Source organism: Giraffa tippelskirchi, chromosome 5 (assembly GCF_054371585.1).
Source record: "Giraffa tippelskirchi isolate mGirTip1 chromosome 5, T2T-mGirTip1v1.2.pri, whole genome shotgun sequence".
NCBI lineage: Eukaryota > Metazoa > Chordata > Mammalia > Artiodactyla > Giraffidae > Giraffa > Giraffa tippelskirchi.
In genome coordinates, this window is record NC_137279.1 from 73,632,728 (window position 1) to 73,703,192 (window position 70,465).

Genomic DNA, 70,465 nt, shown 5'->3' on the forward strand with positions numbered 1-70,465 from the left:
CCCTGTCCATCACCAACTCCCAGAGTCCACCCAAACCCATGCCCATTGAGTCGGTGATGCCATCCAACCATCTCATCCTCTATCGTCCCCTTCTCCTCCTGCCTTCAATCTTTCCCAGCATCAGGGGCTTTTCAAATGAGTCAGCTCTTCGCATCAGGTGGCCAAAATATTGGAGTTCCAGCTTCAGCATCAGTCTTACCAACGGATATTCAGGACTGATTTCCTTTAGGATGGAACGGGATCTCTAATAAGTTACAAAAAATCACTAAATTGTGTGTGTGGTGGGGGGGATATTTATTTCCTAGGGCTACTCTAGGAAGCACCATGAACTGGGTGGCTTAAAACAACTGTAATTTATTTTTTCACCATTCAGAAGTCTAGAAGTCTGAAATCTAGGTGTCAGCAGGGTCAATTCCTTCTGGAGGCTCTGAAGGAGAAGGCTCTGTTCATGTCTCTTTCCTGGTTTGTGGTGGTTGCCAGCAATCCTTGGCTTGTAGCGGCATCTCTTCACCACTCTCTGCCTCCATCATCACCTGGCCTTCTCCCTGTGTGTTGCTCTGCATCTTCACATACCTTCTTACAAGGACATCAGTTATTGGATTGAGAGCCCACTGTAATCTGGTTTGACCTCATTCTAGTGAATTACATCTGTAAAATTCCTGTTTTAAAATATTTAAGGTCATATTCTGAGATTCCAGATGGACATGAATTTTGGAGGCACACTATATAGCCCAATACAGGGGAATAACAATTAACTGTAGGATTGATGATGATAAACCGTAAAACCACAGTCAGTGTGCCAGCAACCACTCAGAGAACTAGTTCAGTATTTCTGATGGCAAGAGAATCTTCCTCAGGTTCTCTAATCATCTCAAATTTTTTCTTTTAAAAATCTATTATGCATTACAAAGTCCTAATAGTGGTTGAGAATCTGTTTATAGCAGTTGATTTCTGTTTGTAAAACTATACACATGCTGTGCTTAGTCACTCAGTCGTGTCTGACTCTTTGTGACCCCGTGGATCACAAAGGAGCCAGGCTCCTCTGTTCATGGGGATTCTCCAGGCAAGAATACTGGAGTGTGTTGTCATGCCCTCCTCCAGGGAATCTTCCCAACCCAGGGATCGAACCCAGGTTTCCTTCATTGCAGGCAGATTCTTTACCAACTAAGCCACCAGGGAAGCCAAAGAAGACTGGAGTGGGTAGCCTATCCCTTCTCCAGGGGATCTTCCTAACCCAGGAATAGAACCAGGGTCTTCTGCATTGCCGTTGGGTTCTTTACCAGCTGAGCTACCAGGGAAGTCCAAAACTATATATGTATGTACATATGTATGTATGTATGTGTGTGTATATAGCTAATATTTATTAATATTAGCACTGTATATATATACATATATATATAGCTTTACAACTTAGCTATAGATAGTGGCTATATAATTTTATATAGATAGATAGATAAAATTTGTCTAAGTCTTTCCCAAAACTCAGGACAGGACATCTCTCCTAAGAGCAGAGAGGACATGCATGATGTGGTCTGTGAAGCTGGTCCTCAAGGCAGAGAAACAAGTAGAGTTCCCCTGTCCCCACACTTCTGTGAAACAATTCTGCTATGGAGCCTGTACAGTAAAATAATGAATCATCTCAGAAAGACTACATATCTAAGTAGACGGGCATACTAAGAGAGAAGACGTAAGACTGAGACCAATGGCCCCCATCTAGCCAGGAAGCTGAAGCCAGAGGGAAGGAAGATAGGCTGTAAAATTTGAGGAGTTCTAGAATCTTATAAACCTCTCCTAAGGTGGATAAGGAAACAGGCAGCCAATCCACCCTTACTAGAGCCAGAAGTCTTTGTTTAAATGTGTGAAGCTAAATACTCCAAAATCTCCTTTTTTGCTGATCAATCACATTAAAATTCATCCAAAATTTCCACATATATGGGTTCTAACCTGAGAGCACCAATAGGAAAATGACCATATTCAGGACAGAAATTTTACGAAAACTCTACCATTTCTTGTAGCAGAAAGTCATGGGTCCATTTACTGTAAAGTTAAGCTTCCCAAAAGCCCATTGCTGTGGAGCAGCGCCCTCTGGAGCAGGCAAGCCTGGGGTCTAAGTTAGAAAGAGGGAACTGCAGGATGCCCAAGGCAGGTGCCTCTGCCTGGACGGGCTCTCTAGTGAGTCCAGAGAGCAGAGGATTCTCATGGTCAGTCTTGGGGGAGAGCAGTACTGGGTTATGACACAGGACACCTGAGGATTTTGGCTCTAGGTCTGGAAAGGTCAGGAGATGGCTCTTAGGAGTACGGCCATGTGGAAGGTCAAAGTTCAGTTCAGTTCAGTTCAGTTCAGTCGCTCAGTCGTGTCCGACTCTTCGTGACCCCATGGACTGCAGCACACCAGGCCTCCCTGTCCATCACCAACTCCCAGGGTTTACTCAAACTCATGTCCATTGAGTCTGTGATGCCATCCAACCATCTGATCCTCTGTCGTCCCCTTCTCCTCCCACCTTCAGTCTTTCCCAGCAACAGGGTCTTTGCAAATGAGTCAGTTCTTTGCATCAGGTGGCCAAAGTATTGGAGTTTCAAAGCTGGGTGATACCATAAGCAGGGAGCCCCATCAAGACAGCCTCCCCTTGGATGACAAGGACTAGTCCCCTCGATGCTTCTACTATATTCCAGCCCCAGGAGGTGCCTGCCTCCTGCAGCCCTCACAGAGAGCTTATGAGAAATGCTCTTCCCACCCCATCTGTAACATAAAACCTCAGCTATCATGGAGAGCAAATGAATTTACCTAAGGACCCAGCACAGTTCCTGATCTAGCTCATATGATTTATTCTCTCCACCTGCCAGTCATCAGACTCTGAATTTTTTCCATCCGCTTCATCCCTTCTGGCCAAGCCTTGGCCCCAGAGGACGTGAAGCCACAGAGCTCCCTGCCTGCCGGGGCACTGCAGCTCCCCAGGGATTCTCCAGGGAGTGGCAGCACCAGTCCTGTTCAGCAGCCCTGTCAATCAGAAAGGAGAGGTAATGTGTAGGCGGGCAGAGAAAGAGAGGGAGAACAGGGGGAGGAGAGGTGCCTTCTCCCACTTGGCAGTTCAGCCAGGGATCAGCCTTCCCCAGGGGCCCAGCCCCCAAGACCCTGGGGCAGCATCTCAGGAGGGAGCCTGGACAGCCAGGTTCTGCAAATTTTGATCTCTCAGATTCCAAACACTCACCTCCTCCCTAGCCGGCCTCAGATCCCTAAGACTTGCTCTTAACAACCCAGTGTGACGTTGATTGGGCCACACATGAGGTGACACTCTCATCTCACACATCCGCACGCTGCCCGGCAGGCCCAGCCACAGCCCAGCCGACCCATCGTCTTCACGGACACACACACTCACATGCAGGGCACACTCGCACTCACAACCAGGCACCCACACATTCACACGCTGACAACCACACACCACTCACTTTCATACTCACAACCACACATACCACACACAACCACATACTACACACTCACACTCACAACCATACATTCACAACCACACACAATCACATACCACACACGACCACACACTCACACATTCACAACCACAAACAACCACACACTACTCACTTTCACACTCACAGCCACACATACACACACACATACCACACGCAGCCATATACTACACACTCACACTCACAACCATACACTCACAACCACACACCACACACAATCACATACCACACACAACCACACACTCACACACTCACAACCACACAATACTACTTTCACACTCACAACCACACACACGCACACATACACACACAACCACATACTACACAGTCACACTCACAACCACACACTCACAACCACACACCATACACAATCACATACCACACATAACCACATACTCACACACTCACAACCACACACCACACACAATCACAAACCATACACACAAACACTCAGAGCTGCTGGTTCACAACCACACATCACACACAATCACATACCACATACAATCGCATACCACACACAACTACATATCACACACTCACACAACCACACACCACACACAATTACATACCACATATCACATACAACATAACACACACTCACAACTACACACCACCCATTCACAAGCATGCATACATTCACACACACTAACATCACACATAAAACACTCCCGTATCACTCTTTGCACTGTCACACAGGCACATATCCCAGTCACACACCACTCATGCTCATACATCATACCCCTTACAGTGTCACACCCAGTGTTTCACACACGCATTTCATTCTTTCACTTATTCTCTCTCCCTCCAAGGCATCCCAGGCCTCGAGCCCAGCACATGTGGGAGCCCAGCTGTCCGTGGTTGGGAGGAGGCCTCCAAGAAGGGAGGCTGATGGGACAGCCTGGACAGTCTCCGGCTCTAACCCGTGCCTCGCGGCTGCCCTCAACAATTTGGTCAAGGGTGGTTGGAGGAAATCACAAGAGCAGCTGCTCGGGGCTGTGGGGGCACAGAACCCTGCCACCCACACTTCCTTTGCACCTGTTGCAAGTCTCACACTCCACTTCCACTGCGGATGCTGTCGTTTGTGTTCTGCTGAGCCTGTGACAGACCTGAGGTGTGGGGGCCGGTGGGGGTCTGGAGGAACCTCCCAGAAAGGCGTGGGGACAATCTGAGTCCCCTGGGGGCCCAGGAGGTCGCCGCGCCTGGAGGTGAGGACCCTGGGAACTGAGCTATGGACAGCCTCTGGGGATGAAGCCAGGGAACCCTCTGACAAGCAGCGCCCTCCCAGGCCTCACATGAGGGGCTCTAAAGACACCCACATGGCCATGGCTTCTGCAGGGCCTCAGGGACTCTGTGGAAGGGGAGAAGGCAGGCACCACCCCACTTCACCCACAAGACGACCAAGGCCCAGGCTAGGAAGCACCGAGCCAGGGCCAGAAAAAGCCCGCGCTTCTGACTGGAGCCCGAAGTTCCTCCCCTGATGCCTCGCGGCGGAGGCCTGAGAGCCGGGACCCCTGGGCCACGACCTCAGACCGTCTGGGTCCTGAGGGACTGCTCTGTCAGGCGGCTCTGACACTAGGCAGGCTTGCTGCATGACCTGTTTGCAGGAGAGCAAGCCAGGGATCATCCAGTCCCAACTTCATTTTCTAGATAAAGAAATGGAGGCTCAAAGGAAGGCAGTGAGTTGCTCAAAATCCACGTTTAATATTCCTACATAGTAGGTCTCCCAAAAGAAAGAAAGAAAAGTGAAAGAAAGTGAAGTCGCTCGGTCGTGTCCAACTCTTTGCGACTCCGTGGGCTGTAGCCTACGAGGCTCCTCCATTGATGGGATTTTTCAGGCAAGAATACTGGAGTGGGCTGATACTTCCTACTCCAGGGGATCCTCCCAACCTGGGGCTCCCACATTGCAGACAGACGCTTTACCCTCTGAGCTACCAGGTCTCCCAAAGCATTTGTCAAATGAGTTCAAGGGCTACAACCAGCACCTTCTGACTTCAGGCCCAAGCTTCTGTCCCTACAGCCGTTTTCCGAGGGAGAAAATTGACAAGAAGCCTCATTCATTTTGAAGACAGGCATGAAGCAAATAACTCTGACTTACATAAACCCCATAAAGCATGGGAGGACCCTCCAAGGCATAGAAATATGAGGCCTGGTAGTTTCTAATAGTCTTTATTAATAGAAGTTGCCTCGAGGCACTTTGAACCCTGGAGACCCATTCTCACCCAACACAGCATGTTTTCTCAGTTCCTGACTTCCTCTGCGGTTTGCCGATAATTTTTTTTTCAGTCTAAAACTAGTAAGCAAACAAGATAGGTTGTCATTTCCTCATTTCCAAGTCCCACTCTTTGTGGGGGCCCAGAAATCTCTTTCGAGCGTCAGACGGCGCAGGGCTCCTGGGTGAGCAGCGGACCTCTGTCCCCCTCTCTGGGGGCCCTTGGCCGGGACCTTGCTCTGGAAGGAGCCATGGACCTCTGGCTTTGGTTGCTTTACTTCCTTCCAGGTAAGTGCTCTGGAGAAACACCTTGGACGCCGTACGAGGACTGAATTGGTCACAGGTAGGGGAGTGGCTGGGTATCTCTGGCTCTGAAGCTTCTGGATGAATTTATTTGTAAACCAGTACCTGGGGCAGGACAAGGGTGGAAACCCTCCCAGCTCCCAGTTAGCACCCCTTCCTCCTCTCCAGACATGCCCCCTGCCCACTCAGGTGTTGACTCACAAGGCTGAAGGTGTCAGCTCTCCCAGGTGTTAGCCTGTTAATCTGGGATCTTAAAGCAAGTGCCTCCAACGTTCTCTCTTCTTACCTCTACATTCTTTCTTTGGTTCTCTTATCCCCTGAATTTTCAAAGTTCCAATCTAAATGAAGACTCCCTGATCCATTTGGTAGGCCTACTTCCCTGGGTGGCTCATAAGGTAAAGAATCTGCCTGCAATGAGGGAGATCTGGGTTTGATCCCTGAGTCGGGAAGATCCCCTGGAGAAGGAAATGACAACCCACTCCAGATTTCTTGCCTGAAGAGTCCCAGGGACAGAGGAGCCTGATGGGCTACAGTCCATGGGGTCACAAAAAGTCAGACATGACTGAGAGGCTAACACTTTCAATTCATTTCCGGAGCTTCATATCTTGATTTACAACCATCTCTTGGGCACTCCCACTTCCATATCTCATCAAGATCAAAAATACAACAGGCCTGACACCTAACCTCAGATATCTCACTGGTCACCAACTAAATCAGCTACTCTGTCTTCACTACCTATGATATCACCTGCAAAATGCCAAAATAGCTTTTTACCCACCTCTTCCCATTAACCTGCAACCAGACTTTGACCCAGCTGATGGCCAATTCATGTAGTTTCTCGATTCACACTTACCAGGATGAGAAGAAATGGCAGCCTCTATTAGAACAGAGGAGTGAAAAGAAAAGGAACAAAGGAGCAGCTCTTAACTACCTCCCTACTTTCTGCAACCCGACAGCCTTTGGCTCCAAACCCACTTTACTTCTTCTTGCCTCTGATCATAACAACATCCTTCCCAACAACCTTCCACGCCTCCTACTGCCAACTGAACCAAACTCCTGAAATACCAACTCCTTCCTTGGCCTCCACTTTTACACTCTGAACTTATCATTCTCCCCAGGACCTTCCTAACCTCCAGCCAGCATAGCTCCCTGAACCTGTGCTGGACCTCCCTGCCACCATGCCCTTGCTCATGCCATTCCTTCTGCCAGGAACACCCTTCCCCTCACCTCCACCATTGATGCGGCCCTTCAAGCCCATCTCAACCTCCACCTCCTTCTCTACACTTTCCAGAGCCCCTTCTTTTGAACCTCAATATTTTATTGATTCAGTGGTAAGTTTCTTGGGGGTCAGAGTATTGTTTATTCATACTTGCTTTCTTTGTGATGGCTGGAGTTTTGAAGAAAGGCAAATGTTTGAGTCAAATGTTGGAAGTCCCTAAAAGCCCAAAGGAATGAAGTTTTAATGAAATAGACTCTGTGACAGGTAGTAGGACATGGGTGACCACAGTGGATGGTTAACCAAGCTTAGGCCTGAGAGGGAAGAGGGATTGGGTGAACATGGAAGATGTCTAGAAGCGAAGGGTACCTGAGTTGTAGTCCAGCAGTCTGTCCAGAGCAATACAACTATTCTAGCCAGAAGAGTCCTTGCTCTGGGCTTCGTCCTTCTCCACTGGTGCCAGTCCCCACAGAGTGAGGAGTTCAAGACCCAAAAGGATATGCTTACCCCAAGCGCACATCCATACCCCCTCTGCTAGACCTCAAATTACCTGTCCAAATGACTCTGAATCCATCTTCAGTGACTCTGCAATACTACCCTGGGTCTTCTATCCTAGGGTTATCTCTTGGCCTGTAAAAGTGGATACAGGTGGATGTTTGGGAAGGAGATGGGGTTTATACATGCAAGCTGGGTCATCCACCATGTATATGCCAGGACTGTTGTGGAGTGGGCAGGAGCTAGGGATAAAACTGAAGGGAGAGGGGCCAGAGCTGGAGGCAGAAAACTTGGGGCCATTTTCCCCTGCACAGCCATGTGTGAGAATGGACATCCAAGGAGTGTGTAAATTTGTCAAGATAGGGGGATAGAATATACTTTATCTAACAGTTTATTAACCTGGTGATTAACTTTAAACTATTTAGACTATGATATTTGGGTCTTATTTGTATTCCTGCCCAGGTCCTGCAAATATGGGGGTGGCCCTGGTCCCAGAACCCAGTGCATGAGGCATGAACTACAGGCTGTATCACCTGGGGCCCCAGGTGGAGGTCCACAGTAAAGCAAGGCATAAGGATAGGATGCAGGCTTTCAAACCTTTTTTACCTTGACCTATAATAGTAAGAATGCACACACTTGATGCTGTGACATAGTACACAAACACACACCTAAAACTTACCCTTAATTCTTTAATATGAGGATGACTCTAGGGCTTCAGCACTTGGATGAATGTTGACGCTTTTTTCGGAGATAGGAAGAGCTTGTAAAGGAACAGGTTTTGGAGGAGAAATCAAGAGGCTTTTTTTTTTCCCTTTCACCATTGTAAGTGTGAAATATATCTTAGATGTTTGAGTGAAGTCCAAGTGAAGGGATCCAAAAGGCAAGTCTGGAGCTCAGAGGTAAAGACAAGACTGGAGATCCACGCAGTGCTGAGATCTAGACAGAGTTGGCACTAAAAGCCATGGGAGTCAATGAGCTCTTGCGGGGAGACCCAGGGAGGACAGAGAAGAGGACAGGCCCAGGGCCAGGCCCTGGGGTGGTGCAAAACTGAGAGGGAAGGAGTAAAAGAAGTAAGCGAGGAGAAGTAAGTGAACAGATAAGAAGAAGTAAAGAGATGGCAAAGAAAAGCCATTGAGAGGGTGATGTCAGGGAAGCCAGGAAAGCATTTCCAGGCAGGAAGGCTCTATCCCACCAAATGCTGCCAAGAGGATGAGAATAAAAAGACAAAGAAGTGACCATCCAACATGGCAACAAGGAAAGTTTTGGTGACCTTGACTGGGGCAGTATCAGTGAAATATTGGAGACAAAATTCTGACAGATGTAGGTGGAAAAGGAACTAGGAGATATGGGATTGGATTCAGTGGTTTTGAGAAAGAGAACAGGAGAGGGGTAGTTGCAGCTGAAGGGGAGGGGGAATGTCGGCTGAGGGGTTTTCCAATGTGGGCATTATCAGGGCATATGTGTGAGCCATGTTTACACTAGAAGAGAGGAACCAGCGAGGCAGGCATAGAAAGGGGGTGATTGCAGGAGAGAGGCTCTGTAGAAGGTGGGATGGACTCAGGATCCAAGGCAAAAGACTGGCTTTTGAGAGACAGCAGATACTCCATTCACAGCAACAGGACCAAGGCAGACAGCAGGCCTGGACACACACAAGTCTGTGTGTGCAGAAGTGGAAAGCCGCTTGGGATGTTTCTCATCTTTTTTTTTTTTTAAGAGCCCTTCTCCATCTGATAAACGTAAAGCTCTCAGGTCAGCTTCCTTCTTCCAGAGATCCTGCTGTGACTGGAGTCAATAGGGTCCTCATCACCTCTCCTGCCTAGAAAATCAACACTGCCCAGAATCCAAAGTCTATTCCCAGAGCACAGCCACCAGACAAGGCCTTGGGGGCCTAACCCTTATTTTGTATTATGAAAACAAGATTTTTTTCCATGTTTCAAACATATGCTGTGCTGTACTTAGTGACTCAGTCATGTCTGACTCTTCATGACCCCATGGACTGTAGCCCGCCAGGCTCCTCTGTCCATGGGGATTCTCCAGGCAAGAATACTGGAGTGGGTTGAATGGGTTGCCATGCCCTCCTCCAGGGGATCTTCTCAACCCAGGGATCAAACCCGGGTCTCCCCCATTGCAGGTGGATTCATTACCAACTGAGCTACCAGGGAAGCCCAAGAATACTGGAGTGGATAACCTAGCCCTTCTCCAGGGAATCTTCCCAAACCAGGAATTGAACCAGGGTCCCCTGCATTGCAGTTGGTTTCTTTACCAGCTGAGCTACCAGGGAAGCCCATTTCAAACGTATATTTATATCCAATTACATGTTGAGAGTGACTTTTTATACCACGTATATCCCTCTCCCCTGTCATCACCACTGAAAATCAAATCACTGATTCAGAGATTAATGACACATCACAGCTTCTCTAAAACATCAATATTAAACAGGCTGATTCCTTTATACATACTGCTACTCCTCCCTTTCTTCCCTGGAATCATTTGGAAAAGTAATCATAGGGCTCAAAACTGTAAAAATTCAAGGGCACCTGGGTTGCTTACCTAAAAATGCAGATTCATAAGCAGATATACTCACCCATTCTAAGCAGATATAATCACCTTGCTGAAGGGCAGGACCAGGTCATCTGCATCCTAGCAAGTTCTCCCAGAGGAGTCTTATGTATACTGTGCCTAAGTTATAAACCTGGAGGTTTATCTATCTTTTTTTCTGTTTGGGAAGTCTGCTTTTGGTTGAAAGCTACTATGAACTCCAAGGAGAGTAGAATCTGGTCATTTTCACCTTGCCCATTAATGCTTCCCTGGGACCAGAGCTCAGTGTACCCAGCAGCTTTCCTTGTGCTTCATCCATCCAAAGTTTGCACAATAAGGATGTCCCAGTCAGCTCTGGTTGCTGTAACAAAGTATCATACATCACGTGGCTTCCATAATAGTTCAGGAAGCTAGAAGTCCTAGATCAGGGTGCTGGCAGATATGGTTTTCTGCGAGGGCCCTCTTCCTGGTTTGCAAATGGCTACTATCTCCCTCTGTGCTCACATGGTCTCTCGTGTGAATAGAATAAGGACACTGATCTCATTTTGAGGGCTGCACCCTCGTAACCTCAGCTAACCCTCCCTACCTCCAAAGGCCCCACTCTGTAATACGGGAGCTTCAACACATGAGTTTTGGGCAATACAAACATACAGTCCGTAACATAGGATCTGGGCAAGCCAGAGGGTGACCATCAGTACCCCACTGGGTAGAGAGAGGCCACTGGAGGGGTCTGCACACGTCATGACCCCTCTCTGCTCTGTCTTGCCTCTGCCCATTTTACAGCGCCTCACCCTTGAGAAAGAAGCTGGCATGCCCTTTTCTGGCTGAGTTGGTCTGAAAACATTTGCGTGCTCACTCTCAGGTGCCAGGCTTTGCACACAGGTGTGTGTGGTACCTCTGGACATACGGGGGATTCCCCCAGCCCCTTGGTTGGGTCTTTGTCCTTTGAACGGGTCACCCTTCTACTGGCATGTTCCAGTCACAGGGCTGCCTCCCCCATTTTAGTTTCCAGGGTGTTTAAAGCAGAGGTGGGTGATTCGCATGAGGGCTTTCACGTCAGGTCACACATGTCTGGCAGCCCCCTCTGCTTCTCCCTGCTGTGCTAACCAGCTGCACATCCAGAGACTGATGAACTCCTGCGAATGCTCCCCTGCTAGCCCTTCTCTGGCCTCCTCCACCCTGTCTCACGCTCTCACGGTTGTTTCCTCCTCTTTCCGGGTATCCCCATCCTTCCCTCCCCCTAGAATGTCCTCCTCAGCTCATCTAGAAGCCTGCAACCCCACTTCTTCCCCTGACTCCTTGGAGCGATTCTAAATGTGTGCTCTGCAGATGAATTTCAGGAAGCCTGTGAACACCCCTCCCCTCCTCATGAACACGACATGTCCACTCTCCTCTCTTAGGCTTTATGGGGCCAATTCTCACTGTCTAGAAGGGTTTCTCCTCCACCTCAGTCCCCCTAGCCTCACCCCAACACACACACTCCATCCTCTGAATCATCTTCCCAGAAATATATGGACCCTTGTTGGACCCACTTCGTTGACAATCATACTCAGCCTTACCCTTTTCTCCAGCTTAGACCTGCCTTCTCTCCACCAAGCATAAGCTTATTGATGTCAGGGACTCAGGAACCACACCTTTCACTCCTCCCTGCTCCACGCCAGCCCCAAGGCACACACAAAGTGTGCACACGCTCAAACACACTCGTGTTTCCCTCTGTATTCCCTCCTTCGGTGAGGATGACCATCATTCTCTTAGTCCTCCACACCCAGTCCTTCAGGCCACAGCTTACACATCCCTTTTCCCAGAAAGCCTTCCTCAAATTCCCCTCCGTGGCAGCCTGGATCAGGTACTCCACTTGCTGCTTCCAAGGAGCCCTGTATATCCACGCCACAGGATTTATTACACTTTGCTGTAGTGGCCATCAATTTGTATCACTCAATAAGTGACTCGCCCTGTGAGGGAGAGATGTCAGTTAACTTGTCACATGAACATGATTCAATAGATGCCTGTTAATGATTGAATTTTAAAAAGCTGGAGGAGAAAGAGTTGTTTTGGTTGGATGGATCCAAGCAAAGCAAAACTAGACAGAAAAAACCTGTTTCAGTAAATTTCACCATGCCTCTCGGCACCACACTGAATCACTCGGGGATCACATGCTGATTAGGCGGGGGCAGTTCACCATAGCACACCCCCTGGAGTGGGGTGGACATTTTTACTAGATTCTCAGGGGGTTGGTGTCTGGGTCCATAGAGGTTCAGGTTTGATAATAAGGCGGAGGACTACATGAAGTCTTGGGCTGGGGAGAGACTGAGCCTCGGGCATAGCGCTAGGAATGGACATAGAGCTGGACCAAGGAGGTTAACAGGGTTGAGGATGGAAAGAGGCTGTGGGTGCATCAGGGAGGCTCAGGGCTGCTCATGGGGATGGAGTTGGATGCAAGGATGAGTATGAGGCTGCGCTGGGGCCAGTAAATAGTAAAATTTACTATTTAAGTGACTTCTAGAGACAAAGCCAAGAAGAGTCTCTGTTGGCAGACAGTTTAGGGAGATTTCGGTGGATCTCCTAACTAGAAAATAGTAAAATTTACTACAACAGGGCTGTGTTGGGGATGTGGCTGGGGATGGGGCTTCCTCTCACTAACTCCCCTTCCCTGCAGTAGTTGGAGCCCTGAAGGTCCTTCCAGAAGTAAAGATGGAGGGAATGCTGGGAGGATCCGTTATCATCAAGTGCCCACTTCCTGAAACGCATGTGAGGATATATCTGTGCCGGACCATTGACCAGTCTGGAAGGTGCACCACCGTGGTGTCCAGCAGCAAATTCGTCAGGGAGGAATTCAAGCACCGAGTCACCCTGAAGCTGTCTCCGGACAAGAATCTGTTCCTGGTGGAGATGACAGAGCTGACCAAGAGTGACAGTGGAGTCTACGCCTGTGGGGTGGGCCTGAACACAGACCGAGGCAAGACCCAGCAGATCATCCTGACTGTTCACAGTGGTAGGTGCCCCACTCGATGGAGGCTCAGGACACCCAGGAAACGTTGCCACTTGGGAAGGCTGGGACAAGCATGGGGCCACAGCAGTCCCCACACCCTAACACTGCTGCCGTACCAGCTAGTCCAGTAGAAATGGGATCCATGGGGCTGTAACCTCATAGAGTCATTGAACTTCATGATCCACCAGATTTTCTATCCAAGCCGTATGAAAGGAACAGGATCAGTGCGCTCCCAGGTGGTACCGTGCCCACCTTTCCCGGGTCACGAGGCAAGTTGAGGGTGGGGGTGAAATTGAGGACAAGCTCTGAGACTGGAGGAAACTGGAAGCAAAAGGACATAAGCAGCCCTGTAATTGTCCCACGATAAATATCAGGGATAAATATAAAGGAAAGACAATCATTTTTCAAGCCACAGTTGATGGCCAAATTTGTTACTTTATATGATCCTTTCCTTATTGCTCCAGAATCCCTCCTTTCTCCTTTCTTTCTCCACTGACTTTCTCAGACATACACAGTACCCACTCAATAATCTAGATTTCCAATGGTCTCTGATTTTGCAGAAAATGCCCACTGCGTTAGGGTGAAAGAGGATTTTTTTCCCAGGGAACACCCCAGCCCAGTTACTTTTCTGCTCCTCTCGTGGGCACCATGTCCTCATCCCCTTATTTCCATCTACCCTGGCTGAGTCAGCCTCAACTCATGCCAGCAGTCCCTCCCCTGGGCCTCAGGCTGATGCTGGAGACCACCAATGGACTTCTCTTGCCTTTGGTAGTTTACAAGCCATCCTGGGAAGAAGAGTCGATGCCTGAGCCTCCCGCATGGTTTAATAGATTTCTACAAATGCACATGCCTCCTTGGTTCCAGATGTCTGCACATGCCAGTTCTTTAGAATTCATATCCAAAGGTCAGTTCCCCAAAGCTAGGGCAGGGGAAGTTGGGGAAATTCTATGTTACTGTGAAAGCGAACGAGGGGATATGTGTTCAGTTCATACAGTGGTTGGCAGAGCAGAGCTGAGTCTCACATGTGTATTTGCCTGTCTTGGAAGAGGGAACCTCCTTGAGATCTGCATTCCAAGGCTTTTAAGCCCATCCCTCAGCTACTTGGCACTAGTTGCAGTACTTACATATCACCACCAGGTGGTGCCACGCATAATGAAGTTTATGCTCCATTCACAAAATCTAGCCCTTCTATGAATGACTAGGAAACCAAGACTGGGCAGACATTTCCCAGCCAGAAGTCCTCCTGCCTTCTGCTCCCCATATGGCTATCTTCCATTTGATGGCTTACAGTAATTTAACAGCTCTATTTTGCGACAATAAGATTAATAATTATTATACTAATGATATTTTACACTTCTATCACTTTTCTGTCTTGAATGTATTTTGACATACAATGTTTCCATCATATACTCACATGTTCCCTGAGAGGTAGACACATTAATTCAATATTGTTACACTAGAGGACTCTGCTGGCCCTTGCTGCTGCTGCTAAGTCGCTTCAGTCGTGTCCGACTCTGTGCGACCCCATAGACGGCAGGCAACCAGGCTCCCCCGTCCCTGGGATTCTCCAGGCAGGAACACTGGAGTGGGGGGCTAATGTCACTGAGCTCATTATATACCCAAGGTTGTGACTGACAGGTGTGGAATGGGAGAGAATAGACAAACACATAGATATAACACAAGTCCGGGTGGGAACTGAACTACAATCAAGGTTTTCTCCATGGTTAAGAGGAGGGAAAGCTCTTCTGCCTGGGAAGTCAGGGAAGACTTCCTGTAGGAAATGGAATTTGAAGCAGATATAGATAGAAGGGATTGGGTGTAGATGGCATGTTCAGAAGGCGTTTCAGGCAATGTGGATCGCAAGAACAAAAGTAGTCTACATAAAAGCGAAGAATGTGTTCAGGAAAGAAATGGTTGACCCAGGGCTACTGGAAACTAGAGTGTGAATATGGAAGGTCACTTTTTCCTGCTCTGTCCTGCAGTAACCACACCAGCTCAAAGGACCGAGTCTCCTCAAGCACACCACGCCTCCCCAACCCCCTCAGTCACCCACCGCCCCCGAGTTTCCAGGGCATCTTCTGTAGCAACTGCTGAGCCCACCATCTTCCTGCCATCCATCACAACCTCAAAAACCTCAGCTCAGAAAGAGCTGCTCAGGCTCCAGATGGCCAGCTACACCCACCAAACCAAGCTTCACAGACAGAGGTAAGATGCCTCCACCGTCCAGGATGGGCTAAAACTAGTCAAAGGAGACTAGAGTTAGGAGATCCACCGAAATCTCCCTAAAGTGTCTACCAACAGAGACCCTTCTTGGCTTTGTCTCTAGAAGTCACTGTGAAATATAGTATAGCTATATTTATTATAGCTATACTAGTGTTATAGCTATAACATTAACTCATTAGTCCTATTAACAAGAATACACACATCAGTGCTCCAGCAGGAGATCCTGTAGAGATGAGATAAAGATCTTTCAGTCATTCAACATTTATGCAAATCTGTTTTGACAGGGAAGAACTAAATGAATATAAAACTAGCTACTAAACCATCAGTAATTTAAAAATTATTTTTGCATGTTTCCTTTTACTTTTTCAACGTGGCTACTAGGAAATTTTAAGTTATGGGTGTGACTCGGACTACATTTTGTTGGCCAGCTCTCATCTGAAGGATGGGGTGCAGCCCAGGAAAGTGCTGCTATCGACCACTAGAGGGCAGCATTAGAACAGACTCCAAAGAAAACCAGTAATACTAGCGAATTATTTTTTGCCAAAGCAAATATAAAGGGCTTCCTAGGTGGCTCAGTGGTAAAGAATCGGCCAGCCAATGCAGGAGACAGGAGATGCACGTTCTATCCCTGAGTCAGGAAGATCCCCTGGAGGAGAAAATGGGAACCTGCTCCAGTATTCTTGCCTGGAAAATCCCATGGACAGAGGCGCCTGGTAGGCTACAGTCCATAGGGTTGCAAAGAGTCCATAGGGTTGCAAAGAGTCAGACTCGACTGAGCAATTAAGCACACACACAAGCAAACGCAAACGTTTGCGAAGAAAGGCATTTCTGACATCATTTGGGTCTTACAACTAGGAAACTGAACCCATGAGAGCAAAGTGGTTACAAACAGAACCAGGACTTCTGATTCCTAGTCTATTAAACCATAACAGCCAACTAGTGGAGAAGAATTCAAATTAACTCAACCAACATGTTCTTAAATCTCCACTACATGCCAGGCATTGTGCTATGTCCTGAAGATGCAGAAAAGTTTAAAAACACACGATATCTAGGTGTTATTTTACTAATACTAGTCTTGACTGTGATAAGTGTTGTAACTGGTATGAACAGAGGAAGTGGTGACACAGAGAAAAAGTTGATTCTAGTTTACCACAACCGGAGAAGAAAACGAGGACTTATGTAATGGATAAGGAAAGTAAGATTTCAACATGTAGAGAAAATGGAGGGAAGACCTTCTAGGCAAAGGAAGCATCATGAGAGAAACATCCTCTCTTCCATAGTTATCAGAAACTAACTCATTTAAAATCTGCAGTCATCTTGTGAAGAAACTGAGGTGCAGAGAGCTGGAACTGACCTTTGTTGACCGCTACTTAGGTCAGATACATTAAGATCTTTATAGCCGCAGTTTTATTTCATCCTTAAACTGTTCTGTGAAACAGGTTTTACTGTAACCATTTACTGGGAAATGAGGCTCAGAGAAGTTAGGAAACTGATTGAAGATCACACAGCCAGCAAAAAGCTAAACTTGAACTTTAATCCGGGTTTCCTGACTCCTTAGGCAGGCCCTTTTATGACGGGGGTGGGAGGTGAGAATTCTCTTATCAAAAGGACAAACCTGTGAACCGCCTTCAAAAGTTGGCCCTTGGGGTGCTGCCTTAAGTGCTCCTCCCTTCCTGACCTCTCCTTCCACTCCCCGCTCCTCCCCTGCTCAGAGCCTCCAACCAGGGCCCGGGCCCTGCGTCTGGGATGGGAGAACAAGGTGTCTTCGTCCTGATCGCCACCATCCTGGGTCTCATACTCCTGGCGCTTCTGGGGCTGCTGGCGAAAAGGATCGTTCAAAGGCGGAAAGGTGAGTGGGTCAGGCCCAGTGACGGAGAGCCCAGAGCATCCAGCTCCCTCTGATCCCCCAGGGACACTCAGGAGTTTGGATGAGCAGACTGAGTTTGAGGGGACTTGGGATGGGGCTCGGTGGTCTGGACATGGGGACGGTGAGGAGCGCGGCCCGGACCCTGCAGGGAGGGCCAGCCTGTTCCACTTCTGAGCGGAGCACCCTCAGGTCAGACACTGCCAAACAGCGGGGAGGGGGTCGTCTTTAGTTTTCTATAAGACTGGGAGAGTGCGGGCCTCTGACACCCTCCTTCCTCTTTCTGTCCCTGCGGCTTGGTTGAGAAGCTCTCTCCAGGCGGGTCCGCCGACTGGCCGTGAGGATGCGCACGCTGGACGCCTCCCAGCGGGCCCTGTCCCAGCAGCCGCGCGTGTCCCGGCGGCCGCGCACCCCGAGCAATATCTACAGCGCCTGCCCTCGGCGGCCCCGCGGGGTGGACGCGGCTGGTGAGCCAGCGGGCAGGCGGGAGGAGGGCAGGGCTGGGCGTGCGGGCAGGCAAGGGGGAGAAGGTCGTGCGGGCGCGAGGTGGGTCTGGGGGAGTGGGGGGAGCCGAGGGAGGTTGGGGGCGGGGCGAGTCTGGGGGGGTGGGGGTGGGAGCGAGGTGTAGTGGGGGTGGGAGCGGGGTGGGGTGGGGGCCGGGGCGAGGCGGGCACGCGAGCTGGAGCCCCAGAAACCGCGCGGCGCAGAGCGCGAGCCGGGAGACCCGCGCCTCCAGGACAGCCGCGGACCGGCGGGCAGGGCCCAACGCCCGGGAGCTTCCCGCAGAGCTGGGGGGCGGGGCTGGGCCCTGGGCCCCGCCCTCATGCCGGCCCTCCCCGTCCCCATCAGGTGGAGGGGCGGCACCGCCCCCAAGCCCCGGAGCGCCCGCAGCCTCCGCCCCGACGCAGGTAAGCCCCGCCCACCGCTAGTTAGCCCCGCCCCACCGTAGGTAAGCCCCGCCTCGCCTCAGGCAAGCCTCGCCCCGCCCCTGATTGGCAGCTGCGGCTCGAAAGGGAGGCCCCAGACCTGGGCGTGGCCCCGCACGCAGTCTGCGGAGCTTCGGCTTTGCCGAAGGCCGCAGCGTTTCCCATCCGCTGCCGGTCCCTGTGTCCGGGAGTGAGTATCCGTTTCCTCCTTGGACGGTGCCGGTAGACGACTACCGAACAACTGTGGTAGACTTAGTTACCTGGCTTCTGGCCAAGCATTTCTCATGGGATAAATGGGAGCTTAAGTAGAGGATGCTAGATGACGACTGTACAAATACGGAAAGGGTTTTCCTGTGTAAGAGATTGTTTCTAGTAGGTCTTAAGTGGGTGAAAGTTACTCCGTTTCATCTGAGGAAGTACTTTCTAGTAAGCCCTCTAAGATGAGAGGAGGTTGTTTATTGAAGGCAGTTAAGCCTGGCCTAGAGACATGGATGGGCTTCCCTGGTGGCTCAGCTGGTAAAGAATCTGCCTTCAACTCCGGAGACCTGGGTTTGATTCCTGAGTTGGGAAGATCCCCTGGAGAAGGGAAAGGCTACCCACTCCAATATTCTGACCTGGAGAATTCCATGGACTGTACAGATAAGATTCAACACTTTGAGTGAGAAAGATTCCTCTTGAAATCTAGGTGTGGAGTAGGGAACTCATCTTTTTTTTCTCTCTCTCTCTCTCTCTCTGATCTTTCTATTGATGGCCATTGGCAGGTGTGTGAAAAAATGTTAAACTAGTCTTCTTTGTCTTCCCCAATTAAGAAGAGAACATTTTATTCTCTAAAGCATCCACAGTAGCTGAAACATTATTGCTTCTGGAACCAGGAAAACTAAGTGTGGCAAATGTCCCTGATTTAATTAGAGTGTAGGCTAAGCTGATGCAGCAAATGCTAAACCCCAGCGCTCGCAAGGTGGAAGCCTGTTTTCCTCGCAAGTGAAGACAGGGAGCCAGGAGGAGGTGGCCTGAGCCATGGGGTTATCCAGGGCCTCAGATGCCTTCTACCTGTTGCTCCACCATCCCCTTGTCTTATGAGTCTTGCCTCATCCGTGGTTGATGTTCAATCACCAGCACCACGTGTGCATCCTAGCACATGCTAGGGAGAAAGAGAAAGTTGCTTTTTTAAGACCAGGAGCCTGAAGTTTCACATGTCAGAGAACCACTGGGCACAGTTTAATCACATGGTCACACCTGCCTTAAAGGGAGGCTGAGAACTGTATCCCTGTGGGTCTTGCTTAAAAGGGGAGAGTGATGCCTGGAAACAGGCAACAGCTCTGTCACCATCAGGCCCAGCTTCTGGAGCTTGCCCTTGCTCAGCCCTGCTGGAGGAGTTCTCAGTAGCGTAGGTAGGCCCAGCAGTGCCCATCAACTCTACCCTTTGTGGTTCAGTCACTAAATCACGTCTGATTCTTTGTGACCCCATAGACTGCAGCATGCCAGTCTTCCCTGTCCTTCACTACCTCCCGGAGTTTACTCAAACTCATGGCCATTGAGCCCTTTTCTCTGAAACTGTTCTGTGACCACATATGGCCTCAAGTGGGCCTGTACCTTGCTCAAATTTTACCCTTCCTCCCTGTTTGAAATTCACACTCCTGCTATCAGGGATAAAAAAATCTTGATGAAACAAGTTCACAACAAGGTGCCTATGATAAATGACTGAGTATTTTAAGCCTTCACAGGGAGCGACTTTTTAAAAATGGTTAAGCCAGATCAGTCTCAAATGATGAACCGTAACAAGCAGTGGGAGATACATTTTTGAAGCAAGCTGCTGCCCATTTCCTCTTTGGTAAAGTACAGAAAGGAACAGCTCCTTTCAGTGAACGCTTGCTCAGTGCCTGCTCTGTTCAGGGGGCTGAACTTCTAGTTCTCAGTGGTTCTGTTGAAAATATGTGACTCTCCCTGCTGCGGCCTTGCTGGATGGATGTCACAATAGTTAAGCCACGCTGGGGTTGTGGCATAGCTCTGCCCTCCGAGAACTGATCCATCCTGAAGGTAGATGATCCTGAAGTTTCTTTCCGGGAAAGTGGAGCTCCACGTGGCCTGCCACCTTCCTCCCCTTCCGCCGCCCACTTCTTCCTGAAATGCACTGTCCCCTCACGTCACAGCCTCTCCAGGGATGAAAGCCCTATGGAGGTGCAGAGGATGACTCATCCTACTTCTGAATAATTCCCTGAGAAGATGCATATTTATTCCACAAGTCACATCATTTAATCCAGAGGGGAAACTCCTCCGGCAGCTGGTTCTCCTTCAGACCCGTGCTTAGTCACATGATTTTTGTCTGAGCCCCATTTAAAACAGTTCCTGCCATATTAGAGCTAAATGTTTTCTAGTTATGTAGAGCGTGAGGCACCACCCCGAAAATCCCCAGGGCTGAGCCACCTGATGGAGCTCAACCACCTCTGTGTTTTGCCTTCTGGAGGATAGCATCCACGCACACCTGGCAACTCCCACCCCACCATTGCCCACTGTGGATGCTACAGTCACCCTACCCAAACCCCGTGATGCTTCTTTGGTCATTCCCAGGTATCTGAAACTCCCTGGCTCCATTCCCCATCTCTGAAGATCAACTGTGAATATGTAAGCTTCCGCCACAAACCTGCTGCCAAGGTGGAGGACACGGATGCCGAAGACTACGTCAATGTTCCCTGCCTGACTCACCTCTCCAGCTGTGCCCCTGGGCCCAGACCTTGGTGTCAATGAGTCTTGTCTGTCTGCTGGTTCCCAACACCCACTCTATCTGTTTTCAGAATGCTCATTACTTCCCGCACCCCACCTCAAGTCTCGTCCCTGCCTGTTTGCCCCTAGCACTGATCAGTCTCCCCTCCTCCAGCTCTCCTTACACAATTTTGAGCCCTCGGTGGTTTTCAGGTGGCCTGTGGGAATGCAGAGCATTTGCCCTGTTGCCACCTGCCTCCTCTCCAAGCCATATGACAGGCTATGGACTTGCAGAGTCTTTTTGATCATAGGATCCTTGCTCCCTGGCTCTAGACCACATGGCCTTGGACTGGAGTGGAGGCATAGCTGTTGTTTTGAAAGCCCTTCTCAAGCTTGAGTTCCCCACTAGCAGAAGGTACCTGGACTGCCCTGTGAAGACACGCTTCAGCCCTGAGCTAGGAAGGGACCTTGGTATGAAACACCCCTGAGAACCTCTTTGCCCCAGTCTTAGGGCTAGCACTTACTAGTGATCTTCTGTTTGTCTGGAATCCTATGGTAAGGGCAGTTTATTTTGATGTGATGAAGGGTTGTAAATTTTCAGAAACATCCTTGTTAGTGTTAGTGACATATGTGGATACCCTCTCTAAGTCTTCATCCCTTGATCCACGAAAGTACCCTGACTCCAGTGTTTTCTCTCTTTTATAAATAGAGTAGCTTTTGTTATCTATTTATCCTTCTATAGCCTAGCACTGAAATGTGTGCATCTATCTTAGCCTTGGCCTATTTGAGCTATCCAAAGCCATTACAACTCTCTGCGTTCAGAAATGCACCTCCTGTCTGTTCCAGTCCAAGTGGCTTATGGCCAGGTGGGGAAGGACAGTGATCTGGGATTCCTGGAGGGCCCACTGTTCTGCTAGAGCACTAACATCATGGAAGAAGAGACATCCCACATCCTACCTGTATTGATCCTCTTAAGTGTTCTGAATGAGGGCAGAGTTAGGCAGACATTATATCTTTGGATTGAAATCAATTACAAAGTTCAACCAGAGCTGGAGACTAGAGAATGCCCAGTCTTGCTTTTAAGAAGAAGGCCTTTCCCAGACACACAACTCAGCCTCACGGGGCACTGGTCCAGTGCCAGAAAGCAAAGGCTCCCGAGGTCCCTGCCTTATGAGCAGGGAGTGTCCTCACAGATGGGACAGTACGTCCAGGTATGAGGACACCAGCCACAGTGTCAGCTTGACACTGGCACCCCCCAGGTGGGAGACAAAGGAAGAGTGAGTAGGATGAGAAAGAGCACCCAAGGGGCAGGGCTGGTGGGAGTGGGGTGGGAAAGGTGGACAGGAAAGGTGGTGTTGAGGGAGAGTCTGCTTTGTGCTGGGCACCCCTCTACATTCTATCTTTCATCATTTACATTTCAAACCAGTGCTCTCACCCTCACCCCAGCTTTCTGTTCCTGCAGATGTCATGACCATGTGATTTCCATGCCCTTAAGTTCAACTTCATATCCCAACATCCCTCATTATTTCTCAACAATTCAAAGACAGGTTTTAAAAAAATCCAATTTATTAAGCATTTCCTGAGCACCCATTCACTACCCCACACAGTGGCGAGGATTCTGGGGGATAAAAGAGAAACGTGGGCAGTGTCCTTGCTGCTCTCATAGAACTTTCAGTCTGACAAATAAATATGGCATCAGTTAAAACACTGATGGGAATTAAATAGAGTTGTAATAGATATAGGAATCTGCTTTGTAGATTATTCACAGCATCCAAGGGAACCTTCCATGATCGTTGTTGGGGTCACTTAAAGAATGAAGTCGTAAGCTTGGGCCAAGAACAGGACCCATGGTCAAGAGTGTGAAGTGCCCAGAGAACATCACAGGACGGGACACTCGTCTGAAATGATGCGGAGAAGAAGGAGGGTATCCTGGTCTAGGCCTTCAGAGCTGGTAGAATTTCTCCATCCAGCTCAAGAGAATGTCCATTTCTCCAAAGGCTTTGGTCACAGCTGCTTCTCTGTCCAACTAAAGGGGAAGGAAAGTTGAAGACCTGCCATGTTAGCCACAGGAATAGGTTTCCTTCTGACCCCTGAACCTGGTACGACTGTAGATCATGGGCTGTGACCCTTTTAGGATGGCCTCAGACAAAGTCACCACCCATCAGCTGTTCTCTGTGTGTGTTATCTGCTTTGGAGGCAAGGACAGATGGGTTGGTGAGTAGCCGCAAATAAGGAGCAAGGGAAAAACATCGTGAATCCCTGACAATAAGCATCAGAATCCCTGTGCAGGGTGGATTCTATCCACCTGAGACCACTGTGCAGATGAGGAAATTGAGACCTGGGTGATCCCTTTCTCTTGTATGTTATTGCTCTTCACCATTTGTTTATAAACTAGTATATCTGTTCCTCAAAAAATGACCAAAATTGGATTGTCTTGGGGAGGGAGCTGGGGATGAAATTGGAATTTTCTTTGTTGTCTTAATTTAGGAAAAGACAACATAATTCCCATAATTCTTTTTCACAAACTCGACCCTTTGAGCATCCTGGAAAATACTGCAGATGTGTTTTGGGGTTGGGGATTCTCCCTTCTTTCTCCCTCACTTTGATTCACCAATTGCCCACCTCAGGTACCCATAAAGTTCTCACTTTGGAATGTCCTTGGTAGTGAAATCATCTTGTAGGGAAATAGAATAGCATTTTAACTTGAAAACTGGCAGAAAAATTGGCCATGTCATTTGCAGTGTTTATGCAAAGTATATGGTAACTAATGCAGCTATAGTATAGCTATGCTCCTCCTAAGTCAGGTGGCTTGGGGGAAAGCTAGTTGGAGTCCCCTACATTGAATTCTACATCAGGTCCCTGAGGCACCCTCGTGTGACAGTTCAGGGTAGTCTGCTTCCAGATGGGCAGCTCTCAGTTCCCGGCCTTGATTACCTGTTTAAATGCTCGGTGGAACAGCAAAAATCGCCTGCGTGCATTCTCGCGGGTGGAAAACATCTTTTCCTGCTGGATAACAGAAAAAGAAAATTGTGCTAAGTGTCAGGTAGGAGCAGAGGTGCCTTCTCCCACTCTTTCCTAGTAATGCCAGAGGGACTAGCCTAAGAGGACAGCTCCAAATCTCACATTCCCAAGGCAGCCAACGCTGACTTCCCACCTTGCAGCAGAGACTGCCTCCTTTCATACTCACAGTAGTCTTGCCAGATAGAGGTGATTATCAGCATTTTATAGATAAGAAAACCAAAGCCCAAAGCGATTGACCACTTTTGGCATTTTGGGTTTTTTTGGGGGGGTTTTTTTGTTGTTTTTTTTTTTTGGTCTCCCAATTTCTCTCTCAAAGGCACTTAAAATAAATAAAAGATTAATTGTTTGCAAAAAAGAAAAAAAAGATTGATCACCTTGCAAATGGACACCCAGTCTGCTAGAAACAGACCTGGACTTAACCCAGCACTGCTAGTGTCCAGAGCCTGTGCCCCATTCCATGACACCTGCAGCTCCCTGTCATGGAATAAAAGCCAGGGCTAGATAAGGGAAGAGGAGTCTTCCCTTATCCACAGCGTCTCCTGTGGACCTCCGTCCCAGCGTAGTTCTACTCACACTGGCTTGCAGTTTTGACATGATGACAAGGAAGTTGTTGGCCAGAGTAGAGAATGACTTCAGGATCCTGAGTTCAACCGCCTTGTCACGGTAGTTTTTGAACACGGTGTTCACGTAGAACCTCAGCAGGGCGTGGATGAGGTGGCAGCTCTCAGTCTCCTGCGGGGTGGCGGGGTCACTGCCAAGCCCAGGCCTCTGCCCACTCTGACCCTGATGAACCACCCACATGACACACAAGGCAAGATAAGCACAGTGGAGGCTGGGATCGTCTAGGAGATGCTGCTCTGAAGCGTTGGGTCTTAAAGAGCCTTCAGACATCTTTGACAAGAGGAACCACAGGCCTAGAAAGGAAGGGCTCATCCAGGTTCCCACAGCCAGTCAGTGGCAGACACAGGCCTGGCCCCCAGGACTCCCGACCCTCATGTGGTTAGATTTCTTTATTCTCCAACCCATGGCCTCTCTAATAGCCCTGGGCAGTGATGGGCCTTGAAAAGCACCACATCTTGGTTAGCTGAGCTTTGGCAGGGAAAAGGTTTAGAAGGAAAAGAAATGAAGAGAGAGAAAACTAGTGTCCATGAACACAGGAATTGCACCCTGGGCCCCTGAGGCACCACAAAGGGGAGCTCGGCATCTCTCAGGGGTCAGAGCTTGGTGGTTTGTGCTCACTGCCTAGATGGGTGAGAAGAAAGTAAGGGCATGGAACAGGCCTAAGCAGATGGCTCTGGGCCAAGAAGAGCAGAAGAGAAATCCAGATTGATGGAGACTCTGGCTAAACAGAGACAAATGTTTACAAGCCTCAGTCCCCGCCCTCTCCTCAGGTCCGGTATTCACATACCCTGGATACTGAGGAGACCCAGCCCAGGTATTCCTCCTCTGGCTCACCACCCAGCCCTGTCCTGTGCAGGCCCAGCCAGGGACAGAAGTGAAGTCTTCTATCAGCTTCCCCTGGAGCACCCCTCACCTCACCCACAGGAGACCAGCCACCCAGAGGAGGCGGCACCCTTCCCCCACATCTGATTACCGAGACGTTCTGCAGAACCGCTTTCCGCAGCAGCCGGACACTCGTGATGTTATCTTGAGCTTGCTTGGGGAACAGAAAGGACAAATGTCTCCAGGTTGGGGGTCAGCATAGAAGCCAACCTTGCAAGTACATGCTGTTTGCCCAGACCCTTCAATCTATCCAGTCTCTTCAACCTCATAGGCCACAGGGGGGACCCAGGGAGAGCCATGATGAGCTGGCCCCTGGGGTGGAGGTACAAGTTCCAGCTCCAGAAAATCACAAATCCTGGCCTCCCAGGAGCAGATGGAACCCTAGGCATTCTTAGAGCTTTGATGAGGGACTTGTTTGATTCCTTTGGTCACTTGAGGCATGAAGAAATAAGCCCATTTTGTTTAAGAACCACTAGGAGCAGAATGTTACCTCCATCTTCCATGGAGGGCAGGGGAGGCTGCACCTCGAGGCTTCCCCTGTAGCCCGTCATTCATCCCAGTTCTTGGGTTTCCAGCCAAAGAATCCTTGAGAGGAGGAGCATTAAAGCTCCTTTGTCCTACCTCCTCATTGTGCACAAAAGTAAACTGATAGGGTGGTGTGGGGGATGGGCTTGGTTTCAAGGTCAAGATCACACAGAGGTGTCCTGTCCCAGTCCAGCACTCTCCTCTCTCCCCAGACTGCCTTGTCAAGCTCCTTCATTCTGCCTTGCACCTGGATTGTCCTTTAAGGAGTACATGTCATAAGCTGCATTAACCATTCTTTCCCAACTCAGAATTAAACATTCTTTCAATATTGAATCAAGGCCTAAGCAGGTGGGAACAAACTAGGAGGAGCTGGCAAAGCAGTCGGTGAAAACTCTGGTGGGTCTCAAAGGATCTCCCATGACTTCTCATTGGTGACGTCTTACGAAACCCTGGGACAGAGATGAAGCTCAAATAAATCAGGCTTCCTTCTTTATTCCTCGTGGGCTGTATTTCTTTTCCTATAGACTGGCCACATCTTTCTGAGCCTCAGTTTCCTCAAGTGCAAAAGGAAATGTGGACCCACGATACCTCTGACTTCACTAAGTTCCTAGGTAGGAACATGATTAGCAAGCTGCAAAGGGCTCCATAATCATCAAATATTTTCCTCTACCCAGAATCACCCCCTGCCACGGCTGGGTCCAGAACAATACTTCACTCACCACGATGTCCTTCATGGCCCAGAAGGCCTGCCACAGTTTCTGGAGAACTACGCCTTCTACTCGGCAGGGCCCAAACTGGAATTCTTGGCCCCGGACCCATAGTCCCGGGCTCCAGAGAAGCAGGATCAGACTCAGGCAGGGAAGGGCAGCCACGCGCATGGAAGAGCCCATCTGCAGCAAAGAAGGTCCAGGAGGATCCTGCTGGGGGAAGTGGGGCGCCCCTGTTAGGCAGGTCTTCGGCCCCAGGAGGGGTCCCCCTGGAGTAAGTCTCCTTGGCTCTGCCGCAGCCAGCCTCGGGGGACACACAGATGAGAAACCTGAAACTACGGTGAGTTCCTGGTGTCAGAATAGTTCAAATGTGTAGCCTTGCTGGGATGCCCTGGGGTGGGACAACGGTTTTTCAGCCCCAAGGGCCTTTCTGCCCTGCAGTCTCACACCCACTGGTCTGGTTATCCCTGCCACCCCCTCCATCACCACGCCCCTCCACTTCACACACACACACACACACACACACACACACACACACACACACACACACGCTCTGCCCCGCCTTCCTTGCTCCATTACAGTCCTCTCTAGCCAACAGCCCACCAGTCAGAATTTGACCAAGAAAAATGAAGAAACGTGGAGTTATAATGTGCCAAAGAACACGTATAAGGATCCCAAACTCAGCAGAACACATTCTCCTGTCTGAGTTCTGCCCTCAAGTCACCGGACACACTTGGGAAGGTCTTTCTTCCCTCCCCCAGAAGAAGGCCACCTCTGACTCTCGTCACCATCCAGAGGAGCTGCGGGTTTAATCCTGGCCCACAGGGACGGGAGAGCTGGAAGGTTATGGTCACACAGTCACTCTGCCGCCTCAGCCGACCGACTCACTCTTGATGCTAAGAAGTAAATTTTCAGGTGACTGAACAAGAGGAGGAATCAGGTTTCCACATGAATCACCTCTAAAGCCTTCCACTGACTGTGTGAAGAGCCGCAAGCTAGAGGCAGGGAACCCCCTGGTCTGTCTGTCATAACTGTATGCAGAGATTTCTTCTCCCTGACTCCTTGGCCCTTTGCTTCTCTTCCTTTCTTCTTTCCTCAGAGCTCGGTCCCTCCCTTTCTTACTCCAGGCCCTGGTCTCACACCCAAGGACACTCAGTCTTCCACCCCTCAGCTAGGCGGGAAGCCAGGAGAAGGTCTGTCTCCCCAGTGCCTGCCAACACAAGAGCCAGAGGAGTGGGCCCGGGGCCAGCACTCATTGTCCTGTCACTGAGTGCCAAGCGCAGCCTCTCCCTCAGAGTCTTTCTGGTCCCTTCTTTCAAACGCCACAGGCTCTTCAGCCTCTCTTGCAAATTCACCTCTTGGCCTCATAATCCTCCTGGCCTTTCTCTCCTCCAGCCTAAGCTCTTCCTGATGTTAAACCCAAGAGAGCAGCTCCTCCTCATGGCATATCTCACCCTTTACATAAACACTGACAAAGTTGGCTTCTGTGTCCACCCCCCACCAGCCCCTATGCTCAGTCAGGCAGCAGTCGGTCTAAGGCTTCAAAGCCAAGTACTCGGGAATCTCCCATCACTCACCTCAGGCCCTGGAAATGATGCTTGAGGGCTTGCAGGTTGGTGGTGGCTGGTTCCTGTCGTAGAGGAAGAAGGTTGGGCAGGCACCCCCCACACACACCGTGCGCCGACCAGGGGTGTAACAGCGGATGGAAGCCTCTTGTTCCAGCTTGGAAGTTGTTTCCAAAGTAAAGGTGTGCAGGCAAGCCAGGCTTTGTGGAGCTTCATATATATGGGGGCTGTGGGGGAGGGGCGGGGGAAGCAGAGGGAGGTGGAGAAAGGGAAACTGGTCATGCTTTCCCAGAGAATGACGTCACTGCTAGTCAACCTTCACTTTAGACAGTGGGGGCGTGGAGGAAGCAGCCCCTAGGTAAGGTGAGCACTGGGTCTGAGTGCCAGCTCTGCCATTGGCAGTGTGACGGGGGCAGATCATCTAGCTACCTCGAACCTCAGTTTCTACATCCATAAAATTAAAGCAAGCAAGCAAGCAAACAAAAGCTCTATCCCCTCACCACAGGAGCATCAGTGCCATCAAGAGACCCACCCTAGCAGGACGCTCAGCCTTCAGGTCTTCAGGTGTAGGTGGGGGGCAGACTGGAGCAGTGTTTCCAAAGCATGTTCCCCAGAATCTGGTCCTGAGGAATGCTTATCTGCAAGACTCTCTGTGCACTAAGATTTCACTCTCAGTAAATTAGAGAAGGCTGGCATGTGCTCGCCCCTCTTAGAAACCTATAGTGCCCTGTAGGAGTTGGAAGCCTGGTGTGGGCTTAATACTCCTTAACCCAGTCTTTCCTACAAGTATTAGACCATGACTCTGGGAAACACAGTCTGAGAAACACTGGACTCTGAATGAGGAGCTGGCCAACTACTGGACAAGAATAAGCTGAGAATGGCTTAGCCTGGTGACTGAAGGTAGTTTTTGTATTTTTTAATGATTGAAAAAAAAACGAAAAGAACATGTGTTTTGGGACACGTGAATGTGGGTGAATTAAAATTTCAATGTCCATAAATTTTTTACTGGGACGCAGTCACGCCCATTTGTTCACATGTGGTTTGCTGCTCTGGGTTACAGGGATGAGTAGCTGTGACTGAGGCCATGTGGCCCACAAAGTCACAAATATTTACTACTAATATCTGACCCTTCGTAGAGAGGGCTTTGGAGAAGGAAATGGCAACCCACTCCAGGATTCTTGCCTGGAGAATCCCAGAGACAGAGGAGCCTGGTGGGCTACCATCTGTGCGGTCGCACAGAGTCAGACGCAACTGAAGTGACTTAACAGCAGCAGCAGAGAGGGCTTGCTGAGCCCTGTTCTGAATTACCTTCTTGCGTGAACATTCTAAGAGTTTCTTTAAACCTGGATCCAGGCAAAGCCATGGAAATAGAAATGTGATGTGAGGGGCAGGATAACTTTCTCTAGTTCTCCTTGGAGAAAAAAGAACAGGGGACACTAGGAGGAGCTGCTGCTGCTGCTGCTGTTTAGTCACTAAATTGTGTCCAACTCTTCGCAGCCCCATGGACTGCAGCCCGCCAGTCTCCTCTGTCCGTGGGATTCTCCAGGCAAGAATACTGGAGTGGGTAGCCATTTCCTTCTCCAGGGGATCTTCCCCACCCAGGGATCGAACCCACGTCTTCTGCTTGGCAGGTGGACTCTTTACCACTGAGCAGCCCTTTCCAGTCTCTCCAGCTGGCGGACCCTTAATCTCTCTTCTCTCCATCACAGACACAGTGCTGTTTGTTTTCTTTAGTAAATCAAATACGTGCTGCAATCCCCAGCCAGAAGGATTGCCAGCTGCCACTGCTGTATTAAGGACCATGCTTGAGACCTTTGCTCCCAGAAGGCTGGAGTCTTGTCCTCAAGTCCTAGGCAGGGGCCCACATCACAACTCCGTTTCCCTTCAGGATCTAGGTCACTACTAATAATCTGTAACTACCATGAGAAGAAGATGCCAAGAGGCTTTGATGAGACAGAAAAGACAAACTAAGAATATTGGGACAGTAGATGAGGGGAAGGGCAAACAGGACTGGAGAGTCTAGACAGCTAAAGCTGGAAGCTGAGAGGAAAAGTGAGCCCAGGGGCATCTTCAGTCCTAGACAACTGTCTACCGATATGCAGGAGAGCAGGAGGGATGAGGTGGTAGCAGGGCAGGCCAGGACAGAAGCGTGAGGTCATGGAGACAGCTAGGCAGGCTCCAGGATAGCCACCTGGGGTCATGAGCAACTCTTTCTGTCTAAGGAAGGAGTAATGTAACACAGAGACTCCAGGCAAACACGTGCCTGAGCTTATCCCCAGGAGGGCATGATTCCCCGGGAAGGGAGGGCATGGAGAGAACTCAAGGACCTTGGCCCCAGGTCAACTGAGATCGCTGGTTATGAGTTCACACATTGTCTGCAGGCAGACCTGGGTCCAAAACATGATGAGCCCAGGAGCCCTCTGAGTTTCAGCTTCCTCACCTGTAAAACCGAATCCCCACAGGCCCCAAGGACAGTAACATGAAGGCTTGCTGCTGAAAGTGTGGTCCGTGCTCCTGCAGAACAGCAATATCTAAGAGTTCGTTAGAAATGCAAGATCTCAGACCCTTCCCCCCAAACTACTGAACCAGAAAGTGCATTTTAAAAACTCCCAAGATGATCCTTAAGTATGTGAAAATTTGAGAAGCGTTTACATAGAACACAGGAAGTATCTGGTATCTTCCACATGGTAAATGCTTAACAAACGGGAGCTACAAGTGAAGCAGAAGGAATTAGAGCAGTGGTTCTCCAGGGGGCAATTTTGACCCTGGGGAATAGTTAACAATATCTCAAAACATTTTAGGTTGTCATAACGGGGAATAGCGGGGTGGGAAGTGGAGGTGCTACTGACGGGTAGCGACATGGGCCAAGGGATGCTACCAGACATCATGCAGTGTATAGGACGGCCCCTCCCCACAAAGGACCAAGTGACAGCCCCCCAAATGCCCACAGTGCTGAGGCCCAGAAATCCTGGACTAGCAGAGAGCAGTGTCTGCAGGGGAAAGAGCTGACATAGACACAGAGAAGGGTCAGAAGCGTACCCTTCGGGGGAGAAGGGTTGTGGTGAGAGAAGCAGTGGACTGTTGAGATGGTCAGGAGAGGGGAAGGAAAATAAGGTGGCAACTCGGCAGATGAGGCCTGAAGGCTCTGGGTGGAAGCAGCGGGCAAGGCCTGGCGCACTGGCTCACTGCCATCACTCCGCCACACCACCCCCCCACCCCCCACTTCCAGGGAAGCTCCAAGTCTCAGACTTGGAGAAATTGGAGAAAGTGGGACTGGTCTGCTAGTCCAGATCTGTGTATTTTCATCCCAACTCCATGCTAGGCGAGACGAAGACCAGAAGCTCTCCTAATATCTCTCATCTCCTTGCTCTCTGGAAACTTGGAAAATTTCCTTCACGATAATACTGGGTGGGAGAAAAGGTCCTCTGTGGATAAACTTTGATTTACAAAGCCACTTTCCCCCTGAAATACCCTTTATTAGATTGAGGGTGTTTATCCTCTGACTCTCAGGCCACTCCTGTCACATATGCATGTATGCTTGTCGTGTATGTCATATCACGTCTACAGTCTCAGTTTTCCATTTGAGAATAACTCTGCTCCCACCCCACAGCCCCTACACACTCTCCTAAACCTACAGAGAGAGGAAAGGGCTGAACCAGGTGGAGAAGGGTCCCTTCGCCACTCCCGGGTGAGGCAGTAAAGATCTCACTCTAAACCTGAATATCCCCCCCCTTGTGATTGATAGAAATGCCCTGCAGGAAAGAAGTGATGAGAATGTGAATTAGGGTTTCCTGAGCACCAGAGATAAAGGAAAGTTACATCATCATTTTTCTTCCAGTGAACTGATTTAATCTTCACTCTAAAATAGATTATTATCTCGCCATTTGTCTGGGAATACATGCACTGACACATGTGAGATTTCTGGGCTTTTGTCAGTTCTTTTCCCTGTTTCAGCTGCTGTCATTCTAGGAGCGGAGATGAGAGGTGGATGTCCATTGCTTGGCCCCCTAGACTGGCACTTTGCCATTCTATCCTGTCCTCTATCACTGGTATAATAAGTAATTTATTATTACAGGCATTTCAAAGGATAGGAGTGAAAACAAACACAGATCAGTCTTACAGCTCTACAGCATGCTCAGATGTACAAAATACCTCTAAGTGAAATCTCTCATTTGCCATTCACTATAACAAAAATGTTAGAAAGAGGACAGATATTGTTAACTGTCCTTTGCAGATTAGAAAACTGAGATTCAGAAAGGTCAAATAATTTTCCCTATGTCACATAAACAAATGACCAAATCATAACTAGAGTACAGGTCTTCTGGCTCTCAGTCAGTATTTGTTCTTCTGTTCCACCCTTCATCAATTTCTCAGTCATGCATGTATTCACACATTTACTGAATAAGCACTTCCTAAGCACCTACTGGGTGTCAGAAAAGGCTATACAAAAGTGAATGACTATGATAACATTTACATAAATGTCCAGAAAAGACACGTTACAGAGACAGAAAAGAGTATTGGCTGCCTAGGGCTTGGAGTTGGGAATTTGGTGGATGGAAGGAATTGTGAGTGACTGACAATGAATACAAAGTTTCTTTGGGGAGTAAAGAAAATATTCTAAAGTTAGATTATAGTGATGCACTCTGTGAGTATACTAAAACCCATTGAACTGTACACTTTAAGCAGTGAACTCTGTGGTGTGTGAATTATATCTCAATAAAGCTGTTTAAAAAAAGAATTAAGACTCAGTTATTGTTCTCAGTTCTAATGAGTCAATAGAGTGAATACACTTGCAAACAGATAAATTGCAACACCAAGTCATGGGAATGTGTTGACACCAGTAACAGAAGGATGGAGCCAATGAAAATATCAAGGTGAGGTCTTGGTAAGATGTATCTTGGTTGTTGCTGGAAGGGTTGAGAAGCTTCCTAGTGGAGGTGACATTTGATCTGAGGGTTGAAGCCTGAGTAGGAATTTGCCAGCAAAAATAAAGGAGGACGTCTTCTGGAGACCTCTGTGACCTCCACTAATTCTATGGCCATACAACTGCTATAGGGAACCAAGGAGAAGAAGGTTCTAGAAGTTGCTGGAAGAATAAGGATCCTTGATTGTTGTTTTGCTTGATGATTAATGGAAATCCATGGACAAGAGCAATTTAGATATAGTTGCAGGATATGTAAGGGAACCTAAGGTGCTACTGAGCCCCAAGAGCTACAGACAGGAAGGGAGAACTTGGGTCTCAGTTTTCTAAGCAAAGGCTTTAGCCAATCACAAGAAAGAGAACCATAAGAGACATCCAACTCTGAAAACTGCAATTGCGTCCCAGAAGTCGGGTACCTTCTCACAGCCTGCAGAGCAGCAACTTTGAGTCTCAAGGGCATGAATATTTTAAATAAACATATGGCAGTAAACAGGGTTGGAGAAAATGATAGTTACAGAGTCTCCTGAGTAGATTCAGGTTAAGAATTGTGGTCCATTTCCTCTGTGTCACCGTGTCTCTCATATATCCAAAGTTGCTTTCACTAACAGATATATATTTTGGAGGGTAAGGAAGGAAGGCAAGGAGGGAGGGACGGAGGAGAGGCGGAAGGAAAGGAGGAAGGAGAAAGAAAAAAAGAGAAAGGAGGAGAAGAAGGAAGACAGGGAAAAACCTTCGGTTGAAATGAGATATATTTCATACTCAGCAGTTTATCAGCATCAATATTCCTGAAATAGCTCCCCTGCCTTCCTCCTATTCACATTCATTCTCTAGACATACAAGGAACTTTTTAGAGTCCTAGACAGCAGCGATCACTCCACTCCTGTGCTCATCTTTGATGGCACCGATGTGATCCCTCCTTGTGCCCTAGTGGTCTTGTCCACCAGGCTGTGAACTCCCTAGGCACCAGCACTGACTTTTGTTCATCTCAGAAGGACCCTCAGAACCTGGCACATGGCAGGTGCTCAGTAAGCGTTTGTTGAATAAGTGCATTTCATATGACTGATCCCCAAATCTAACAGCTTATAGGACCCAGTAGCCTCCCAGACTGTGTAGACATAAAGTGAAAGTCAAAATCAAAGTCACTCAGTTATGTCCGACTCTGCAACCCCATGGACTATACAGTCCAAGGAATTCTCCAGGCCAGAATACTGGAGTGGGTAGCTGTTCCCTTCTCCAAGGGACCTTCCCAACCCAGGGACTGAACCCAGGTCTCCCACATTGCAGGTGGATTCTTTACCAGCTGAGCCACAAGGGAAGCCCAGTACATAAAGTCTTTGCCAAATGTTCACTAATTTGTTCAGGCAACAATCACTGGGTTGTGAGACCCTGCCTTGCGTCCCATGGCTTGATTAAATATCTGCGCCAGCTTTGCATGTGCCCCAAGTATGAGAGTAAAAACTCGTGAAACGATACTATAACCACTCATCTGGTTGTAGAATCCCAGGGAAACAGAATCTGTGCTTAGGCCAGCACAGGAGAGAGTCCTGGGACTGCAAATAAGAAACTCAGTCCTATCCTAGAGCTTCCAAATTGCTGCCTTAAATATGCTTTCTCTGTGCCTCCTGTCCCTTTCTGCCAAAGGGGGAAATGGTTCCTATTTCATCTATCTTACAGACTGTCTCCCAGTCTCTTCCCTCTTTAAACAGAATGCCCACTGCTTCATAAGATCCTTCTAAATGCACAACTCTGATCATACTGCTCCTTAACCTTTAAAATTATCTTTGACTTCTCCCAGCCCATTGCTCTTTTTTTCCATATCTGTATTCATCAGTGCCTAGCACAGAGCCTTCAACATTTTAGTTTGTTCTTGACTCAGTTCTTAATTTCAAAACCAGGTAATGGAATACATTTAAGGGGGAGGATAAATTAAATTGATTCTTGTGCTCCTCAACTGATGCTATTCTATGCGTGAGTCCATGTAATAGAATGCCATTCAACCACCAAATGTAATTTGTCTTTACATCCTTAAAAAAAAACTCTTTGTAACAGTTTAGACTTAAAAACCAAGTTACAGATGACATATGCAGTATGGTCCCATTTTTGTAAAAAAAAATAAAATGCGCATATGTACACATTGAAAATGATCTAGAAATATAAATACCAAAATGTTAACAGGATTACATTTGAGTAGTGAGATGATGAGCATTTTCCTTTTCTAGAGCTTATTATGTTTTCCAAGGTTATACAAGTCTAATTCAAGTGTAAGTTTTTAAAAGTTATTTAAAATTTAAATAAATCACTAGGTTCACCATTGCCCACAGAAAGTTACTGAAATTCCTGGCATGGAAAGTCACTGAAATTCCTGGCATTCTCTGATATCTGGCTACTCACTTTTCCAATTTTATCTCTTCCCACACCTCCGCTCACCATGCTCCAGCCAAATTGGGCTGCTCACCTCCATTTTCTGCCTCTGCCCCACTGTTCATGGAATCTGAGATGTCCTTATTATGTGCCAAACACTAACCAACAATCTATTGCTTTGACATAAAAAGATGCACTGATACATCGTTGACTGTCAAAGACAAATTGCATGTATATGTATACATGTGTTTACATACATGCATATACATGCTATAAAATGTGTGTGCATGCGCACACACACACATATCCTGCTAAAGATATTTATTTTGAAGCAGTACAATTGCAGGCTGGATAGACTTTTATTTTCATCTTTAAAGGGTTTTGTATAATTGATGTAAAAAGAACTCAACAAACACCTACCATTTTAGAGAGAGAGATTTGCATTAAAATTTTACCTTTTTTTCAAGGTCTCCTTCTTGAAGCTATTCTAAAAGCTGCAAGGAATTTTTGCCGCCCTTGAACACCACAGGGATTTTAAATTCTTTTGTGGCACTGAATCTCATCTTCCCCTTCCCTTGTCCCTATCCCTCTCCCCCCTTCCCTCCTGTTTCCTCTCCCTCTCTCCCTTTGTATACTCACCCCCAACTTTCTCAATCCAAGACCTTGAGAGGACAAAGGAACAGATATGTTCTCTTTCTCATTCTGCCCAGCACAGCAGAGTAGGTTATTGAAAAAAAAAAAGCAAGTAGTGAGTAAGATGCTTGATAGGAAAAGTATTCAGAATGATATGGAGTCTGCATTTAGGTGGGTTAATCTCATCACAAGAATAGAGAATTGGAAAAAGGTAAAAGGAGAAGGCAATGGCACCCCACTCCAGTGTTCTTGCCTGGAGAATCCCAGGGACGGGGGAGCCTGGTGGGCTGCCGTCTATGGGGTCGCACAGAGTCGGACATGACTGACGCGATTTAGCAGCAGCAGCAAAAGGGGTAAAAGACGCTTGCTCCTTGGAAGAAAAGTTATAAGCAACCTAGATAGCATATTAAAAAACAGAGACATTACTTTGCCAACAAAGGTCTGTCTAGTCAAAGCTATGGTTTTTCAAGTAATCATGTATGGATGTGAGAGTTGGACTATAAAGAAAGCTGAACATGAAAGAATTGATGCTTTTGAACTGTGGTGCTGGAGAAGACTCTTGAGAGTCCCTTGGACTGCAAGGAGATCCGACCAGTCCATCCTAAAGGAAATCAGTCCTGAATATTCATTGGAAGGACTGATGCTGAAGCTGAAACTCCAATACTTTGGCCACCTGATGCAAAGAACTGACTCATTGGAAAAGACCCTGATGCTGGGAAAGATTGAGGGCGGGAGGAGAAGGGGATGACAGAGGATGAGATGGTTGGATGGCATCACCGACTCAATGGAGATGACTTTGAGTAAACTCCAGGAGTTGGTGATGGACAGGGAAGCCTGGCTTGCTGCAGTCCATAGGGTTGCAAAGAATCAGACACGAAGGAGCGACTAAACTGAACTGAACTGATTCTAGGTGGGATGTCCACTGGGAAGTATGGGTGACATTGCAGTTACAGTTCCCCTCTTCTTAGAAGACAGGAAAATTACACTTCCCTGCCCCGTGGAAGCTTGGCATGGCCACTGGACTATTTTGACCAGTGAAATATAAGTGAAAGAATCAAATGTCTTTTCAGGTGGAAGCATTTAAAGCACAGCGCACAATTCTCCATGCGCACTCCTACCTCGCTTGTGTCGGGATGGCAACAATATGGGATGGAAGTGTTTCCTCCACCTGGGTCCCTGAGTAGCCATGATGAGCAGATGGCCACGCTAATATGTATCAGACATGTATTATTATTATAAGTGAGAAATAATTTTTGTCATAACAAGCCACTGAGAAAGACTAAGATATTGTCTGCTGCTGCAGCATAATGTAGCCTAACCTAATATAGAAAGAATGTTTGAGGGGAGAGGGATTTAAACAAGTTTCAAGTCCCTTTCCGCCCTCAGAAAATGAATGTAGGCTCTGCTATAGACAAAACTGCTATTCTACATGCTATTTAGACAACTCATTATAAGTCACAGAGAGTCTCAAAATTCTTCTTTGTTGGAAAGTACTGCTTTCTCCTTGAACACAATGTAAACTATGCATTCAGCAGGATGAGGTCATGTTATGGCATGAGGCTGGCCACTTTGGGATCCAGGAATTGGCGGCCCAGTCATTCAGGAGTCACATAAGGGGCCACAGCTCTGGAATGGAGCAGGGACGGAAGTCTGAGAGCCTGTCTGAGAGAGAGAGCCCTGTGCCCTGGGCAGGGGTGATAGGGGAACTCTGCTATTCAAAGGTGCCAGTAAAAAGCTTTGAAGAAGCTAACAGACACACACACACACACACCACACATACTCACTTACTACATAGATTTTAAAACTGGCAAAGAAAGGCAGGTTAAGGCCCAGCAGGCCTAAACTTGTCCCAGAATGTGAGAAAGTAGAGATTGTGTCCCTGAAAAGGCTTACATATGGTACTGGAAATGCAAAATGACTTGGGCTCTTAAACCTAGATAAATTTGTTTTCAGTTCCTTATCTCCTCTGCCCAAAGGTAAAGGGTCAAATCCAGGGAATCATCCAAAGTGGTGAAGAGTAGAAGCTGCTTCCAGCAACAGTGAATGGGACTCTCTCCATTCAGACTCTGACTTTAACTTCCAAACCGTGTCCTCTCGGAAAATATACTACTCATGAAATGAAGGACAAATTCACTAGCTCCCTCTGTAGGCTAATCCCTGCCTTGAAAAGTCACCACCTGTCTTCCCAGACCAGAGAGAGAGCTCCATAAGAAAGCAGAACTAATGGATCTAATCACTTAATTCTGATTGAGTGAATTCTGCCTTCCTGCAATAAAATAAGAATAAAAATAACCTGGAATATCAGAATCTGAATGTCCACATTTTATTAACCTGGGATGAAAAATTAGAAATTAAAAATCTCAAAGTGTGTGATCCCCAGTGCTGATACAAAGCTAGCTGGCTCTTGCAGAGTTCCACACTCTAGTGTATTTTGAGAAGTCCTAAACAGATGTATCTCATAGCTTTGTCCATGAACCATCCCTGCCATCAGGACTGGCTGAGCCAATGACAGCAAGCTCCAAGTGCTGCCCCAGGGACAGTGAGAAAGGGACTTTCCTCACCAGGTTTTCAGTGCCAATTCACTCCAGTCAAAAAACGTTGCAAGGTCACATTCACCTCTAATGAGGTGTTTGAGTTCAGAGTATTACAGAGTTCAGTGGAGCAAATTTTCCAATTCACACCCAGAGACTTTCTTGGCTCCAGGATGCCCACATCCCTCAAGAGTGGTTGATTTGGGCAGCTTCGGTATCATGGGCCTGGAATTCATCATTTCTTAGGGGTGGGAGAGGGGCTGATAATGGTTAGGTCTCAGCACTAGTCCAATAAGCCAGCCTATGGCATAGCACTTTACTAAATACTTCCACAATTTGATATTCATTCATAAAAGCCCTGTGAAATAAAGCAGCCATCATTATCTCCATTTTAACAATTAGGAAACCAAGGCAAAGAGGAAAACTACACTAAACAGTGATTTACCTAAGCTCATAGAGCTAGAAAATGGAACTGCCTAGACGTGACCCCCAGGACTCTAACTCCAAGCCTGGTGTACCAGAGGCAGTGCTGTGCGCTGGAAAGCTGCAACTGTGAAGTCACACTTCCTGTGGGCCCCAGCTCTGAGACTTAGCAGCTGTGTGATCATGGGTGAGTTACTTGATTCTTACATGCTTCAGTTCCCTCATCAGTAGAGTAAGAATAACAGTACAAATCATCTCACAGGTCTTTGTGAGAATTAAATGAGAAAAATACATGCAAAGCACATAGAAGTCAGCCTGACACATCAGGAAGCAAGAGAAAGAGTTAACTATTATTAAAACATTACTAATATTATTTTTATATATTACCATGACGCACAATGCTTTTTTTTATTATTGAAAAGAGCCTGATATGGCTACAAACAATTTTTACTCTGTAACTATAATAACTTCTGTTTAGGAAAAATCTTTCAAGTGCTCATAAGAGTACCTGATATGGAAACAGTAGAATATACCACAATATACTACGGCCAATCCCCAGTTTTTATCAGTCTGTTTAGGGAATCTGTGAAGTTGTTTTGAAATGATAGTAGAAGGATAGAAGGAATAGATGAAGAGGATTATGAGATACAAACTTCCAGTTATAAAATATTACTAAGTCATGGGGATGTAATGTACAGAAGAGGGACTATAATCACCAAAATTGTAATAACTTCATACGGTGATAGAATATAACCAGGCTTATCGTGGGGATCATTTTGTGATGTGTATGAAATCTGAATTACTGTGTCATATACCTGAATCTACTTTAATAATGTATCTCAATTATACTTCAATAAAAAGGAAAAATATTAGAAAACTTAAAAAAGCAATAGTCCAGCCCCAAGAGAAGTCATGTGAGAATATGATACGAAAGCTTCAGGACCAGGATTCATTGAGTGGGCTCTTTTTTGATTAATGATGTAATGAAAGTAATGACAACCAAATCATTTCCTAACCAGCCCGATCCTCTTGTACTAAAATCATTATACTATAGCTATTTCTTTTCTTTTTTTTTTAAATAAATTTATTTATCTTAGTTGGGGGCTAATTACTTTACAATATTGTAATAGTTTTTTCTACTTTTGGCCAAAGTTTGTTGATCTGAAATGTTTTTATTTCATCTTCATTTTCAAACTTTATTGAAATATAATTCACCTTTTCAAAATGTACAATTCAGTGGGTTTTGGTATATTCACAGAATTGTGCAACCAGCACCATCATCTAATTTCTAAACTTTTTCATTACCCCAAAAAGAAACCTCATACCCACTGGCATCACACCCTACTCCACTCTCCCTTAGTCCCTAGAAACAGCTGTTTTTTCTGTCCCTGTGGTTTTACCTATTCTGAGTGTTTCCAGACATTATATTTGAAATGTTATAATTTCAAGTTTAGGATATTAGCGTCCTCTGTGGAGTATTTATATTTGCTTCTGGAAGGGGCTTGTCAATTCCACATTAACTTAATCCAATCATAGAATGAGGTGATTCAAAGTTGATTTTCTGTCCCTATTAAGGGATTACCATGGGTTACCATGACCCCTAGAGGGTAGCACTTGGGGGTCTCAGCTGGAAGCTTGGCCAGGAGGTTCCAGGAGCCCTCCTTCATCAGCAGACTAGGAGCATGTACTGCTGTTCCCCTCATCCTGTAAATTTGTGGCAAATTGAGCACATCTGTCTACGAATCTTCCATCAACTTTTTTTATAATTGGAGTTTAGTTGCTTTACAATGTTTTGTTAGTTTCTGCTGTACAGCAAAGTGAATCAGCTATACATATACATATATTCCCTCTTTGTCACCATGGAGCATTGAGTTGAGCTCCGTGCTATACAATAGGTTCTCTTTAGTTACCTGTTTTATACATAGCAGTGCATATATGTCGATCCCAGTCTCCCAGTTTATCCCACGCATTTCCCCACTTGGCGTCCACACGTTTGTTCTCTATGTCTCTATCTCTATTTCTGCTTTGCAAATAGGTTCATCTGTACCTCATCAACTTTTCTAAATTTAGATGACCTTCATCAAGGAAAGGGCTTCCCTCATAACTCAGTCGGTAAAGAATCTGCCTGCAGTGCCGGAGACCTGGGTTCTATTCCTGGGTTGGGAAGATCCCTTGGAGAAGGAAATGGCAACCCATTCCAGTATCTTGCTTGGAGAATCCCATGTACAGAGGAGCCTGGCGGGCTACAGTCCATGGGGCACAAGAGTTGGACACAATTGAACGACTGAACCACCACCACCACCATCAAGGAAAAGCAGTCCCCAGTGCTGAGCTCACTTCAATGGATTTCCCTCTCCCAAATCTTGGCCCTGGAATTTTGCCTATCTTGTTATCTCTTCAAAACCTTCAGTTTGGGGGTGGTGGGGTGTGTTTTTAATTTCCTGATTTTTGCAGCTTTTCTTGAATTCTTCTCATTGTGTTAGCCATTCAGTCGTGCCCAACTCTTTTCGACCCCATGGACTGCAGCCCACCAGGGTCCTCTGTCCCTGAGATTTTCCAGGCAAGGATACTGCAGTGGGTTGCCATTTCCTTCTCCAGGAGATCTTCCCAACCCAGGGATCGAACCCAGGTCTCCTGCACTGCAGGCAGATTCTTTACCGACTGAGCTACAAGGGAAGCCCACACATCTAAAAGCCAGTAGCAATTTTCTCCTTCAGGCAGAACAGACAAAGAGGAAGATTCTTCCATATATTCACCACCTCCCCAATAGCTTCAGAAAAACCACCATCTTCTGCCACTGGCAGGAGAGACACACCTACGAGTCATGTCCGTGAAGATCGAAAAAGGTAACCCAGGCAAAGTGCTTAGTGAATTTTGTAGTAATCATGTTTTACGCTTTGTTCCAGCCTCGGTAAAGCTCAGAGCTGAATTTTCATCCTTCTAGCAAGTTATGACTCAGAACCTTATGACGTGTCCTTTGTGGAATAATCTTAGCTCAACATCATTGTATTATCTGTGTTCTGTATCATCTAGTTTCCTTAAATCTTGTTGTATTACATGTATTCTCATAAGTCACTCTCGATCACTTTGATAGAAAGAGGGACATAAATAACTAAATAACGTACATTAAATAAGAGTGTTTTGAACTGCTATATCTATACGCGTGACAGAATATTGATGTAATATCAATATTCCACACAGGCGGAACCACTTCCCTGGGGTAGCAGGACTTCAAGGTCCTTTGTCTTTTTAGGCTACTTGTTGACATCCCCGCTTATCCTTCACAGTCTAACTCAAGGATCCCTCCTTCAGAAAACCTTCCCTCCTCTTTCTACATGGAGGTCTTCCCTTGTCATTAAGTCTTATATTGCTGGCAATGACTTGTCCTCACAATCTCACTCTCTTTAAATGCCTCTAACCTTCACAAAAGCTTCCCTGGTACTTCAGTGGTAATGAAAACTCCTGCCAACGTTCAATGCCTGATCTGGGAGGAAATGGCAACCCACTCCAGTATTCTTGCCTGGGAAATTCCATGGACAGAGGAGCCTGGTGGGCTACATACAGTCCATGGGGACTTAGCGACTTAGTGACTAAACAGCAACAACAACAATCTCCACAAGGCCTAGAAAGAGAAACTACCTCGAATTGAACTGTTGTTGAAGAATTTGCTGATACACAATTGGCATGCAATAAACTGCACATATTCAAAATGTACAGTTTGATAAGTTTTGGCATACGTATACAACTGGAGATCATCACCAAGATAATGAACATATTCATCATAGTTTAACCATTCACTTGTTGGTAGACATTTAGTTGTTTCAAATTTGGGGCTATTAAAAATAAACCTTTCATAAAACGTTTATGTGCAAGTCTTTTCATGAACATATGTTTTCTTTTCTCTTGGATAAATACCTAGGAATGGAATAACTGGGTCATATGGCAGCTGTTTCTTCAGTTTTTTGAGAAACTGCCAAACTATTTTCAAAGTGGTTGTATCATTTTACATTCCCAAAGCCCGTATGAGTTTCAGTTTCTCCACACCTTCCCCTAGCACCTGATATGGTCAATTTTTTTTTTAACTGTTCTAATAAGTATGATGTGGTATCTCACTGTGGTTTTAATTTGTATTTACTTAATGAAAGACAATGTTAAGCATATTTCATGTGCTTCTTTTTTACATATACTTATCTTCTTTGGTGTCTGTTCAAATTTTGTGCTCAGTTTTTAATTGGGTTGCTTCCCATTGAGTTTTGAGTATTCTCTATATTTTTTGGTCACATATTCTTTATTATGTATAGGGATTTGCAAATATTTACTCCCAGACTATGGGCTGTCTTTTCATTTTCTCAGGCATCTTTTAAAGGGCAGAAGTGTTTACCTTTAATGAAGTCTAACATGCCAGTTTGGCTTTTTATGGATTCTGCTTTTAATGTTGTATCTAGGAAATCTTTGGCTAACTGAAAGTTATGAAGGTTTTTCCCTCAGGTTTTCTTTGAGAAGTTTTATAATTGTAGATTGTACATTTAGATTGATGATCCATTTTGAGTTAACTTGTATATACAAAATATAGGTCCAAGTTGATTTTTTTCTATACAATATCCAATTATTTTACCACCATTTCTTGAAAGATTATTCTATCTCCACTAAATTGCCTCTGCACTGTTGTTGAAAATCAGATGTGTAGGTCTTTTTCTGGACTTTCCATTCTACTCTATTCATTTTATACCAGAACCACACTCTCTTGATTGCCATGGCTTTATGTGTCTTCAAAGCTAATAATATTAATCCTCCAATTTTGTTCTTTTTCAGTTATTTTGATTATTTTAAGTTTGTTGCATTTTAATATGAATTTTAAAGTGAACTTGTCAGTTTCTACTTAAAAAAAGGCCACTGAAATTTTTATACTGATTGCATTGAATATATAGATCAATTTGGGGAGAATTAGCATCTTAATAATTATCAAGACCTACAAATATGGTGTATCTCTCCATTATTTATTATTTTAAATATTTAAATATTTCTTTATTTATTTGCTTGTGCCAGGACTCTTAGTTGGGGCACAGGGAATCTTCGATCTTCCTTGCAGTATATGGGATCCAGAGAGCCATCCCAGGCGCCCTGCACTGGGTGTGTGGACCATCAGGGAAATTCCTCCATTATTTAGATAATCTGTCATTTCACCAGCAATGATTTACAGTTTTCAGCATAGAGCTCTTTTACTTCTTTTTTTTTTTAGAAGTCAAAGGTTTTTATTGTTCTACAAACGCTTCTGAAAAGAGATCTGATTGAGAAACAAAACATTGAGAAACAAAACAAAACAAAACATTTAACAGTTTCATCTCCAGAGAGCACTGAAGTCTGACAGGAGAAATGGGAGCCCTCCTCTTCAGGGCTCAGGACCGAGAATGGTTAACATGTGAAATGACCAGTAAAAATATGCAAAAGTGAGAGGGAAAAGGAAAATAATGCTGCATTCCCCCAAAGCAGAGGGGGACGGAATTTTAGAACAAAGAGGAGGCTGGGTGCACAAGTACCAGATGGGCCTTCCTCTCCTTCCCCCAGGTATCTCCCAAAACAGCCCTGAGCTGGAAAGCAGGGAGCCCCACCCCCTCAGCAGGACCTACACCCCCCTCCCTTCTCACTGCTCATCTCGCCCAGCTGCCAGTAGACAGGATGAAAAGAGAACTGCTCCACCCCAAGCTGTTCCTCTGTGGCTGTGGCTTCCGGGATCCTCCTTGAGCTCCTGCCCCTCCAGCCTCAACTCCTTCCTTCTTTGGTTCCACTGGGAAATTGTGCTTGACAGACTCATCCCACCCCACCCCACCCCAACCCCCCAAACTCAGGCTCCCACTGGTGGGCTGAAGGCACTGGCATGAGTCCTGGAGAGATCCCCAGGACAGCCACCGTCCCTGGGCTCTGGAGGAGGGGGTGGGGGGCGCCATTTCTGGGCACATTCCCTCCATCCTCAGCTCAGGCTGGGGAGTCTGCACTGGGGAGGAAATGTGTCTGGCAAGGAGCCTTTCCGGACTCTCCCAGCTGTGCAGACATCCCTGAACCCACTCCCTCTCCCCACCCCAACATCCGGCCAGGCCTGGTCCTTCCCACCAATCCTTCTCCTTTGGCTGCCAGTCAGGGCCCCGGTCACCTGACCTCAAGATGAGGGTCACAGAAACCATCTTGGGGCATCCCACTCACCCCCCAGGCCTGAGAGGTCGGCAGAGGTGGTGGCCTTGAGACGTCACAGCTGTGGTACAGAGAGATGGGCAGGGCTGGAGAGAAACGGGGACACACATCCCATCTAGGGAAAGGTGTCCAAAGCACGAGCTAAGTGAGGGAAAGGAGAGCCAGGGAGCGGCCTCCAGAGAAAATGAGAGAGGGCCGGGGCGAGCCTGGAGGCCGGGGCGGGTTTCACACCACCCTCACCCAGGCGTCCCCACACCCAGGAGCTTTCAAAATGGCGGGTGGCCGTTGCCGTTGTTGGCCCCTCGTTTGTACTTCCGCTTCCGGGTGACCCGGAGCCACCACCAGTAGGTGTCCTTCCTGCTGCAAACAGGTGGGAGGCGAAGGAACCCAGGGCCTCTTGTTGCTGACGTGCTCCGTGACCACCATCTCCTCTCCGGGGTGACGTGTGTCCGCAGAAGATAGATGCCCCTCTGCACGTCCTCACCAGGAACTCCCAGAAGTTGCGAGAGGGCAGCAGGTTGGTGGTGTTGAACAATGAAGTGGCTCCTGTCCAGGGAGAAGTCGTGATAGACAGTGAGCCCCTGATGGAATGGTGGAGGATGTCCCCAAACCAGGGCACAGGCACGTTGATGCCTCGCGGTTCCTCTCCCCCAGTTAGATTTTCCGTCCTCCTCCAGCTCCATGCAAGTGCGGACCCGGGAGGACAGGGAGGCCTCCTAGAAGACCCCACAGTGGAAGTAGTTGTCTCAGGCCAGCTGAACGAGAAAGAAGGATCTGTAGATGTGGACGGAGGCGAACACCAGGCCCATGAGTGGCAGGTCCATGCCCATGGACAGAGCCCCCACGTTTTGTAGGGATGGTGAGGGGGCCCTCTTCCCAAGGGCTTCTCCCCAGCCAGGGTCAGCAGGATCTCAGCGCCCGGGGCGGGCACTGCGGTGGAGACCAAAGCCGAAGCCTTGTCAGTCTTGCCAGCCTTGATGAGGGCCATTATGGGTTGGAAGTGGATCTTCACCACGGCTGCGTGGGCCGGGCATCTGCCCTGCAGCCTCTGTTGGCAGCTGCTCTCCTCGCAGCTTCTATCTGTACCACCGCGCTCCGGCGCTCTGCAGGCACGGGAAGTTTGGGTCCCTTCTACATCTTTTGTTCTTGATTTATCCTCAAGGATTTCCTACTTTTTGATGCTATTGTAAATAGCATTTTTTAAAAATTTCAAGTTCCAATTGAATGTTGCTGGTATATGGAAATACAACTGATCTTACCTTGTATCCTGCTATCAGACAAAACTTTCTTATTCTACTAGCTTTTTGTAAGTCCATTGGATATTTCTCCCTAGATGGGCCTGTCATCTATGCATAAAGACTGACTTCATTTCCAATCTGGGTTATTTTTATTTCTTCTTAAACTGAATTAAGATGTAGTGGTTGTGGAAGTACAGGGGCCTGAGCTTTAATGTCAACTCTGCCATAACTCTCAGTGTAACCTTAGGCAAGTCACTTTCCTCTCTGAACCCCAGCTACCCTGTAAAGTGATCTGTAAATCCTCTCCCACCTCTAATGTTCAAAGAATGTACCCTGAAAGGTATTAGCAGTCTGGTTGTAATCCACAGCTTCCTGCCTCCAGGCCTCTGAGTCCTGCCTTCTTCCCATTAAGCAACTGACCCATTGTGCTCCTGACAGCTGGGCTGAACCAGAGTGTCATCTGTTCTCCCAATCTTCCAGTGAATCAGAGGAGTGGCTCTATTAGTTCATTCTTTTACCAGTTATTGTTCTGCTGCCTCCTGTTGGCAAGGCCCAATCTGCAGGGTGGGTTATCTATTTTCTAGCAAAAGCCAAAGCTGTTAATTCATGAAAAAACTGACTGAGGGCCACAAACATAGAAAAAGCAGTTTCCTTTTTTTTTTTAACTTTTTAAGACACATTCCATTCTCCTGCTTTTGAATTTAGTCCTCATCAATAATGTAATTTTATACTGTGCTGAGATAAGGTAGGCTAAAAAGCTAACACAGTCCTGTCCTGAAGGAACTCAAGAGTCCTGCAGAGGAATGGTCCATTCATTCTCCATCTGTATGAAAGGGAAACAGGCAAACAAAGTTACACTGAACCATGTTGGAGAAGACCTGAGTCCTTGAAAATAAGAAGTTGGGGCAATTCCAGGGCATGGTAGAAATGAAAGGTTCAGCAGACTTTTTTTATTCTTTGAGTCACCCAGCAGCTGGATCTCATTCCTAGCTTTAGGAGATGCTCTGCCTTCTGAACCTACCCCTCCATCAGAGGGAAGCCTTGTCCAGTTTCACTGACATCACCTAGGTATTTCCAATCAATATGCTCACCTCAAATTCTGAGTCCAAAGCTGGTGACACAGGAACCAGGCAAACCCCTTCCAGTCATGAAGGCAACAGCAGCTAGATCTGATCTTCTGAGACAGATTTAGCACATCCAGTTTCTAGAATTCAGAATCATCTGTCCCAACACTTCCATTTCATTTTGCAGTGTGGAGTAAATGAAGATCAACCAAAAGAGAACAAGCAAAGCTATTTATTCAGAGCTTGTTATAGAAAGAGAGTCAGCCACCATGATATGTTTCAGCAGAGACTCTAAGAGTTGGACACAACTGAGCAACTGAACGACAGAAGCCTGCAAAAGTGGGACATCGTTACAGGAGAAAACAAGGAACTTGTCAAGTGTGCCTTGACTGGAGGTTGTTGACATGAGGGGCCATCAGTAGGCTAACTAGAAGCAGAACATCCTATGTGATTGGTTAAGGATACATTATTTGGCTTTTTCCGGTTCATGCTAGGTTAGAAACAGGGACAAAAATTGAGGGAGTTGCCAGTTTTTAATCAAGTCCTAGCCATTTGGATCCAATGGCTACAAGAGTTATAGTTTGCCTTCATGGGCTGATTGCTAGAGATTGTGGCCTGATTTCATACAAGTCTAACTTGCAGATGGCATACCAGCTCCGTAGGCTACTTACTGCAGATAATGGGTTGTTTTCCTGGGCTGGGTGCTGCAGATTGTGGATCAGAGTTCTACTTTTATACATAGTCTAGCCATTGTCCATCTTTATATGGACTCTCTCAGCAGAAACTGAAGCCCAGAGAAGTAGAGTGGTCTAAGATTCTTAATCCAAGGTCTAAGAGCTTAAAGTAATCAGAGCTGACAGGTCAATCCTATCATTTCCAAAGGAACTTATTCTGCTTATTGAGGAGACAAGGTTCAGATCCATAGAAAAATGAAGTTCAATAAAGATGTTATAGAGGTAAGTGGCACCAGGAAGTTAATAGCTTGGAAGGAAGGCTCATCACCTTCCTCTCCAGGCAGAACCACTGCTACAGCCAGAGCCTCTACTGACCAAGAGCTCTCTACGTACTAGGCATTCCAACCAGCTAGTAAAGCGAAGTGGTTAAATGCATGGTTCTCTAGGCTGCCGTCTCTTCATATTTTACCTTCAGAAATATTTGCTGTGAACTTGAACAACTTGAACAAGATATTTTACCTCTGGTCTTTAGTTTCCTCATCCATAAAATGGGAATAACAGCAGCACCTATCTCATCATGCTCTTGTGTGAATTAAATGAATGGATGCTTGTAACACACTTAGAACAGTACCTGATACTTAAGATGTGCTTGTACAAGTTAGATATGACAATCTTGTTTAGTCTTCACATCAACCCAACATGATAAGTAGTATAATCCTACTTTTCAGATAAAGAAACTAAGGATAATACTAAGAATAGCTATGTCACTTGCCCAAGATAGTGAGTTTCTGAGTCAGGATTTTCACTCATAGCTCTATGAAGCCCAAACTTATTATTCTTCACTACCGAGCTTCTGAACACAAGATGCCACTGTTGGGAAAGAAGTGGCATATAGAGTGGGAAGCCATATAGGACTGTGGTATCAGGGTGTCTGCATTCAACTTTTTGTTCTGCCCTTACACAAATTACTTATCACCTTTGAGCACGTTTTCACTTGCAAACTGGTAATAATAACCTATCTCACAGGTTTAAGGATTAAGACAACGTTTTAAGGATTAAATAAGATAATGTATGTGAAGTTCCCAGTACAGTGACTGGCATATAAGTACTTAATAAATGACAACAATGATTTTAATTGTTTAATTTTAATTTAATGTATTGAAAGTGACAATTGCAAACTGTTCTTTAGCGTCTGTCCCTTGAAGGCCTACCTTCATGTCCCCAAACTGACTTGACTCTCCACTTCTGTATTCCCCATTATTGGTACTGTGATAGGTCAAGCGGAGACCAGAAAAATAACTTAGAGGAGGAAATGGGTCCTGCAGGGGAGAGAAATAGACAGGTAAGGAGTTGTCACATGGTAACATGGAATTCCAAAAGACCAAGGCTTCCTGTGGCCCAGACTTTCAGAAGAATCAGAAATGTTTCTCAGGAAACAAATGGAGGAACTTCATCCTCAGCTCTGTAGGTCAACCTGAGGCAGCCCATCTGAAAGACTCACACTTGGGCAGATAAAACTAGCCTCCTCTTTGCCATCAAATATCTCTTGGAGGTAGTAGTGTTAGTCACTCAGTTGTGTCCAGCTGTTTGGAGCCCACTAGGCTCCTCCATCCATGGGATTCTTCAGGCAAGAATACTGGAGTGGTTTTCAATTTCCTTCTCCAGGGGATCTTCCTGACCCAGGAATTGAACCTGGGTCTCCAACACTGCAGGCAGACTCTTTACCGTCTGAGCCACCAGGGAAGCCCTCTCTTGGAGGTATTGGTTCTTATTTTACACTGAGTTCAGTAAAGTCTCCTTCTCAACTATTCCTGGAGAGCCAAAGCTGAGTTGTTTGTCAGATTGGTCAGGGAAACCAGGGGAGGGGACAACAAGAAATTCTGATAGGAGAAGGGTGATCATAATGAAGAATATAAAAGCAGAAAATGCCGTTTTAAAGGAATGTAAAGAACCACTTCTTCCATCACCCTGAAACGTTGATGTTATCAACTTGTTTTCCAGAAGAAGAAATTAAACTCCAAAAAGGTTAAGTTTTACAGCCCAAACCACTCAGGTAATGAGAGGTGAATCATGATTTGAATCCAATAAAAAAAGATGTAGAAGAAACATACCTAAATATTTCAGACTTGTTATCTGTAGATGATAAGATTATGAGTGATTTTAATTTTCTTTTCTATACTTCTTTGTATTTTCCAAATTTTCTCCACTGGGTAGTTGTCACTTAATAATGAGAAGAAATAAAGTTCTTTTAGTTTCATCAGGGCCTGGGATAAGGGCTGGGAGCAGAGACAGCAAAGAAAGCTCACTATAGAAGCATCAGTCTGCTGTTTCTGAAACTGAGCAAGGTAAACTGCTAAGCTGAGATGCAGCTCAGAATGAGTTGGAGAGGGAGGAGGCAAGCAGCCCAGGCCAGAGTTTTGGCTCCTTCGAGCCCAGGGAAGCTCAGCATGAAAGGGGCCTGGACCGAGAACACCAACTTAGTAGTTGGTTCCAAACACAAAGACTTGATCCAGAAACAACCTAGACTGTGGGGCTGGCCACAATCCAAAATGGAAGGGCCTTCAAAGAGGGTACATACACCTCCCTAGGCAGGACACTTTGCACCTATGTGTTCTTAAGCCTTATAATAGAACCTCCTGCACATTGTAATTTGTGTTGCAATTAAGACCTCTGACACAAAAGTATGAGAGCCTGAAATGAGAGAGAAAGCAGAAGCACAGAGAAGAGCGCTCAGTCCCAGTGAGGAAGAAGCAGGGAGGGCTGATGCCCCTCATCCTCTCACAGCCCCTTCATGTGGAGGAATCAGAGCTGTGGATGAATTAGGAGACAGAACTGGGGGTGCATTTGGCAGCAGAGAGAAGACCTAGGTTCCCACCAGCAACTTCCTGCCCCAAAGGAGCAAGAGGTCCCTAAGTCATATGAGACTCAAGCTCATCCCTTTAGAAGCCCATCCCCACTCAAACTCAATCCCAGTAGAAACCATTGTTTCCACTCCTGAAGCATTCTCAAACTCCAAGCAGATATTATACAAAGAAAACTTTATTTGCAAAAATATATTCTGGCCACACAGGGTTCCATAGCTGGAAGAGACACAAGTCTGGGGTCTAGGAGTTGAGTGGGAGTGGTCAGTAATTGTAACACAAGCCTTTAATTTTACATCAAAATTCCTTCTTCCACAACCCACACTTAGTAACCATTAGTTCAGTTTTAAATATCTCACAGAACACTGGTGGTCAGTAAACGTGTCCTAATTTAATACAATTCTAGCCACTCCTCTAGAATTTAGAGAGTTTGTTCACTCTATGAAAAACCTGCTCTAGTCAGCTTATAAATATAATCTGTGAATTGTTTATAAAAAGTCTCATTTTCAAATATAAAAATAAATAAGTTAAATAGAAAAAATAAATAAATACATTAACTAATAAATACAGCCAGCAGTAGAAAAGATCTTACTAAAATCTTATAAAACCATGATCCAGATTAATAGTTCAGTTCTGTTTAGTTGCTCTGACTCAACAGTCGTGTCCGACTCTTTGCAAGCCCATGGACTGCAGCACACCAGGCTTCCCTGTCCATCATCAACTCACAGAGCTTGCTCAAACTCTTGTCCATCAAGTCAGTGATGCCATCCAACCATTTCATTCTCTGCCATCCCCTTCTCCTCTTGCCTTCAATCTTTCCCAGCATCAGGGTCTTTTCAAATGAGTCGGTTCTTCCCATCAGGTGGCCAAAGTACTGGAGTTTTAGCTTCAGCATCAGTCCTTCCAATGGATATTCAGGACTGATGTCCTCTAGGATGGACTGGTTGGATCTCCTTGCAGTCCAAGGGGCTCTCAAGAGTCTTCTCCAACACTAAAGATCAAAAGCATCAATTTTTCAGCCCTCACCTTTCTTTATAGTCCAACTTTCACATTGATACATGACTACTGGAAAAGCCACAGCTTTGACTATGCAGACCTTTGTTGGCAAAGTGATGTCTCTGCTTTTTAATATGCTGCCTAGGTTGGTCATAGCTTTTCTTCCAAGAAGTAAGCGTCTTTTAATTTCAAGGGTGCAGTCACTATCTGCAGTGATTTTGGAGCCCAAAAAAATAAAGTCTCTTGCTGTTTCCATTGTTTCCCCGTCTATTTGCCGTGAAGTGATGGGACTAGATGTCATGATCTTAGTTTTCTGAATGTTGAGTTTTAAGCCAACTTTTTCACTCTCCTCTTTCACTTTCATCAAGAGGCCCTTTAGTTCTTCTTCACTTTCTGCCATAAGGGTGGTGTCATCTGCATATCTGAGGTTATTGACATTTCTCCTGGCAATCTTGATTCCAGCTTGTGCTTCAGCCAGCCTGGCATTTCGCATGATATACTCTGCATGTAAGTTAAATAAACAAGATGACAATATACAACTTGACGTACTCCTTTCCCTATTTGGAACCAGTCTGTTGTTCCATGCCCAGTTCTAATTGTTGCTTCTTGACCTGCATACAGATTTCTCAGGAGACAGGTCAGGTGGTCTGGTATTCCCATCTCTTTAAGAATTTTCCACAGTTTGTTGTGATCCACACAGTCAAAAGCTTTGGCATAGTCAATAAAGCAGAAGTAGATGTTTCTCTGAAACTCTCTTGCTTTTTCGATGATCCAACAGATGTTGGCAATTTGATCTCTGGTTCCTCTGCCTTAACTAAATCTAGCTTGAACATCTGGAAGTTCTTGGTTCACATACTATTGAAGACTGGCTTGGAGAATTTTGACCATTACTTTGCTAACGTGTGAGATGAGTGCAATTGTGCGGTAGTGTGAACATTCTTTGGCATTGTGTTTCTTTAATTAAGAGTAGAAACACTAATAACCACAATAAAGAAACAAATAATAAATAAATAATGTACATGGTGACTAGCACTAAATTGCACAACAAAGAGACAGTGGTTCGGGGTCATACTTCCATGGGTCCTGAGGGCTGAGCCTAGAATACTCTCAGCAGCATCACTTTCATCCTAGTCTGCCTCTTCCATCCATCGCAAGAGAATGTCTAGCTCCCCCAAAGCCTTCACCACCGCTGCCTGAGGCGGAAGCTGGAAGACACAAAGTAAAGAGGTGAGCAACTCATAAAGAGACAACATGGGCCCCAAGTTTAATCCTCTCCTTTCACTGGTAGGTCTGTCAGGGATTATAAACGGAGCATATTTTCAAAATGAAGAGCTTGAAAGACATTATGGAACCTCAAGATCTCACAAGAGGAGGGAAAATCAGGGAGTCTAGTCACACTAGTCTTATATAGGGAAACTAGGGCCCAGAAGAGTAGCAGAATTGGGACTGCAACCCAAGCCTCTTGAATCACAGAGAGTAAAGCAATTAGGCTGCTTTTAAAAGAAGATATGTGTTTCTGAGTATGTGTGTGCATGTGTGTGTGTTTAGGGGTTGCCTACTGTGCATCCTCCCACTGAACAAATATTTACTGTGCCAAGCACTGGTCTGGCTAAGGATTCAGGGAGAAATGGTACCATCACTACCCACAGGGAATTCACAGTCGTGTAAAGGATACAAGCAGAAGCAGGCAATTAAAATGCAGTGTAGTGAATAACTGATGGGGTCCCCTCAGGACAACAGGGAGGCACTTCACTCTCAGAGAAGTAGCCAGTGCCTTTCTGGAGGTGATACCTAGGCTGAGTCTTAAAGGATGAGTCGAGTGCACAGAAAACTCCAGTCTTCCTGACAGAGGGGCAAAGGCTTTGAGGTGAGAAACAGCATGGCAAAGGCATGTGTGAAATGGTGAATGACTGTTTTTAAGGGTATGTATATGTGTGTGAGGGCTTCCCCAGTGGCTCAGCAGTAAAGACTCTGCCTGCAATGCCGCAGACGCGGGAGATGAGGGTTCGATCCCTGGGTCAGAAAGACCCCCTGGAGGAGGGCATGGCAACCCACTCAGGTATTCTTGCCTGGAGAATCCCATGGACAGAGGAGCCTGGTGGGCTACAGTCCACAGGGTCACAAAGAGTCGAACACGACTGAAGCAACTTAGCATGCACACGTGTGTGTGTGAATGTGGAAAACTATTGCCTCTTATCTGTGCAGCTGAAAGGTCCAGGTGTCTCTGGGGTGACTTGATGGAATCACAGCTATTCCTTCTTGATTCCCAGAACATCTTCCAGAGACAGCACCCTTCTAAAGCCTCAATGGGTATCCCCTGAGATACCCATTAAAGCAGATGGATAGTCCACGTGCCTTCAGAGGACCACTAACCTGAGGGCTATAGGATTTCTTTGAGTATGAATATCCATCCCACCCATCTATAATCTCAGTTCTAAAAACACACTCATCCCAACCAAGGCCAAAACTGCATATACCTCTTCGAAGTCACTCAGAATCTGGCTGTATTTCTCCTTTGCTTCTTCCCCACAAGGGCATGACATATGGGCATGCTGAAAAGAGTACCAAAGAATGATAGACTTTATTAAAGATTACAATTTTCTGCCGTTGACATGAAGTAGGTAGGAGTTCTGTTCTTTCCACCCATAGAAATCTTTTCATACCTCCTTATTTCGGATCACTAAAGTGTACATCAGCTAGAAAAGGAAGCCAGCATTTTAGGCTCAAATATAGAGCTCGTTGCTTCTGTTCAGAAACAGGCAGCACTGAAGGAACTTGTGATCGCTGTACCCCATCCGGCCTGCACCACCTGCCCCTGTTCTAATTTAGTTCCCTCCCAGAGAGCCGGCATGGGAAGAGCGAATTGGATTCTGAGGTCCTATCTTGAGACTGAGTCTGGTGGTCTGCTGATTAGCTGCCTGGACTTAGGATGTCCTAAAACACCAGAGGATAATTCACAGAAGAAGCATAATTTCCTTCACATATAGTGATGATTATCAGTGACATCAAAGAGCCAGCACTTTGTAGTTCTTTAGACATTTTGCAAAGAGCATGTATCCAAAAGTCAATATAACTGAGTTCTTATTACCTAGTCACATAGCTCAACACAGATTATTTTAGAACTCTCAAACTCAGTTTTTCCATCCATTAAATGGGTCTAAGATGAGCCTGATTGCTAAGTTACGTGCTAAGGTGGATCCCTTTACCCAAGACCCTTACTCACACAGAGCCGGAGGTCCTTCTTGATGGTGAGAAGCGAGTTGGCGAGACGGCTGACCTTTCGGAAGATATGATGGTCAGGGGGTTGATAGTTTTTGAATACCCTGTCCAGGTAGAGTCTCAGTATATGGTGGAGGAGGCAGCACTGATCTGCAGGCTACAAAGAAGACGGGTGTGTTGGTGAGGGCAGGGTGTCCAGGGACAAGGTTGATGAAGATGCCCCCAACTCATATTTCTTCCCAGAATTCATATGGACAAAACACATACCTTTGTGCCTTGCAAAGACTGAGTCTTCCTGAAGATTCTGATGTCAATGATTTCATCTTTGGCTTGCTAAAGAGAAAAGGGCAAGGTAAGAAAGTACAGGTCAGTGACTCCTGCCAGGACCCTAGACATCAAGATCTCCCATCCACTCCGTGCCATGGCCCAGTGGGCAGAGTCCCTCTCCAAAACACTTTTACATTATGAACTATAGATACTTCCTGGGAACATATTCTCCCGGTAAGGAGCCCTCAACCTGCTTCTTTTTGTGACCACACTGCTGGAGGACAGATAAAAACAAGTAAAACAGTGGGGAGGCAGTCACAATGTGAAGGATGGGGTGCCTCCCTCACGTACCACACTGTCCCGAATCTCTGAAAATCCACTTCGAATTCCCTGAAGATTTGTGGTGATCACACAGCTTCCCAAATGCAGTGTTTTCAGCCCAGCAGAAGGTGTCCAGAAGAGATAAAACACAACAGAAAGAAGGCAGAGGGGAAGACCAGAACCTCTCATCTTGTGCCAGAATCTGGAGACCACAGGAGCTAAGAATTCAAAGGAAAGAGCATGACTTACCGATTTCCCCATCCCATCCCTTAATAAGCCAATCCCACCACTGAGGACTTCTCTCTCCCACCCCCCACGCCCCTCGAGAAACTTAATAGCTTCATCTGACTTCAGATGGTCTGGCCCATTCATTCAACTTACTAAGAAAGGCTGTGAGCCTCCCAGAAGAGACGCCTTCAGGTGCCTGTTCAGAGCGTGTGTATGGGTTGGTGCTACAGGTCCTGGTTCCTTTATTCTGACCCCCTCCCAGCCCCATCGTCATTGCCCAGCAGGTAAAGCCTGGGGCAGCAGGCGCTTGCAGTGAGTAGACATAGGATGACATCTCAGGGATAATGTCAAAACTTGTTTCGGCGAATTGACGTATATAGTCTTCCTTTCCAGAATGCCAATGTAACTCACCCTTCTCCTCCCCTTAGACCTACAGAGGAACTGGGGGAAAACAACCACATAGAAACTGTTGCTGAGCCACCAAAAGCATTTGAGGGAAATTGTCTGGATTTTTATGGCCATCCCCAGGGCAGAGGAACTTAGCTCTACTTGACATTTGTCTGAGATCAAGTTGATTGTTTGGAGATGGTAGATTTATTTCAGCCCGGAAGCCAGGTAGAAAGTCAATGATTTCATAATAATCCCGCCAGAGAAAGACAAGTTCTGATGGGCAATCAGCCTAATCCCGCCTAACACATCTCCGCCCTCCCGGGGTGGCTGGACTGCACTGCGCCCTCTGCAGGAAGACTGTAGTCAGGCACACCTGTAACTCAGGTTCAAGATCAAGAAAGCGTTCCCAAGAGAAAGAGGAAAAAGGCAGGAAGGAACTCATTTTTTCTTGGGGCGAAGCTTGTAAGAGGGCATTTTATAGTACTTGCTGAGTGTTAAGATAAAATAATAATGGGCTGAGATTAGGAAGAGGAGAGTGAAGCACTCATCTCAGGCACAAAACTTGAGGGGGCAAAAGTCTCTTTAATCGAGATAAAGAATGTTTTAATGCAGTAGCAAAATTAATGAAAAAAAATCCATGGTGAACAAAGATCGACAATTTAAATAAAGACAGAATCTGACAGTGCCATGCCGAGCCATGCTGGAATCCAAGACAACAGGGAAAATGTGTCTTAACACCTGTCTGTGCCCTGCTTAGTCTCTCAGTCATGTCCGACTCTTTGCAACCCCATGGGCTGTAGCCCACCAGGCTCCTCTGTCCATGGGGCTTCTCCAGGCAAGAATACTGGAGTGGGTTGCCATGCCCTCCTCCAGGCATCTTTCCAACCTAGGAATCAAACCGAGGCCTTCTGCATCACAGGCAGATTCTTTACTGACTGAGCCACCAGTGAAGCTCAAGAATACTGGAGTGGGTGTAGCCTACCCATTCTCCAGGGGATATTCCCGACCCAGGAATGGAGCCAGGGTCTCCTGCATTGCAGATGAATTCTTTACCAGCTGAATTACCTAGGAAGTCCTCATATCTATTTATATATGATCTATCTAGCCATTTACATATATTTATCCATCCATCTATAGCTATCTACGTATCTATATCTGTGTATCAATGATTAATTTTTCCCAGAAATATATGATGAAAATATTAATGATGAGTTTTCTTCCCTTAAAACCAGAAAAGTAAAATTATAATAAACTGTGTTTGGGTCATAAATAACATATTTAAACTTAAAAATAATGTGAGTTGTAATACTACTTTTCAAGTTTTCAATAATTTTCCACTGCCTTAATGTCTTGAAAAAAATAACATACACTAAATAATAAAAGCATATGTATAGGGGTGTACATCTTTCCCCTTTACGTTAGGCTCCAGTGTGGCTTGGCACAGCACTAATAATCATTACTGCTTACTGATATTTTCCTATGTGCCAAGCAATAGGCTTGGTATAATTTACTTCATGTTCACTTGGGATACTGCCACATACAGGAAAAGGGGATAAACAAACTAAACCCCAAAGTATCAGAGAGAACTCTGGGTTAGAAAACAGTCCAAATGTGTGCTCTACAAATCTCCATCGATGTAGGTTATCCCAGTTTTCCCAAGACTGAGGGGGGTCCAGGACATCGGACTTTCACTGGAAATGTCACAGGTAAATCTGGAAGAGTTATTCACTCTCTATCTATGTGACCTTGGACAAGTTGACTCACCTCTTTGAGTTTTATTTTCTTAGCCCCAAAATGGTGATAATTCAACTTACCCAAGAAATTTGTTTAGACATTTAAACAAGTGATGCATGATTTGTAGACCTAGAATCTAGTGAGTGATCAATTCTTTTCAAAAAGATTTGAATCAAATCATTCAAAGAGAGAATGATGTTGGTTGCCTTGAACATAGTAGGTATGTGGTAAATATATGTTCAATTCAATAATTTGATCAGCCTCTATTAAGTACCCACTGTCTTGAATGTCATACTAGGTAGTGGAGTACAAAGATAAACATGACAACTCCTTATCCTCTAGGATATTTTGTCCTAATGAAAAGGACTCCTTTAGACATAGCCCTGGACACACGTGGGTAGATGATTGGGAGAACTGGACTTATCTCCAGAACCATGTGAATTGTGTAGAGAGAGGGCGCTCTCTTACCTGAGTTCAGGAAGGGCTGCTGTCTGCAATCTCCTAGGAGTCTGTCTCAAGCTAAGAGGCTTCCAATTATGTATATATAAGACACATGAAGGAAGTGAACCCCAGCAGGTGAGGGCTAAAACTCCCTTGGAATTTCTCTGGCGACACTGTACTTCATCCTGGCCTGAGGCAATTTAATTGCAGGCTGGATTACCTCAATACCTTCCTCCACTAAGAAGCACTTCTTGGGGATTACTTGTGATAGTTATTAGTTAAAGAATACCTCCTTCTTTCTGGCTCCCTCCCAGGAGGAAGGTAAAATGGTAATCAGGACAAAAAAGATCTCTGAATTACAGAACTGAAAGAGAATTCCAAGAGGTGCTTTTTCCCCCTCCTCTAAATCCAGGTGTCCTAACCAGGTTTCTCCCCCACCCCAGACACTGTGGACTCGCTCCTCCTGCTTTTCTTTTGCCTTTGCTTTTCCCATCATTTCTCTCCAACAATGGCTACCCTGTTTTCCCTCCAGTCATCACTGAAGAGTGGACCCCAATTCTTTATTCCTAAACTACTTTGGCCCAAAGCAATCTCTCTCTTCTCTGACTTCCAATAGCAGATTTTTCTTTGGCACGTGAGAGTCTAATGTTGCCCTCTGTGACAAGGACTAATCCATCAGGCAGGACCACACCTCCAGGCAAAATTAAATTAAGGCACCTGAGATTAACCCTCCAACAATGCTTTGAAAACTCTCAAAATGGTAGAGAGTATAATACATTCCTTTGCAACTTTTTTCCTATTCAGTATCTAAGACTCTGAAGTCCTATATTTAAGTCCAGAGATTCCATAGTTAATAGGATGACTTTGGCATATTGTTTTATCTTTCTGGATTTCAGTTTGTAAAATGAGAGCGATAGAATAGATAATGTATAAGACCTTTTCCAATTCTGACATTCAATGTCACCATGATGCTTGGCTCATCTATCTTTGATCAGAACACTCCTTTTAATGTCTTCCTAAAGTTCTTTGAAAATGAAGGCTATAACTTTTCATTGTAAGGCTTGATAAATGTTGACAACATGTGTGAATATCTAATCTAAATATCTCTTGAGTTTATGCCTGTTTTTCCATCCTTGTCACTAAGTAAACAATTTCTCATCCATAACTGTGATCGAAGTAAAATTGGGAAACATGGTCTAACAAGACATTCAGGAAATAAAGGCTGTACTCCTGTCAGTCAGTTCCTTTTCATTAACCGTGAAGAACCCAATTGTTTTGTTCTAAGGTACCTGTAGTGATTAAATCAATTTAGTTATTCACGTGTAATCTCAATTGACTTTAATAATGAAGTCTGTCCTTTTCCTATATCAGAATACTTTATTCTTTTAAATATCTGCTGAATAGATCCCATTCTGCACTATGTACAAACACCAATTCAACTTACCTGCTATAAAAAAAACTTCCTCTGCTTCACCCTAACCTTTTTCTCTCTCTACACCAAGGCAAAATGTATCCCTTTTTCCCACCTGTGGAGCTCACCTTTATTTTGTATACCTCTTATGTAGTTAGCACAGTGAATTGCAATTTTTTGGTTATATGTTTGTATCACCCACTAGCTTGAGAGCACCTTGTTCAACTTCATGGTCCCAATACCCAATGGCTCCTGGAAGGTGCTCAGCAAAGGTACCTACTGTATAGCCCAGGGAACTGGATGACTATTGAATTAACACACTGATTTCAAGTTATTCCTTCTTTATTTTGTACCCTAAAACCACAGGATCTCAGGCTTAGCTGAACCTGAAAATGGAGACATACAAATTAATCAGTATTACCAAACAGCCTAAAATTAGACTGAGAGAGGAGGATGGGGACACAAGAATGAAAGATAAGCTGGTTGGAGGGTAGAAGCAAAATTAGTATGTTAAGGAGTTGGGACTTTATCCAAAAGCAAGTTGTTATGAGGGCTTTCAGCAAGAAGCAATACAGGAGAGACACTAGAAAATCAACTTAAGGGAGGTAAAACTGGAGACAGGGAATGTACCCATTGAAGTACTTTTAGAGAGATTTTACTGTGGCTTCAACTAGTAGCAGCAGCAGAGAGAGAGATGTGGATGGACTTGAGAGAACATACATACGTTTTTAAAAAATATTTGGAGGCTGATTAAATGTGAGTTAAGGGCAAGGGGGAGTCAAGGATAGTAAAAATCGTGCTAGGCTGAACCGTATGCAATTTCCATCTGTGTAGGTCAAGATGGTCTGATATTATAAATGAACTTATCTATGAAACTGAAACAGACACACAGAACAGACTTGGTTGTCAAGGGGGAAGAGGGAATATACTGAATCGCTTTGCTGTATAGCAGAGACCAACACAACATTGTGAATCAACTATCCTGCAATAAAAAAAATTAAAAACATAAAAAAGACTGGTCTGATATGGGCCTCGTCATATGATTCGATGAAAGAATTATTATTATAATGTTAATTATATATAGAGTATCCTAAGCCTAGTAGCTGGGCTGACGTATTAAATGCTCTAGACATTATAATCATAATATATAATATGTATTATGTATAAACTAATACATGTAAACTCATTCTCATGTAATTCTCATAAAATTCCACTAAGAAAAAAAGCTTTTTGAGGGTAAGGTTTGTCTGCCTTATCTAATGCTGTATTACAAATGCCTAGAATAGGACCCAGTTCATAGTAAGCATTTAATAAATGTGTGTTGAATAAATTATTATCTCTTTGAGGTAGGTCTTATAACCCAACTTTCTGATGAAGAAATTTAAGCTTAGAAGTTAAGTGGTTTTCCCAAGTTCCCCCAGCCAATAAATGGCAGAACTTACTCAAAAAGCAGCATCTTTTTCTACTGTTATTACTGATGTGAGGATACTAAGCCCCAGGGAGTCAACATGGAGATGAAGGAGACAGATGGTGGCAGGATGGAGACATTGACCTAATTGGCATTTATTGCTCTTTGCATTAAATTCTTAGGGACAAGGGGCCCAGGAAAAGTGGTGGGAATGTGCCAGGGGACAGGATCCCCAGTTCTACTTTTGGCCTCGTGTACAAGGGAGAGACCTGACAATGTGTTTAGTTGAAAGAACAGACCACCCATCTTATCTGTCTGAGAAAAATCCACAAATCAGAGTTTTTCTCACTCTAGCACTCCCCATCATCCCTCCCAGGATTCCTGTATCACTGGGATAATTCCATTCTATCATAGGCAATGCCAGCTGCTTAAGGACTCATTTCGTAGGCAATAAACAGGATGGGTGTCGTTACTGAGTTTGTGAAGCAAGCAAGGAACTGTTGCAACTCACTCTCAAGTCCTGAAATCAGAAGGTTTTCAAACTTCCCAATATAATGAAATTTACTTTTTCTTGGAGCAATTACTTTTAATCATACCATTCTAAGAATATGTTGATTCAGTACTACAAATAATTGCTGGAAATAATTGCAAATTATTCCCACACCTTCAGTAACATGACCTCCTCAAGGTGTGACAAAAATTACTACAAAGTTGGGCAAAAGTGAAACAGGGTTTTATTGTCTCTTTCCTTTGCAAGCTGGCCCCTGCCTGCTGATATAATCCTAGAACCTTTAGAGAAGACAGTGGCCTGCAATGCATGCATTTCATCATTTAATTTGGGGGGAACCATGGGGGACCCCTGTCACAATATCACTCCTAAAGTATTAGAGCTAGAAGCAACTTCAAATGCATCTAGTCCAATTCCTTCATTCCACAAATGGAGAAACTATGGTTCAGAGTGATTAAGTAAATTGCCCAAGGTCACTTAGCTGGTAAAAGATTTAAGCATTGGAATCAATCAAGTATTCTTTCCAATAAATGACACTTTTAACCCATTATGAACAGTAGGTAGCATCCCTTGAAAATGAGAGAAACTTTCCTATAACAATTCTGGCAGAAGAAGTAAATTTTCTATGGAAAGAATGTAGAGGGTGTTGATTGGACTAAATGGGATTGAGAACCAGGAGACCTTGTTCTAACACTTACTTTCTCACCAACAACTTTCAGGGTGACCTTGGATGACCCAAGACCAGCCCTTACATTTCAGGCGTTCACTGATTCATCAATAAAATGGAGACTAAAACCTACCTTGCCTATCTGGCTCATTGATTTGCCAGGAAGGTTTTAAATATATGCATAGTTATGCAAATCATAAAAGAGCAAGAATCGATTTTGATTATTCTTTGTATATAATAGAATAGATTTTAAATTATTCTTTCCGTAAACATTTACTAACTGACTTCAATCTGCAAGATACTGCTGAATGCTATGAATATTAGTGATGCCTCAGGAGGTCTCACACCCTTGGCTTCTTTATAGCCTCTTTGGGGGGACATGGCACGTGCTTACAGAACACAGAGAAAATCAACACTTTCTGCTGGGAAAGATAGAAGGCAGGAGGAGAAGGGGATGACAGAGGGTGAGATGGTTGGATGGCATCACCGACTCAATGGACATGAGTTTGGGTAAACTCCGGGAGTTGGTGATGGACAGGAAGGCCTGGCGTGCTGCAGTCCGTGCGGTTGCAAAGAGTCGGACACGACTGAACTGAACTGAACTGAACTGAACTGAGTGAGTAGAGGGTAGGAGCTGAGGAAAACAGAGAGAGGCTCACACAGAGGAAGGTTTGAGCTGACCCTTTAAATGGACGAGGACTCTGGATAGAGGTAAGGAGGGGGAATAGAGTCCAACAAGGGGCATCCAGCACAGAGATGACTGGGATGGCAGAGCTCACAAGGTGTTTGAGGACAGGTGGATGAACCCGCAGTGGCAGATCAAATTGGAAATACAGCCACATCATTAAGGAGTACAAATATCCTGCCAAGGATTTCAATTTGGACTGGAAGTCGAGAAACCGAAGTTCTAGCTCTAGCCTCAGCCTCATCCCACTGTGTGGTCTTGGGGAAATCACTTCCCTTCTCTGAACGTGTTTCCTCATCTGTGAGTTGTGCAGAAATAAATGATTTCTTAAGTCTCTTTCAGCTGGGCCTTTTGATTCTGTCTTTGTTTTTGCCCTGAGGCAAGAGGGAGCCATGACGAGTCTTAGAGTGAAAGACACAGTAATAGCTCTGCACTAACCAGGAGATTTTCAAGGGCCCCACCATGTAGAGCACATTGTCAGGGCTCAGCTGGAATGGATGGGGATGATATGACTTTGGCAGAGAAACGAGAGTACATTTCATGAGTACATCAAGCTAACTTTCAGAAGTAGAGTTTCAGAACTAGGGGGTTATCATGTGATCAGTGCCCAGGGGCAGAGGAGAGAGACAAAGAATTATTTCTTTTGAAATAAACCCGGCTTCTTAACCAAGCCATTTTTGGGCAGGAAACAATTTTCTAAAAAACCGAAAAAGGAAACCCAGCGACTCCTTTTCTGCCATGGCAAGTCCTGAGCTGACAGTTTAGGGTTTTCCCTGTGTGTGGTGACATCACACTTGCTGGCATCTCGGCTTCCTGCCCGATGCATCACTTGTCAGGGAAACACGTAGCAGGTAGGGTTCTGCTGGAGGAAGACTCTCAGCTCCCTGGGTGGGCAGGTGTATGCCTTTCCCATTCTCCGGCCGGCCTGCGGCAGAGAAGCTCGGCCCAGCCCGCGCCTGCGGCCTAGGCTGCCTCCCTGCTGGGTGGGGACGGGCGGAGTTACTGGGACTCCCTGCGAAGCTGCATTGTCAGTTCCCGGTCCTCAAAGCCGACAGCATGAGTGACGTCATTTCCCTTTCCTGCTTCTTTCCATCTTGCCTGTCTAACCAGCCCGACTTGCTGCCAGCCTTTCTCCTGACATTTCCTCTGACGTATCTGGTTCCCCCAAAGTTGGCTAACCCCTAGTCCTCCTGTCTATAAAGTGAGAGCCACTGGGGGAAACCCTCTCCTAGACACCACCCAGTCTGGGAACAAAAATCCAGACAGGAGCTTGAATTAAGTTTCCTCACCTAGGAGAATCCTATGGACGGAGGAGCCTGGTAGGCTACAGTCCATGGGGTCGCAAAAGACTGACACGACTGAGCGACTTCACTTTCACTTTCTTTCACCTAGGAAAATAAGGATGTCCTCAATTGTTTTCCTTGTAATTCCCAAAAGAAACTGCAATTCTCCTTGTGTGGACACTGAGCTGGATGATCCATGAATACCAGCAGGAACAGGCTTAATCTCTTGGGACCTCTCCCAGGCCCTCAGACCATGGAGCAGAAGAGATGCTCTAATATAGGAGTTCCTAATTTGGCAGAAGGAGAGTGGGAAAAAGCCATGTCTTATCTTTTCACTAACCTCTAGTCAAAATTTAACTTTTTTTTTTTTAATTTCAGATAGGAAACAAATGCCACAGTGGTATTAGCAGTCGCTGATAGAAATCACAGATATTCTGTGTCCCATTATGGTTGTTTTAGATATCTCAACACTCACCACTACTTAGAAATGTCAATAATTTGTAGGCCCACTGCTAGATCTTGTTAATGCATTATAGAGAAGCACATTTATTATATAATACCAATTGTCATTTCCATATTTTGATAGCTGTATATTAATAAAATTGATTTCCTTTGCAATCTTATATACTTTATTTTATACATTTAGAAACATTATTCAAAACCATAGGCTTTGCTGGTGTGACAAAGGGGTCCATGGCTCACAAAAGTTTAAGAGTCCTTGTTCTAATGGCAGACGCAAAGGCCTTGGGTATAGCAACCATACTTTCCCAATTGTGACAGGCAGCTTGAGAAGAATGAGGCTGTTATAAGGATGATGGGAATGTTTGTTATCAGGACATTCTTGGAACAATTCCAGGTCTGTGTTCATCACAGGCATAGGGAGAAGGGAGTGTCAGAATGACTTCTAAGGGCTAAGAAGTGTATCAGGGAAGGTTACTTGGAGAAAGTCAAGTTTGAGCGACGATTTGAAGAACTAATAATTTTACGAGCTTTGAGGGTGGAGAGACAGAGGCAGAAGCAGAAAGACCCTTGCTCCTTTCAGCAGGAAAAGCTGCAACAAAATTCCTGAGACCAGAGAGCACTTTGGTACCTGGAGGATGGCGCTTCTGTGGGTGTTGGGTAGGGCAAGGCGGTAGGTTTTTTAAAAAGTTGAAAAGAGTCAAAATGCAATGAACTGTGAGCAACATTCTGAGGATGTTGTACTCAGACTTTTCATTTCTAAAGAATCAGTGACAGTTTTCTTTTGGTAAGCTGCTCAGGATCTAGATATCATCATACACATCCCAGGAACTCAATAAAATTGCTTATTGATGTCCTTCCTTAACTAAATCCAAAGCATTTTTTCATGCACTGTTTCCCTGCGAAGAGACTGAGCTCTCTGATGCCAACTACTCTCACAAAAGACTTCACTTCTAGCCATCTGGACATAATCCCACTACTCCAGGGTGACCACTGAGGGATGTCATCTGCACCATGTCTCAGGGGTATCTCATCAAGATTTTAGCTGTTCTTCTTGGGTTAGGCGTAGGGGGTGTTTTAGAGGTGAGGAAGAGGAGGCTCTTTCTCCCCACTCACAGGGCTACTGGATCACATTGCTCCCAAGAAAGCTGGGGTTCAGGTTAGCATGATATCCAAAGGGCCCAGGAGTGCAGTGGGAACCACCAAACTTCAGGCTTCAGGATATAAAGACAGTAAAACAACAATTGGGCAAAATCAAAACCCAAGCCAGGGAGGCCAGATAGAGCTCTTCTTGCTGGGGCCTAGAGATGGGGACATTGACTGGAGGATAAGAGAAAGCTAGAGATATTCTAAAAGCCAAATGGCAAAGCCACAGGCTTCCTCCAAGAATCCAAGAAGAAGCTGCATAGACATCTGGAGTTGCCTTTGCTGCATGCCTTTGAATTTATTCATTCAAAAAGTAAATATTTACTGAGTGCAGCCATTCACAAAATAGCTATCCCTGAGGAGCTTAAATCTAGAGAGGGATGGATGCCAAAGTATTTCTGACTTGTCAAGAACTGGAAAATCACTCTGGGTCCCAGGAACACAAATAGGGGTGAGGGGTGGGAGTGAAGAAGGAGCAGGAGGAAGACTATTTCTGCCCTGGTAGTGGGACTATGGTTCTTGGGAAGTTAAGTCAAGGCTGGGCTAGAGTAGGAGAGCAACAGGATGTGGTCACAGGCTCTTCTGTTGTTTATTTATGGCACTCACCACGTGCCAGGCACTACGTATTTCATGATATTAACTTACTTGATCTTTGAAGTGAAGTGACATGAAAGTCACTCAGTCACGTCTGACTCTTTATGACCCCACGGACTATACAGTCCATGGAATTCTCAGGACCAAAATACTGGAGTGGGTAGCCTTTCTCTTCTCCAGGGGACCTTCACAACCCAGGGATCGAACCCAGGTCTCCTGCATTGCAGGCAGATACTTTACCAGCTGAATCACAAGGGAAGCCCAAGAATACTGGAGTGGGTAGCCTATCCCTTCTCCAGGAGATCTTCCCAACCCAGGGATCAAACCAGGGATTCCTGCATTGTAGGTGGATTTTTTACCAACTGAGCTATCAGAGAAGTTGATCTTTCAATTCAGTTCAGTCGATCAGTCGTGTCCGACTCTTTGCAACCCCATGAACCACAGCACGCCAGGGCTCCCTGTCCATCACCAACTCCCAGAGTCCACCCAAACCCATGTCCATTAGTCAGTGATGCCATCCAGCCATCTCATCTCTGTCGTCCCCTTCTCCTCCTGCCTTCAATCTTTCCCAACATCAAGGTCTTTTCAAATGAGTCAGCTCTTCTCATGAGGTGGCCAAAATATTGGAGTTTCAGCTGCAACATCTTTCTTTCCAATGAACACTCAGGACTGATTTCCTTTAGGATGGACTGGTTGGATCTCCTTGTGGTCCAAAGGACTCTCCAGAGTCTTCTCCAACACCACAGTTCAAAAGCATCAATTCTTTGGTGCTCAGCTTTCTTTATAGTTCACCTCTCACATCCATACATGACCACTGGAAAAACCATAGCATTGACCAGACAGACTTTTGTTGACAAAGTAATGTCTCTGCTTTTCAATATGCTGTCTAGGTTGGTCATAACTTCCTTCCAAGAAGTAAGCGTCTTTTAATTTCATGGCTGCAATCACCATCTGCAGTGATTTTGGAGCCCCCAAAAATAAAGTCAGCCACTGTTTCCACTGTTTCCCCATCTATTTGTCATGAAGTGATGGGACCAGATGCCATGATCTTAGTTTTCTGAATGTTGAGCTTTAAGCCAACTTTTTCACTCTCCTCTTTCACTTTCATCAAGAGGTTCTTGAGTTCTTCTTCACTTTCTGCCATAAGGGTGGTGTCATCTGCATATCTGAAGTTATTGATATTTCTCCTGGCAATCTTGATTCCAGCTTGTGCTTCATCCAGCCCAGCGTTTCTCATGATGTGCTCTGCATATAAGTTAAATAAGCAGCGTGACAGTATACAGCCTTGACGTACTCCTTTTCCTATTTGGAACCAGTCTGTTGTTCCATGTCCAGTTCTAACTGTTGCTTCCTGACCTGCATACAGGTTTCTCAAGAGACAGGTCAGATGGTCTTGTATTCCCATCTCTTTCAGAATTTTTAGGCAACCCTTAACCTAGGGATGAGTATTCTCTTTATTTTCCAAATAAGGAAACTGAGGCACAGAGTCTTCTTTGAGTATCTAGGCAAGTGACCAGAGGGAGACGTCCAGGCCAAAGCCATGCTGAGGAAAACTTATCTCCTGATGTGAAAGCTGGATTTTGAAACCTCTCCTGGCCCCAGTGCCTGAACCAAGCCTTAAGGCCACACAGAAGAGGTCTCTTTCACAATATTCAGTCCTGACTGACACCATGGCAGAGACCTGAGATTGGGCTGAGTTTCCATAACAGAACTGCAAGTATACAGACTAGCTCTAGAGCTCATAACAACTTCTTAAGAATATGCATGCATGCTAAGTCTCTTCAGTTGTGTATGATTTGTTGCGACTCTATGGACTATAGCCCGTCAGGCCCCTCTGTCCATGGTATTCTGCAGGCAAGAACACTGAAGTTGGTTTCCATGTCCTCCTCTAGGGGATCTTCCCTTCCCAGGGACTGAACCCATGTCTCTTAAGTCTCCTGCATTGCCAGGCAGGTTCTTTACCACCAGTGCTATCTGGGAAGCCCTTTTAAGAATATATCCTCCCCCAAACTCCTTGAGAGTCCCTTGGACCGTAAGGAGATCCAACCAGTCCATCCTAAATGAAATCAGTCCTGAATATTCATTGGAAGGACTGATGCTGAAGCTGAAACTCCAATACTTTGGCCACCTGATGAGAAGAACTGACTCATTGGAAAAGACCGTGATGCTAGGAAAGATTGAAGGTGAGAGGAGAAGGGGATGACAGAGGATGAGATAGTTGGATGGCATCATCGACTCAATGGACATGAGTTTGAGTAAACTCCGGGAGTTGATGATGGACAGGGAGGCCTGGTGTGCTACAGTCCATGGGGTTGCAAAGAGTCAGACACAACTGAGCGACTGAACTGACCTGAAACTCCTTGGCCAAACATGACATGCTGACCCCTGAGTCTACATCCAAGAATCATCATTTGGCTTCTCCCACTGAACAGGGGCATTTGTTCACAGCTGCAGAGGATGTCAGGTGATTTGGATGCACCCAGCATTGTGTTAGGCGTGAACAAGGTTCGGGAGAGTCAAGGCAAGAGTTTCACAGTGGGATGAGTCTGTGTCAGAGAAAGGATGTGGACAGGAGAGCCTGCAGGGGGTGGTCTGAGTAGCAGGAGAATCAGGAAGGCTACCCAGCCTGGCTGGCCGCATAAAACTTCAAGCACCTGTATGAGGGGCTCAGCTGAGAGCTTCCTGGAAATACAGACCCAGAAGACAGCACAGCTGGCCTGGGCCAGTGCCTTTTGCTTTGTCATACTTGCTGGTTTAAAAAACAAAAAAAAGACAGGTAAGAAGAAAGATTTCCCAAGACAACACATTTCATGGGAAATAAGATTAAAAAAGTTAAAATGCCTAAGTAATAACAACCATCATTTTAGTGAGCACCGACTACACAGCTACTATAAATGGTATCTTGAATCCTTATTACAATCCACACACATGAGGAAAGGGAGGCACAGGTTAAGTAAATTGTTCAAGATCACACGATAAGTGGCAGGATCAGGATTTCACATGAAAGCCAATCCTCTTATCCATTTGAACAAAAAAGTGTGCAAGTCGTTCAGTCGTGTCTGACTCTTTGCAACCCCATGGACTGTAGCCCGCCAGGCTCCTCTCTCTGTGGGATTCTCCAGACAAGAATACTGGAGTAGGTAGCCATTCCCTTCTCCAGGGGATCTTCCCAATCTAGAGATCGAACCTGGGTCCCCTGCATTGCTGGCAGATTCTTAACCGTCTGAGACACCAGGGAAGCCTATTTGGCCAAAAGTGAGAGTAAAAGTCATGTCGGACTCTTTGTGACCCTTGGACTAAACCGTCCATGGAGTTCTCCAGGCCCAAATACTGGAGTGGGTAGCCATTCCCTTCTCCAGGGGATCTTCCCAGCCCAGGGATCGAACCCAGGTCTCCCGCATTGCAGGCAGATCCTTTACCAGCTGAGACACCAGGGAAGCCCAAGAATGCTGTAGTGGGTAGCCTATCCCTTCTCCAGTGGATCGGAGCTGACCCAGGTATCGAACCGGGGTCTCCTACATTGCAGGTGGATTCTTTATCAGCTGAACTTCC

General features: G+C 46.0%; 3 protein-coding genes, 2 long non-coding RNA genes and 1 pseudogene across 17 annotated transcripts; 3 read left to right on the top strand and 3 right to left on the bottom strand.

Moving 5' to 3' along the window:
* The first annotated feature begins 5,847 nt into the window (after positions 1-5,847).
* Positions 5,848-24,328, top strand: FCMR (Fc mu receptor). 11 transcript variants are annotated; one of them, XM_081485572.1, is made up of 8 exons: positions 5,848-5,977; positions 12,898-13,233; positions 14,003-14,134; positions 15,213-15,435; positions 17,166-17,302; positions 17,626-17,784; positions 18,167-18,225; positions 20,812-24,328. In XM_081485572.1, exons 1-8 carry the CDS (start codon positions 5,941-5,943, stop codon positions 20,986-20,988), a joined length of 1,260 nt encoding a protein of 419 aa, XP_081341698.1. In that variant the 5' UTR covers positions 5,848-5,940; the 3' UTR covers positions 20,989-24,328. The 11 variants fall into 11 exon arrangements, with proteins under 11 accessions (XP_081341698.1, XP_081341699.1, XP_081341702.1 ...); XM_081485573.1 differs by having other exon boundaries at positions 12,901-13,233; XM_081485576.1 differs by having other exon boundaries at positions 19,005-22,665.
* On the bottom strand, positions 22,492-45,573 carry IL24 (interleukin 24). Its single transcript, XM_081485584.1, has 7 exons — positions 45,332-45,573; positions 28,277-28,491; positions 26,712-26,909; positions 25,559-25,621; positions 24,538-24,696; positions 23,878-23,949; positions 22,492-22,969 (listed from the first exon to the last, which is right to left on the bottom strand). Exons 2-7 carry the CDS (start codon positions 28,478-28,480, stop codon positions 22,886-22,888), a joined length of 780 nt encoding a protein of 259 aa, XP_081341710.1. The 5' UTR covers positions 28,481-28,491; positions 45,332-45,573; the 3' UTR covers positions 22,492-22,885.
* LOC145504527 (uncharacterized) lies at positions 26,667-28,458 on the top strand. Its single transcript, XR_014052270.1, has 2 exons — positions 26,667-27,039; positions 27,281-28,458. It is a non-coding gene; the product is annotated as an uncharacterized LOC145504527 (long non-coding RNA).
* On the bottom strand, positions 44,115-46,328 carry LOC145504525 (integral membrane protein 2C-like; annotated as a pseudogene). Its single transcript, XR_014052267.1, has 2 exons — positions 46,263-46,328; positions 44,115-46,191 (listed from the first exon to the last, which is right to left on the bottom strand). The product of XR_014052267.1 is annotated as an integral membrane protein 2C-like (transcript).
* On the top strand, positions 45,586-50,305 carry LOC145504526 (uncharacterized). Of its 2 annotated transcripts, none has more exons than XR_014052268.1 (2): positions 45,586-45,836; positions 45,997-50,305. It is a non-coding gene; the product is annotated as an uncharacterized LOC145504526 (long non-coding RNA). The 2 variants fall into 2 exon arrangements; XR_014052269.1 differs by having other exon boundaries at positions 47,809-50,305.
* A 2,974-nt stretch (positions 50,306-53,279) lies between these two features.
* IL20 (interleukin 20) lies at positions 53,280-56,148 on the bottom strand. The gene is made up of 5 exons (XM_081490219.1): positions 55,990-56,148; positions 55,639-55,704; positions 55,376-55,528; positions 54,630-54,704; positions 53,280-53,357 (listed from the first exon to the last, which is right to left on the bottom strand). Exons 1-5 carry the CDS (start codon positions 56,146-56,148, stop codon positions 53,280-53,282), a joined length of 531 nt encoding a protein of 176 aa, XP_081346345.1.
* Between the last annotated feature and the right edge of the window lie 14,317 nt (positions 56,149-70,465).

Excerpts from the sequence above, each read along its gene's own strand:
- IL24 (XM_081485584.1), bottom strand. The coding sequence starts at position 28,480 with ATGAAGCTCCACAAAGCCTGGCTTGCCTGCACACCTTTACTTTGGAAA. Across the intron at positions 25,622-26,711 it reads GGGCCATGAAGGACATCGTG|CAAGCTCAAGATAACATCAC; the intron begins GTGAGTGAAGTA and ends CTGTTCCCCAAG. Across the intron at positions 23,950-24,537 it reads TGTCAAAACTGCAAGCCAGT|CAGGAAAAGATGTTTTCCAC; the intron begins GTGAGTAGAACT and ends TCTGTTATCCAG.
- IL20 (XM_081490219.1), bottom strand. The coding sequence starts at position 56,148 with ATGAGAGGTTCTGGTCTTCCCCTCTGCCTTCTTTCTGTTGTGTTTTAT. Across the intron at positions 55,705-55,989 it reads CAGAGATTCGGGACAGTGTG|CAAGCCAAAGATGAAATCAT; the intron begins GTACGTGAGGGA and ends TTTTCTCTTTAG. Across the intron at positions 55,529-55,638 it reads AGTCTTTGCAAGGCACAAAG|CCTGCAGATCAGTGCTGCCT; the intron begins GTATGTGTTTTG and ends TCTTCTTTGTAG.
- FCMR (XM_081485572.1), top strand. The coding sequence starts at position 5,941 with ATGGACCTCTGGCTTTGGTTGCTTTACTTCCTTCCAG. Across the intron at positions 5,978-12,897 it reads GTTGCTTTACTTCCTTCCAG|TAGTTGGAGCCCTGAAGGTC; the intron begins GTAAGTGCTCTG and ends CCTTCCCTGCAG. Across the intron at positions 14,135-15,212 it reads TTTAGAATTCATATCCAAAG|TAACCACACCAGCTCAAAGG; the intron begins GTCAGTTCCCCA and ends TCTGTCCTGCAG.